Raw genomic sequence first — 72,089 nt, 5'->3', positions numbered from 1 at the left:
CATTAAATTTCAAATACAAAATTATAAATTAATAAATAACAAAATCAAATTATAATATTTAATTTTAATTATTTTTTATCTAACTTATACAAAAAAATTATTAAAAATTTTCATCTAAAATCGATATATATATATAATTTCAAAAATTACAAATTTTTAAACTTATGTTTTAATAAAATTAATTATAAAATTAAATAAATAAAAACCCACCCACCCCACCCACGCATCCCCCTCAACCCCTCAACCCCTATCCCCAAAATTGCCCCAAAACTTTGATATCCAAAAAGGCAAGGCAAAAACCCACGTCTAACCCACGTCCAAAATTTCCCCCAACTCTTTCTTTAAAAATCGACAAACATATCCCATTCTTCATTTATCTTCTAACCTCTTCCTAGTTCCATCAATGCTATCTTTGTCTTCTTCTTCAACCCAGGCCACTGGCAACACTATTATTGAACCCAAGCCTCTCATCTTCCCATCTTGACAGTTAAAAAATGTTTTGCTTCTTCTCAACTCTCAAGGTCTGAGATAGTTATCGATTGACTTCAACAACATGTTCTTTGAGCTTGATTGAGGTTTGTATTTGTTGATTGAGTGGTAAATTTAAAGGTTTTTCTTGTTTAGAATGTGATTTTTTATATGAAATGCTTTAACTACCGAACAAGAATAGATTTTCGAATTACATTTTGAACTGAAAATGATGATTGCAGCTATAGCATCCCGCTATAGCCGCTATTGTCTGCTACACTGTTATTTTATGGCCGCAAGCAGTAGTTGTGATTATGAATTCCGTTCAGAACCCAATTTCGGGTATGTAGTGGTGGCAGAGGCTACCAAAACTGCAAAATAGCGACCGCAATGCTGCTACACATTCGCTATTTGAAACCCTGGGCGAACCAAAGGAAAAAATGGATCTCTGCCCATAGTGTATGTCCTAGATGTGGCAATGAGGAAGAAACCATGCTTTCTGTAGTGAGGAGTTGTAGTTGGGCGAACAAAGTGTGGGAAACCTTAAACTTTTGATGGGACGAGGCAATTAACCAGCAAACTGAAATTCTGGATTGGATGGCAAAGATGATGACAAAGTTGAAAGGAGATCAACTTCTTCTATTTATGATAGGAACGTGAACAATATGGAACGATAGAAACTGTGAAATACATGGTGAATAACAAAGGTGGTGTCTGCGGCATTTGCAAAGGATATATGGCAGAGCTTACAAAAGCCCAACAACAGAACTCACGTCAGCAAGTACAACAACAGCTCACCTAGAAACCCCTAGAAAATGGATGCTATAAAGTTAACTTCGATGATGCAGTTGATAAGGCGAGGAAATAGGGCGAAGTAGGGATGCTTGTCATAGACTGGGAGCGAGGGCAACGTTATAGGTGCATGCCATAACTGTCTACTAGGGTGACATTCCTTTTCTCTATTAAAGCCCATGTAACGGTATATGCATTGGATTTTGCTGAGGACCCAGGACTACATGCAATAACAGTAGAGGGGGACTCATTAACAGTGATAGACTGGTTGCAGAAAAGGCATAAAAATTTATCTCCAATTGGAAACTTGATAGCAGGAGCCAGAGCAAAAATGGAGAGGTTTGAGGAATGCAGGGTGACACATGTTACAAGATCTGGGAATATGGGTGCTCACTGTTTCGCAAAGCAGAGTCTATTAATAGATGATGGGCGATACTGGGTAGAGGAATGTGCTATCTTCCAGAAATACATCGTAGACAATGACATGTTTTCTGAGTCTGTTAGTAGTGAATGAAATTTCTACTTTATTTAAAAAAAAAAAAATTCTTTGAAAATTCTTGAGGTAAGATATAATTTCTCTTAAACTCCATAAAAAATATTGGAAAACTTATGAAAATCTTTCTAGTGTAGGCACACACTCTAGTTTATATGAATGAAAAAAGTGGTCTTCGCAAGAGAATAATGTGGGTTCAAAATAGTAATTAAGCTTTATATATAGTAATTTGAAAGCAATCAACTACTTTTATGTTATTACAAAAAAAAAAAAAGCCACTTTAGTTTGAACGTCCTCTTTCCTTTTGTTAAAAATATGTTGATTCCTATAGGATTCAGTGGCATGATTATATAAATACACCGATACCAATGAAGAGAGAAAAAAATGAAGAAGGCATGTATCACTTGGTTTTCTTATATATAAATTAATACATAAATTAAAGAAATAAAAAGTGCTATGGGCAAGTCCACTTATGGCCTCATATATATCACTACCACTGCTTGTCCTTTCCTTTCTTTTATTTCTTCAAGGTACAGACATGAATATGTGTGTGTGTTCCTCACAGAAGTTGCTTCTATGTAAAGTTGGGGCTAATGTTGGTACATATACTAGATTATTAACGGTTGACGAAAGGTTTGATGAAAATAATGATAATAGTGAGATTACCAATATGTAAAACGATGATATTAAAATTAGCAATTTTATGTTTATTGAGTAAAAATAATAGTTTAGTGAAATGAAAAGTGAAAATGATTATTGAATATTGGAATAAAATGAATTATTCGCAAATAATTTTTGTATAATATTTTATTCTTATTCATAATTTTCAAAATTTAAGGAGTGATGACCTTCTATAAAAATATAAATTTTAAATCTATCTTGTCATAAAGGTTTTGAAGACCATTAGATGAATTTGAAAATAAAAGATGAGTCGTCACAAATCTTTTTTGCTTAAATGTGATTGGTCACCTATTAAAACTTATATTCTTAATAAATTAATTAAAATTTATTAAAAAGATAATTTTTGAATCTCCAAAAATAGTTTGGGTTCAGAAGTTGATTACGCATAGCAAAAGATTAGCACTTCCACAGTACTCGTTTAAAATGATACCAATTAATTATGTGTTATATTTTAATATCGACTAAAATGATATTAATTTTGATATTTAAAGATTAATTTTCTTAATTTTCTTTAAAAAATATTTTTATTTTTTTAGTAAGCTTAAATAAATAAATAAATAAGAACCTTATATTGAAAATTTCCTAAAATTATTTCAATACTCTGACAATACTAAAAAGACCCATCTCATCTAAAGAATTTTTAAAAATCGTTACTCGAAATTCTCAAAATTCTTATCCTCAATAGATCATATTTGTTTTCAATATCTATAATTTTAAAACAAATAGTATATTCTAAAACTCATTTTTATGCCACTTATAAAACAAAAATGAAAAATCTATATAAAAAATTAATCTAAATGCTCCAATAAATTGGCTTAATTTTAGATTGATTTTCTTACCTAAAGGTTCCTAAAACATTACTACTTGGATTTCTTTAAAATCTTATCCTCGAACATTTTTCGTTTATTTTTTAAAAATTATTAAAGATCATGTAATAATATAATTATCCACAAATATATTTATTTTCTAAAGACACACTCTTATTTATTAAGAAAATGTTCAAATTATAATTATAAAATGAAATTTTCTCGTATTGAAAAGAACATTTAAATATTTCAAATCTTTGGTAATTTTTAGAAAACTTTTCACACCTAAAAAATTATTAGGAATCACTGTTCGAATTTCCCAAAATCTCATCATTAGAAATTTTTAATTTCATTATTAAAAAAATGCATGCTTTTATAAATATTTATATTTTTTTATCTTTTTATGAGAATTGTTCAAATTAATTAAAAAATTTGTATTGAAAAGAGTTTCTAAATATTCCAATACTTTGGTAAATTTAAGAAATCTTTTTTCACCTAGGAAATTCTCAGGAATCATTACTCGAATTTCTCGGAGTCCCATCATCGGATAACTTCTTTTTATTTTAATTTCTTTACACTTATGCAGTGAAATAAGTGTAATTATACTAGGTTAATTTAAAAAATATCACTAACAATTTAAAATAATTAAATATATATTAAAAAATAGATGCAAGAAATAGATAAATTTACTACAATTTAAGTCTCGACCCAACTCAAAGAAATAGCCTAAAGTAGTTGGGTTGAAGCTTGGACATTGTGTATGGCTTGGTTGAAAGATGAGTCCAACAAACATGGGCCTAGGTCACAATTTGAATATAGACAGAGTCAAATAATTAGGCTGGGCTTAATTGTTCCATTTTCTTTAAAAAAAAACTATAAAACTTTAATTTTTTTTTATATATTTCATTTTAACTTACTGTTTAAAAAAAAAGTCTTCACTCCTCATAAAAACAATAAGCCCCCTTGTACCTAGTTGTCGGCATTAGTGCACCATCATCGCTGCTGTTGCCCACCACTTTCGACACCTCTGATGCCACCTCATCTCCTTACTCTACCATGCCTTTGTCGCAATAGTGGCGCTACCAAAACCACCCGTCTCTCCCTGCACCACCACTACTTTCAGTAGCGTTGATGGCTTTTTTTTCTCTTTTTTTTTTTCTTCTCTTCTTTGACTAATCTCTTTTTTTTCTCTTTCTCTTTCTTTTTTTTGTAAAACAAGATTAATTTATTTTTTTTTTATTTTTGTAGAAAGGCTTAGCTATGGCATTGGGTTCTCCACTGAAGGACTGTGTTTTTCTTGTTTGGTTTTTTTTTGTTGTTGTTTTTTTTTTAGGCTTGGAAGCTGTGAATAGTGTGAGTAGGTTTTTGTTGAAGGGCTAATGCTTGGGTCTAAATAAGGAGTGGCTGTTTTAGGGACTGTGCAAAGAGGGTTGTCTGAGGCTGGTGATGTTCGGTGGGGTTGGTCAAGGAATGGACATTCTTGCTTGGGGTTTGGTGGAGACCAAGCCTGGTTCATAGGTGCAGGTGAAGTTGTTGATGGGATAGAGGGACTGTGTTCAAATGGCATTAGGTTCTAAATGAAATTAGTGGCTTGAGAAAAAAATGAAAACTAATGCTGCATGGGTTCAACTAGGTGGAATGGTTGGGGTGAGGGTTTCATTCAGTGTTTGAAAAAAGGTGATGAAAATTAGGAATAGGGTTTATAAGGCTAGTTTTGGTGTGGAAAAGAGGTTGAGATGTTCTTTAGATGTGCATAGAGTGTAGTCCGGGGTTCTGATGGTGTAAAGGGTTAAGAGATATGGGTATGAAGGGATCGTGTTGGGGGCTCTAGTTAAGGGTCATGATGAAAGGCTGTGGTCTCAATACCGAGATTGTGGGATGAGATCTAAAAGGTCTAGTTCCAACTAGGATGGAAAGATGATGAAGGTAGAATAAAGGGCCCAGGGAATTAGTATGAGGGTGGCTTGTTTTGAGGTAAGCTATTGAGGAGGGTGCTGGCTTCTTTGGTTTGAGATAGGTGCTGGTCTTGCATAGGTAAAGGTTTTGGGTATAGGGATTTTTTTTATGAAGGGTTCAGGTGTGGACTTGAGCTAGTGATGGTGCTAATGGTGCTTCCGAGGTTGGGTTGCAAGTTGGTGTCGTGTTAGTTGGTAGGCTGTGGTGATGGGTGTTAGGGTTAGGGCTATAGAATTTATTGTGCAAATCAAAAGGGTTTGGTGCCAGAGGTTCTAGAGTGGATAAGGTTCTTGTGTGATTGCTTTCTTCTCTGTTAGAAGGCTAAAGATGGTGGTTGAATAGGGGTCTGGCCTGGGTTAAGGGATGATAAAGGCACAAGTTATGAGTGCAGGTCTTTTTCGGGTGAGTGACTGAGAGATATGGGTATGGAGGGAACATGTTGGGGGCTTTAGTCAAAGGTCATGATGAAAGGCTTAGTGTAGGTGAAGGGCTTGTCAAAGGTGGAGGAAACTATAGGAAAAAATGGTTTGATTCCTTGAAGCATGGGTCCTAAAAGGAATTAGGTCTGGTTGCATGTAAATGGGGTCCTTGAACTTGAAAATTTTTCCTCCTCCTTCATGTTGGACTCCTTTGGTTTTTTTTTTTTTTATCTATAAGTGACTGTAAAATAGTCCAAAATTTTCAAAATCAAAGTAATGGAGCTAAAGCTGAGGGTTATGGAATGCAGTATGAAGTGGAACAGGGTTTGGGGCCGGGCATACAGAGTATGAAAATTGATAGTGGTTGTCAGCCACTCTTTCATGTATTTTTTTTGTTGTTTTTTTCCCTTTGTTTGCTTAATTGTAATAATAAGAATAATAATATAATTATGTATTTATTTAATTGCATATATATTTGTAATTTTTCAATTAATTTAATTAATTCTAAAATATCAATAAAATTAAAAATTATTAATTCAGAACAAGTTCAAACAAACCCAATTTGATTTAATGTTTAAATTAGCTTAAATAAAAATATGTAAATTGAAATTAAAAAATTGAACAAATTTGAATTAACCTGGATAAAATTGAGGGTCTACAATTATCTTTTTTTACATATTTCTGAGAATCAGAAATAATGCAAAGACATAAATAGCAATTTTGTCCAGATGATGCTTTTAAGAGAATTTCTTCTTTTTTTTTTTTGAACTTGTTTGAAAATTACTTCCCCAAATCAGAGGTTTTGAAACTTTGAAAATGACCCCCCCTAAACAGAGGCTTTAAAACCCTTAAATAGAGGCTTTGAAACCACTAAATAGAGGCTTTGAAACTTAAAAAAAAAATGGCACTCCCTAAACAAAGGCTTTGAAACTTTGAAAATGGCTCTCCTTAAACATAGGCTTTGAAACTTTAAAAATTAAAAATGTTTTGCTTGAAGGTCTTGGAGATTATGCTTGAAGGTCTTACAAATCTCAAAATCTTTGAATGTTCCTTCAATCAAAGGCATTGAAACTTTAAAAATTTAAAATGGTTTACTCGAAGGTCTTAAAAATATATCTAGGTGCCAGCTTAATTGGATTTAAGTCTTATCTTGTATCATATTTTTTCAACAATCCCTTTACTATTTACATATCATTTTTGTTTCAATTTTTCAAACATTTTTTATATTTGATCTCCGATCAAACTATTTTCTTCTTTTTCTCATATGTTCATGATAAACCTCTTTTTTCTCTCTTTTTTTTTTTTTTAATATTTACAAAGCTGATAAATGCAATCATGATACAAATGTCTAATCTCATCAATGATTCTAATGGAATGTCAATGTCAATACAAGAATGCGAATGCTTGATGCAAATACATTTGACTTATTCATAATGCAAATGACAATGCTCCTTTCATGTAAATGCCCTTACAAATACCTTTTCTTATGATGGAAATGCCATGATGCAAATGTAAAATTTTTCTTATGGTGCAAATGCATATGTCATATACAAGTGCAAATGCAAGTGATGCAAATACGAATATCACTCTTATGATATAGATGCAAGTGATGTAGATGCAAATGTCTTTTTTATACTGTAGATGTGAATGCAAATATCTTTATAATGATGCAAATGCAAGAGATACAAATGCAAATGTCTTTTTGTTGATGGAGATATGAATGCCAATGTCTTTCTCATGATGCACATGCAACTAATACAAATGCGAATGCCTTTTTTTTTTACAGTATACATTTCAAATAACCTTTTCATGATACAAATTTGAATGCAAGTGTTGCAAATGCGAAGACTCTTTTTGTTTTTGCAACATGCAAATTAAATGTCTTTTGCAATTGATGCAAATTCAAAGACCCCTTTTTTTTTGTTTCAAAGTTCACTCTTCACCAAAAATGATCTCAATATCTTGTATAAAAATGCTCAACTAATCTCCAAAGTAATCACAAAATTATCCCACATAAAACATTTTCGTAATCAATGAGAAAAATTAAAAACACATAACTTTTGAATCTCAAGTAAAGTGATGCTTACTTTTGGAATGCTTATGGATGGCATGATCGACAATTCAATTCTTTCATTGGTGGTCATATTTCAAAGAAGGCTCGATGATTACTATCTAGAATATTTATGGATAGAGTGATTGATAATTCAAAATTTTCACTGATGGGCATATTTCGAGAAAGGCTCAACAGAAGTTGCAAGAATTTCTCTTGGGCTCACAAAAGAAATAATTTTTCTAAAACATTTTTCTTTTATTGAAAACATGATATTTCAATATGCATCAAAACTAATCAATATTTTTCAAGAAAGATTTGGGAAGAAAAAGAGGGCTGGTTTTTTATTTTCATGCCTTGGTAAAATGCAAAGTTTTTAATAGTTACTAATCCTTTAAAATTTTTGCATTATGACTTTTTTTTCTAGATAGAACTTTGGAACTCTAAAATTCTTTTGGGGTCGCAAGAGTGATTGTAGCTTTAAACTACTCTTTTTAAGTTTTTACCTTAGAGCTATATTTTTTTAACAATGAAGAACTTGATAAAGTCTTTAAAGACATAACTCTTCAATTCAAGTTCCATATTTGATCATAATAGACTTTTCAAGGTATGCAATGTAGGTCGAGGTTTAGGGTTTTAAAAAATGGATAAATAGGCTCCAAATATATTATTTGGGGTAATTAGGCTAAGGATTTCATGGAGCATTCTCTAGATAGAAAGCCATATGTCTGTCTTTCTTTTGTGGTCCTTCTTTCATTTTTTTTATTTTTATTTTTTGTGAAAACATTAGCTTCAATTTTAACAATCAACTTCTTAAATTCTATTTTCCTGAGGCTTCATTCACTTTTTGCCTCAAACTTTAATCTCTGAGATATATGCCTTTCTTTTTTTCTTTTTTTTGGGAAACATTAAACTTCAATTTTAGCACTCTACTTTCTTTAATTCTATTTTTCTAAAACTTCATTCACTTTTTGCCTTAGACTTTTCATCTCCAATGTGTATTTCTTTCTTTTTTCTTCGTTTTGAGCTCCCATCTTTGAGGTGTAATTTTTTTGTCTTTTCTTTTTTTTTGAACATTTGACTTCAACTTTAGCAATCAACTTCTTGAATTCTATTTTCTCTTAAAGCTTCATTCATTTTTTACCTCAAACTTTCATCTCCGATGTGCATTTCTTTCTTTCTTCGCTTTTTTTTTAAAAAACATTTGGCTTCATTTTTAGCAATCAACTTCTTTGAATTCTTAGGTTCCAACTAAAGCTACATTCACTTTTGCCTTGAACTTTGATCTCCGAGGTGCATGCTAGATGTTCTCAATATCAAACATTTTCTTCGAAGTTAAGCTTTTAAAGATATCCATATTTTGCCCCCAATATAAAAAATAATCTTTGGTTAGAGTTCATTTTAGGAACAATAAATTTAATAGGCTTAAAGGAATAGTAAATAGATAATTTTTTCTAAAAGTGAAAGATAGAAAAAGATGGCCGTTCATTATTTCAAACATGATCACTTGGTTAAAAGAGCAATGTATTTGAAGAAATAAATAAAAAGCTCCTTTTTGTTTTTGTTTTCATTTTCATTATCATTTTTTTTGTTTGTGTTTTTTTTTGTTTTTTTTGTTACAACCATCAATCATTTTTGTATGATTAATGCCACATCTTGTTTTCTTACTCAAGGTTCTTATGACAATGAAAATTAGGTCATATAGGATGTCCAAAATTTAATTGCAAAATTCATAAAAAGGCTCATTTTGGTTCCAAATTGTCTGGCATTTTGGTAAAATGAGAGAAAAATGTATTAAGGCATGAAACAAATTGTCTTAGGCGACAATGAATTTTGCTTCTTTTAGTCATTGTGCCTTAAGACATAAAATAACGATTACTTGAAAAAGAAAGTTTAGGCATTTTTTGTGTCTATGTCATCGAAAGAATTTGGATGGTTCAATCATATTAACAAGATTTGATACACATTGAATTACCAATTAAAAATTTGAAAGAGTATTTTACTTAGTTTTTGAAATTCAAAATAAATTTTCAAAAATGGTTTCTTTTGTTCATTGCCCAAAAAATGATCATGGTTTCAATATATCAAAGGATAGCATGGTTCACAAGTGAAAATTCATATCCTTTAAAGGATTATGATTGATGAGTAAAATTATTCAAAAGGATTGAAACATAAGAGTAGTCAAGGAAAAAGTGCAATGGTATTGGATGAGTTTTTTTTTTGTTTTATTAATCACCAATTACTTCGAGATTCTCATAAAAAAGTGTAAATTTCCTTTTGAAAAATCCTATATTTATTTTTTTATTTGATCTTGAAAATTGCTTATATGGGACTTTATTGTGAATCATTTTATCTTTTTTTTTTTAAATGCTTTTCATTTTATGATTTTGAAAATTAATTATGTGGGACTATTATTCAAACAAATGCATAGAGATAAATTTCATAGAAAAATCAAAAGCATTTATTTCTTCCAAAATAAAATTTAACAAGATTAATTTAAATAACACTTAAGGACACCATGCACATGTCATACACAAAAAGTTAAAGGTTCAAAAGAAAATCGTTCTATCTTGATCTTTCAGCACTTGAAACCCTTTTTCACATTTCAACTTTTCATAGTTTGCAACTGCACGAAATCGACTTCCATTATTCCATTAGTTCTGAAGCCAAAATACCACTCTTGATAAGTTTTCAACCCTTTCTTTTAGCTATTTGCATTTTTTAGTTGAATGGCCAATTACTCCCATATGATAATCACACTTGTCGTTCGGATCATAACTCATTGTCAATGGATTAGGTGTTATTTTCATAGGCACATGAGTGAGGTATTGGCCTTTTATTAGCAAAGACAAAAGGTAAGAAATAGGGATTAAAATTTTTTTTATTCACTTATTTTTCTTTTTGGATTTTTTGTTGCTCGGGTGGTAGGCTTAAATGTAGGGACAAGATTATGAATGGTCATTTGAGGAAGGGGATTTGCTAGAAAACTTAGATACTAGCTTGGTTAGCAAAGATATGGGCTTTGATAGATACTTCTTATAACCAAAAAATAGGGTTGATGAAAAAGATAAAAACTATATAAGATAAAGTTTTTGGGTAAATGCTTATCAGGTGTGCTTGTTTGCACCTCCCATCATTCTTTTTGTTGTATTTTCTTTTTCAACATAAGTTGCATAATTCAACTTAATCATACCATTCTTGATTGTATTTTTTATCATTTTCCTAATAATCACCATCTCAATGAAGTCTTTGGAGATATTCTTAATTATTCTTTCGTAATAAGGAGTATTCAAGGAATTAACAAATAGAATAGGGATTTTTTCTCTGACAAAGGTGGTGATACTTGGGTTACCATGTCTCTCTATTTATGTGCATATTTCTTGAAAGTTTTGATTACCCTTTTCTTCATATTCTGTAAGGACAACCTATCTAGTGTCATGTTTTTAACATGCTTGTATTGTGCTAAGAAGGCCTTAGCCAAATCATTTTAGAAGCAAATCTTACTTCTGTCTAGCTGGGCATACCACCTTATTGTAGACCTAATGAGACTATCTTGAAAGCAATGGATTAACAACTTATCATCATGAATATGACCTATCATGTTTCGTCAATACATGGTAATGTGTTTTAAAAGGCACTTTGGTCCATCATATTTCTCAAAATCTAAAACTTTAAACTTTGACAGAATGACAAGATCAAGCACTAGACTAAGCTCATTGGCATCAACACTCCCATCATGGCCTTCAATTACTTTTAATCTCTCTTTCAACAAATCATATTTTTCTTTCATCACCGCATCTCTTGATGGATTTGGCACCCTTTTTAGTTGCTCCTATTCTTTTGAATAATCCAAATTAGGCACATCAATGGGGTCTAAGAAGTAAGCTCAGGATTGACATTTATCTAAACTAAAGGTAACTTGGAAAAAGTATCAATATGAGGCTAATAGTTATTGAAGATGCTTGTGACATATGAGGGTCTTGAACATATGTATGTGTGAACCCAAATGGACATAATGGTGCTTCAACTGTTGTTTCTTCCCTTACCCTGTTTGTTTCAATGATTCTTTTTTCGTTTGCCTAACCAGTTATCATCTGTTTTAATTCTTCAAACTATCTATCATATTCTGTTGCATTCTTATAATTATTTTCTTGATCTTTCCTTAGGCCTTTTTCATTCTGTCAATCTAACTTGCATTTTTATTTTTCATGATTTTGGTAAAGCTCGAGTGTTGTAAGTGCGTAAATTTAATCGATCTTGTTTCCTATAATGCACTATCCTTAAACATTTTATTAATTACCAAAATTTAGAAATGCATGATATGAATTCTATTATATTAAAATTTTCAAAAATATCTTTTTGCTTTGAAGGTTTAACAAAAATATATACACAATCACTATTCTTTATCCTTAGCTGGCATGAAAAATAATGAATTCAAAAAAATGATGCATGATATGCAAGTCAATTTTTATTATTATTAAATGAGCTCAAATTCTCTCATATTCAAGTCGAGTTATTTAAAGGCATTTCTTCTGTCTCACAAGTTTGGTGAAAATGTATTTGTAATCATCATTCTTTCTCATAAACTCTTTTAGGCACACCATTATTAAAAATGAAACGTAAATAGAGACGTCTATTCATAGAAAATTCAAAAGTTTTCCTTCATTTCTAAAAGTATCAAGTTTATACATTAAGAATAATCCTAAGACAAGGGCTAAAAAGTGTTAGACTAACTCTTACTCCCCATTGCCTTACCTAAGAAATCTAAAAGTAATTGACCATAATTATTAGGGATGATAACCTTTTGCTTTAAAACTTCTACTTTTTATTCATGATCTTAGCCAATTTGACTATTGCCTACAGTACTGCTTGTTATTTCAACATAGATCAATGAAGGATTCCTATAAATAACTAGCTTCATTTTGGCGTCAAAATTCAAATATCCAGCTTTCATCAATCCTTATATCCTATACTTCAAAGACGTGCAGTTTTTCAAAGAATGATCATAATGCCAAGATGGTATTCACATCAGGCATTGAGGTCATACCATTTGGGATAAGATGGTTTGAGGGGTTTAATAGTGACAGGGGCAATAAGGTAGTTTTACCAGTGCAATGGGTATAAATCAATGTAAAACATGGGTATTGGGTCAATAGAAATTTTTTCTTTGGTGTTGTAAGAGTTTTTCTATTCTAGGGTTAGTCTATTTTACTGAAAAAATGGTGGTTTAGTTGGTCTTAGAGTGAACTGGGAAACTCTGGGTCTGAAATTGGGTTGAGAAAGTGATGATGGGATAGCATGCTGAACAAGTGATTGTGAAATGTGAAGTGGAAACATGAATTCAAGTGTGAAATTCTTGAAGGTTGCATGAAGTTTGGCGAACGAACCCTAGGTGCTTGGAAAAGGGGTTGAAAGTAGTCATGAGAAGGACTTAAGTGGTGGTTTAGACTTAAGATAGTTAGTGATTGTTGTTTAAAGTCAGGTAACTACAACTTGGAAATCAGACTTTTAAGCTCAATCATTTGTATAGCCAGTTCACCTATTCCTCTCTTAAGCTCGCCCAATCTTTAGTCATTACTCGAATCATCCAATGCCTTAGTATGCTTAAGAAAAGTGCTAGAACTAATAGGAGCTAGTGACAACGATGCTTGAGAAGCAACAAACTCAATCCCATGACTATGTTTAACCATTTGCATCAATTGAGCCATCTATTGTTTCATCTATTGAAGCTCGAGCTAAAATTTCTTTTGATTCAACTCCAATGTATTAATCCTTATTTCCAATTGATCTCTCATTTGTGCCATTTTTATCCTCACTAAAACAGTTATTTTATTTCGAGACTTAGACCAAAAATTTTATATTATTACCTTTATTGAATGAATGCTACAGAAATAATTTTTAACTTATGTGACACATAAATCATATTTAAAAAATGTCATGAAATGCAAATATGCCTAGGACAGTGGATGTTTATATAAATAGGCCCTAAATGGTAAAAGTTTCCTCGTCCATGAATGTGTATGCAAGGAATATAATGTTATATTATAGTGATGATGGTATATAAAATGCAATGTGTGTTCTATAAAACTCTACCATTCATGGATCCATATGCATAAAATGCTATAGCATGTTATATGAGTCATGAGATATATACTTATAATTAATGCAACATACTTATATGGAATGTATGAACCTATCAAGTGCACAAGATATGTCCATAAGGAATGCTCAGGTTATGTTAACCTAGTGAAACTGACACTTCCTTAAAATATGTAATGAAATGGAGTGTGTACACTATCTATTAAGATACGCATAGGAGGCATGTCTCATTTATCACCATGTGCATAATGGCATGTATGTATTATCCATTGATGTCGATGGGATGCAATGCATAAATTATCTTTTTATGATGTGATCAGATGGGATGCATATACTATCTATTAAGATGTATATACTATCTATTAGTATGCTTGGGATGGGGTGTATATACTATCCGATTATTCTTTTTTTTTTTTAACATGATGAAAAATGTATGTAAAACATTAAATGAAAATATGAAAGACAAAACAACATTCAAATTTAAAATTCTTTCTCTTTTTTTTTGGGAAAAAGAAAAAAATTTAAGAACACACATTTTTTATCACATAGAATAACTTGATTTGAAGATTTGTAATTTTTATTTGGCCAATAAACAAAAAAAAAATTAAAAGAAACCTTTACTTTTTGAAAATTTTTGTTTGTTTGTTTTTGTTTTTGTTTTTTAGTTGGATAATGCTTAAAAACTTCTTCATTTTATTTAAAACATTTTTGAAAATGCAAATTTTGGATAACCACAAAATGAATGAAATTTATATGAAAAGAAAATTTTCTTATTTCTTTCAAAAAAAAATTTTTTATTTATCCTCTTTCAAAATTTTAATTTTACCCGTGCCATTATTGTTCTACACTACTTTATTTTATTTTCATCATTCATACACTTAAATACAAATTGGAATATTTCCTTATACCCTAATTCGGGTAATTTTCTACAAAAAGGATTGGCATGGCTCTACCTAAGTTCACGATATGTTGAGTGAGGATTTATACATCTAAAAGGTTCTCAAATTGTTCCTTACTAACATCTATATAGGACTAGTAAGGTATCCTAATCCTCACCCATTATAAGCTATAAACGGAAATGATTCAATCTAAGTGGGAGTATTTCGCTTATCATTATGAAAGTTATCACCTCACAAAAGCATAGGTACTTTACTTCCTCTTAATAAGATTAGAGCCCAGGTATAAAGCTCATACATGATATGAAATGTGTCATCGTGTGTGAGAGAGAAAACAACATCATAATCCCTATCTTACATGCCCCACAATTTATTGAGAATAACATATACATAAAATAAATAATGAAAAAATGATATAATTAAAATGATATGAATGTAAATTTTTATTATTATTGTTATTTAAAAACAAAATCAAAATTAAGAAGATTAATGTTAAATACCAATTAAGACCATTAAAGAAAAATTAAAGATAATATATTATTAACTTTTGGCCTGACTTTCTAAAAAAATGACATCCCTAATAGAGTCGTCAAGCTACCATAACAGTTTTTAAGACAGCTAAATGAATTTGAAAAGAAAAAATGGAGTCACCACCAATCTTTTTTGGCTATGTGTGATTAGCCACCTATTAAAACTTATATTCTCAATAAAATTAAAATTTATTAAAAAGATAATTTTTAGGTCTATGAAAAAAATTTGGGTTCAAAAGTTAGTTATGCATGCAGAAAGATTAGCACCCCCATAATGCCCATTTAAAACGGTATCAATTAATTATGTATTATCTTTTAATATTGACTAAAATGGTTTTAATTTTGGTATTTAAAGATTAATTTTCTTAACTTTCTTTAAAAAACATATCTTTATTTTTTTTAGTAAGCTTAAAATAAATAAATAAATAAATAAGAACCTTACATTGAAAATTTCTTAAAAATATTTCAATACTCTAACAATAATAAAATGAATCATCTCATTTAAGGAATTTTTAAGAATCGTTATTCAGAATTCTCAAAACTTCTATCCTCAGTAGTTCATATTTATTTTCAATATCTATAGTTTTAAAAAAAAAAATAATATGTTCTAAAACTCATTTTTATGCTATTTATAAAACAAAAATGAAAAATCTATATCGAAAATTAATCTAAATGCTCTAATACATTGATATCATTTTAGATGAATTTTTTTACCTAAAAGTTCCTAAAGAATCACTACTCGAATTTCTTTAAGATCTCATCCTCAAAAATTTTTTGTTTCTTATTTTTTAAAAATTATTTAAAGTCATATAATAATATAATTATCTATAAATATATTTATTTGTTAAAAAACACACTCTTGTTTATTAAGAAAATTGTTCAAATTATAATTATAAAATGAAAAATTTTCGTATTGAAAAAAGCTTCTAAATATTCTAATTTTTTGGCAATTTTTAAAGACTTTTCTCACCTATAAAATTCTTGAAAATCACTACTCGGATTTTCGAAATCCCATCATCGAAAATTCTTAATTTCATTATTAAAAAAATGCATGCTTTTATAAATATTTATATATTTTTTTATTTTTTATGAGAATTTTTCAAATTAATAAAAAAAATTTGTATTGAAAAAAGTTTTTAAATATTCAAATACTTTGGTAATTTTTAAAAAAAAATTTTTACTTAGAGAATTCTCAAGAATCACTACTCAGATTTCTTGAAATCCCATTATCGGATAACTTCATTTGATTTTAATTTTATTACACTTATCTAGTGAAATAAATGTAATTATATTAGGTTAATTTTAAAAATATCACCAATAATTTAAAATAATTAAATATATATTAAAAAATACATGCAAGAAAAATAATAATAATTAATAAGTAAATAAACAAGTAACTACATAAATTTACCATAATTTGGGTCCCGACCCAACTCAATGAAAGAGCTTAAAGCAATTAGGTTAAGGTTTGTGCATTGTGTATGGCCTGGTTGAAAGGTGAGTCCAACAAATGTGGGCCTAGGTCATAATTTGGATCTGGACCGAATCGAATAACTAGGTTGGGCTTGACTACCCCATTTTTTTTAAATTATAAAACTTTAAGTTTCTTTTTGTATGTCATTTCAGCTTCCTGTTTTAAAAAAAAAAATCTTCATTCCTCCTAAAAAATAACAGGCCCTCATTGTACCTAGTTTCTGGCATTGGTGCACTATTATCGATACTGTTGCCCGCCACCTTTCATGCCTCTATTGCCACCAAAGCTCTTTTCTCTACCACGCTTTTGTCACGGACAATGGAACTATCAAAATTTTCTTCATTTCCCTACATAACCACTACTTTCAGTGGCATTAATGGCTTTTTCTTTTCTTTTTTTTTTTCACCTAATCTCTTCTTCATCTAATCTCTTTTTTTTTCCTCTCTCTCTTTTCTCTTTTTTTTAAGCTGAGACTAATTTATATTTTTTTATTTTTGTAGGAAAGCTTGGCTATGGCACTGGGTTCCCCACTAAGGGACTATGGTTTTCTTGTTTGGTTTTTTTTTATGGCTTGCAAGCTATAAAGGGTGTGTGTAAGGGTTTTTTTTTAAAGGCCGACGCTTAGGTTTGACTGAGGGGTGGCTATTTCAGAGACTATGCAAAGGGTATTGTCCGAGGTTGGTGTTGGTTGGTGGGGTTAGTCGAGGAATGAACATTGTTAGATGGGGTTTTGTGGAGATCAGGGCTGGTTATTGGGTACAAGTAAAGTTGTTGATATGATAGAAAAACTGTGTTGGAATGGAGTTAGGTTTGAATGGTACTGGTGGCTTGAGAAAAAATGAAAATTGGTGCTACATGGGTTCGACTAGGTGGAAAGGTTAAGGCGAAGGTTTCATTCAGTGTTTGAGAAGGGCTGATGAAAACTGAAAATGAGGTTATTGGGCTAGTTCTGGTGTAGAGAAGAGGTTAGGATGTTTTTGGATGTATACGAGGTGTAATCCAGGGTTCTAATGGTGCACAGGGCTAAGAGATGTGGGTATAAAGGGACCATGTTGAGGGCTTTAGTCAAGGGTCATGATGAGAAGCTATAGTCTCAATGCCAAAGTTGTCGGATGAGATCGAGAAAGTCTAATTCCAGCTTGGATGAAATGATGATGAAGGTACGAGTGAAGGGCCTAGGGAATTAGTGTGAGGGTGGCTTGTTTTAAAGTGGATTGTTGAGGATGGTACTAGCTTCTTAGGTTTGAGATGGGTGTTGGCTCGCATAGGTAAAGGCTTTAGGTTTAGGGATTTTTTTAGAAAAGGTTTAGGTGTGGACTTGAACTGGTGATGGTGTTCATGGGGCTTTCACGGTTAGGTTGCAAGCTGGGGTCATGTCGGTTGGTAGGCTATAATGATAGATGTCAGGGTTGGGGCTATAAAATTGGTTGTGAAAATCAAAAGGGTCCAGTGCCAGGGGTTTTGGAGTGGATAAGGTGTATGGATGGGTGCTTCATTCTCTGTTGGAGGGTCGAAGGTATTGGTCGAATAAAGGTCTAGCTTGGGTTAAGGGACAATGAAGGCACAAGTTGCAGGTGCAAGGTTTTTCTCGGGTGAACGGCTGGGAGATGTAGGAATGGAGGGACCATGTTGGGAACTTTAGTCAAGGGTTGTGATGAGAGGCTTGGTGGGGTAAGGAGCTTGTCAAAGGTATAAGGAACTATGGGAGAAAATGGTTTGATTACTTAAAACAAGGGTTTTGAAAAGAATCGGGTCTGGTTGCATTTAAAGGGGGTCCTTGAACTTGAAAATTTTTCCTCTTCCCTCGTGTTGGACTTCGTTGTTTTTTTTTTTTTTTTATCTATGAATGCCTATAAAATAGTCCAAAATTTTTAGAATCAAAGTAGTAGAGCTAAAGCTGAGGGTTGTAGAGTACAGTATGAAATGGAGTAGGGTGTTGAGGCTGAGCGTGCAGAATCTGAAAATTGGTAGTGGCTGTAGGCCACTTCTTCCTATATTTTTTTGTTTTTTTCCCTTTTTTTGCTTAATTGTAATAATAATAATAATAATAATAATAATAATATATTTATTTATTTATTTGTATATATAAATATTGTAAATTTTTAATTAATTTAATTAATTCTAAAAAATCAATAAAATCAAAAATTATTAATTCAGAACAAGTTCAAATAAACTCGATTTGATTTAATGCCTAAACCGGCTCAAATAAAAATATGTAAATTGATATTAAAAAATGAAATAAATTCGAATTAACCTAGATAAAATTAAGTGCCTATAGATCTCTTTTATCAATTATTATTAAAAGTTTAACTAAATATATTATCTCTTAAGCACAAAAGTTTTAACTAAAAAATCAAAATTATCTACCTTTTCTGGCACGTTAAACATCCACGTAGATGTTTGAATGAGGTTGAGATGGTGGATTTCATCGTATTTTAATGGAAGTGTATGAAAAATGAATGAATATAAAATATTTTGAAAATATAGTGAATTCAAAATTTACAAAAATTACTATTAAAAAAACCCTAGAAGCTGGCTAAGAAAATTCACATTATAGGGGTTACCACTAATATATTTTCAAAACAAGCCATAAGAACAAAATTAAGGAGAAAAAAAGCTTCCCAAGTTATAAAATCCTTTCCTCTTAAAAACTACTCTTTTCATTTCAAAATTATTGTCTTTTATTGATTTTTTTTTTTATCAAATTAACTCAATTTGATCATTTTTTTAATAAAATTATAAAATTTTAAAAATTTCAAAATAAGATTTCAAAATTTTGATTTCTAAATATTTTAAAACATATTTTTTAAAATTTTAATTTAATATAATATTTTTAAAAATAAAAGTTAAAGTTGAATTATTTTGATAAAAAAATTAATAAGAGACAATTATTTTTAAACTAAAGAGTATTTATAAATAGTTTTATTAATGTCAAATATGAAAAGAAATCTGTTGGGCTGAGTAGATATAAAAAGTGCGAAAATTTAGGGTGTTGGTTATGGCTTCTGCACAAGCTATGATACTTCAATTATTCCTACGCAGGCCTTGCTGTGACTAATACTGAAAATATATTAATTCTTCAACATATTTGGTGTGGGTGTTTATATATATATATTAAATGTGTTATTAGTATTTTTAGATAAATTTATATTGACAGTATATCAAATATAAATATTTATATATATATATATTCATATATATATATATATATATATATATATGAGTAGGAATCACTTACATTAGTGTAATTCTTATAATTTTTTTATCATTGAATTAAAATTATTAAATTTAAAAATATTATTTTAATTCAAATGAATCATAAATTTAATTTGAATATAAAAGTCTAAAAAAATGTAAGAGTTATATTAATGTAAACGTATCCCTTTGGACGTATATAAATCGAAATATAAATATAGGACATGCATGAATTTTAAATATAGAAAATACAAAAAATTGGAAAGAAAATAGAATATATTATTAATTGGCGTGAAACTAAAAAAGAAAATAAATGAGAATAAAGTAGAGGTGAATGAAAACAAGAAATATCAATTACCAACAATCATAAATTATTAATAAAATACTGAACTCTTACTTTTGGTAACCTTCAAGTATTAGGAAAACAAGAGTTGACCATGCAGTGCTACACTTTCAGTGTGCGAGACAAAATATGAACAATGCCACTTTTAGTTTGCCCCACGAGAGCTGGTCAAAAATAAAGTTTGCCGACGAATTTTTAGTTTCTTGTCAACCACAACGTCCCACGTGCAGCTTAAGAAAATATTTTATATTCCTTTTTCTTGTTTTCTCTTTTTGCTTTTACAAAAAAGTTCAAAACCTAAGATAAAGGAATGCATTGAAGGTGCTAAAATTTAAAGATTGGATGCTATTTCTTAAAATGTTTATATAAAGCAATTAGATGAAGTGTCACTTTCTCATGTTTTTATTCCTTTTTCGCTCATCAATTTGATTGAATCATGCCAGCACGCCCTTCCAAATAGAGATTGATTAATGATATAATTGGCCAAAAATTTAGGGCCACCGATGTTCACATGGGCTGTGGGGAGAGCATTTGCCTCAAAACTTATTAACTCAATCACAAATGAGGCACGTTGATGCTTCCAAAGCATCTGATTATATTACCAAAGGCATAATCCTTCACTGGATGCAGACACAAGTATGAGACTGGTGTCACCGAAAAGGACACCCAATGGAAGAAAAAGAAGCAAAATCTGTTGATCAGGAGAGGGAACCAAAGAAAAGAGATGAAAAAGAGGAGGGGCTAAGCCAAGAAAGTCATGGACATCCACAAGAACAAAAAAAGAGAATTTAAGCCACCTATTAATATTCTTCCTCAAATTCTCAGTTTTTAGGGTCTTTACTTATGGTTCCACCTATGATTTGATGTTCCACTTTGTCTATAAATTAATTAAGTTGCACCGACATTATCTTCATCTCGTTCTTTTTTCTTTGCTATCCCTGCCAAACAAAGCATTCCTATGGCTCCCCATGCTATCATGGAAGTGCATCCAACCCTCATCGATCATTGGAAGACTTGTTGCAATTCCATCCATATCCAGAAAAGGAAACATAAGGGGATGACAAAAAAAGGTGCTTAATGCTTTGGCTTTCACACTCCATGCATGTTCACTGCTCAAAGATATGGGAAATTCCATTTCCATGGTCTAGTACTGATGCTTTTCCAAACAGTTTCCTTCATATCATGACAAGACCTTTAAATGAAACACCACCCCTAGTTAGCTGTCATTCTTAGAAATTAAAAAAAAAATGTCTATACCAATTTCACTCACCTCCCCCCCCCCCCCCCCCCCAAAAAAAAAAAAAGGTTTTCGTCACTTCGAAACCTACTAGGAAGTATTGCCGAAGCTTCAACAGAAACTAGTTGAGCTTCATAATTTGATTTAGTTTTGATGGGGATGCACTTCGAATTTTTTTTAAAAAAAAGGACCTTTAAACCCAAGTTGAATATTTTAAGTTGTCCATTTTCAGAGATTCCCTGCATCAATTACTTAATATTTTATGTTAGTTAGTTAAAATTAAGTAGTATGCTCATGGTACAACAGTCAATCACACATGAATCAATGCGTGGAACCAACTTAATTTAGCAGTAATTATTGATGTTAATTACTTATTATCAGCCAAAGCAAACCAGGCTGCTTAAAAGGCTAGGAGATATATAATCTGCAATCAATGCATTGGAGAGTTCAGTTTTCATTTCATTTTTCAGCAGATAGATCAGTGCATGAATTAATTTGTCCATAAAATCTGACAACATAGTGTTTACTAATGAATCATTGAACTCTTCAATAGATTGGAGAAATGAATCAAACCCCAAGTTTTAGTTCCAATCAAATTAATGCTAAACTTTGCAAAGAATAGTGCATGCCAGTAATTTACATGTCTGTGTCTTTTTTCTCAAGCAGACATCAAAGTGAGAAGCTAACTATAGTTGTCCACTTCATTTTATAATTGAGATCAAGGCATTGGTGTGGTAAAGACAAGGAATTCATTATTCATGTCTCATATTAAAAGCTTGCAAGACTTCTTCAATGCCCCACCCTCCACTACTTCTATAGCTATGCCTTCTTCTTTTCCCATCTCATTGTTTCAACCACTAACTTAGTTCTTTCTCTCTCTTATCTCTTGGGATTCTCTAAGTCAACTCTTTGTTTGTACTATAAATACCAGACATTACTTTCATCAGTAACATCCAAAACTTAGAGACAAAGAAGTGCAGAAACTTGAGTCTTTTCTTCTCTTGTCTTAATACTACATTTGCTTTTCTCAGTTTGTTTTTAATATAAGTCATAAATGGAGAATGAGGATGTTCCGTCAGCTCCTTCAACTCCTGCAACACCAGGGACTCCTGGTGCTCCACTTTTCGAGGGGTTCAGGGGAGATCAAAGAGGTGGGATCAGTAGAAAATCCCTTCTCAAGAGCTGCAATTGCTTCAGTGTGGAAGAATGGTCCATGGAAGAAGGGAGATTACCTCCTATCTCTTGCTCATTACCACCTCCTCCAGTCTCACTCACAAGAAAGGTATTAAAAAGACAGCAGCAATAACAAGATATCTTTTAATTTAAAATTTGTTGTATATATGAAAATTCTCAATGACTTGATGTTTTAAGTTGTTGTGCTGTTCTTTATGGCTTAGTCCAACATATAAGTTGAAAATTCAGCTAAGGGATTTTCAAAGCTGTCCCAATTTCCCTTTTTTTTTGCAAAATCAGGTGGGAGCTGAGTTCATAGGCACTCTCATACTAATCTTTGCTGGTGCGGCCACAGCCACTGTGAACCAAAAGACACAAGGTTCTGAAACTCTGATTGGCCTGGCTGCCTCCACTGGCCTTGCTGTCATGATTGTTATACTCTCCACTGGTCACATCTCAGGGGCACATCTCAATCCAGCAGTCACCATTGCCTTTGCTGCACTCAAACACTTTCCCTGGAAACATGTAAAACTAAACTCCCAGCTTTTCCTTTTTCCTTTTTTTTTTTTTTCCTAAAGTTCTTATAGAAACTTTTATTATTTCTTTTAAATGACATTTTCACGTTCTAATTTTGGGCAGGTCCCAGTATACATTGGAGCACAAGTAATAGCATCATTATGTGCTGCATTTGCACTAAAAGGAGTATTTCATCCAATGATAGGAGGAGGAGTAACAGTTCCTTCAGAGGGAATTGGTCAAGCTTTTGCTTTAGAGTTTATTATTAGCTTCAATCTCATGTTTGTGGTTACTGCTGTTGCCACCGACACCAGAGCTGTAAGTGCCCTTTTTCATCTATTTTTTTTCAACTGTGAAATCAGCAAATCAAAGAGAATAGAGAAAAACTATAAACAATTGAGAACGCTTTTAATGCACGAACAGCTTCTACATGCAACTCCACACCAGAGCCATACTGGAAAAGACATCTCAATCAATAATTTTCATTTAAAAACTGTATGATTTAATCTTTTGTTCATCTATTGATACATCTAACTTTTACAATGCATAAAATAAGGCTATATCATAATTTGAATCTAGATCATTGGAAGTTTTGCATTTTAACCAACAGACCATGCTGCTATTGGAATTTTTTATTTTCAAACTTTAAGAGACAAGAGTCAATAAATATGGTTGGCAACCTAAAAAGCTCAATCTCCAATGTATAAAAATAAAACTAGAAGATAAAAACAAATATAAAGTTGTTCATATCCCCGGAATTATAGGTCAAGGGGGAGAAATACTAAGATATTGCACCGATCTTCACTTTCATTTTTCACATTATTCAATTTTATATCATTTCAAAGGTGGTTACAAGGAATTGATTCTTACCTTCTCTTGACTCACTAAACTTCCCTTCATGAGACAAAATTATAGTGTAGGCAGGCATCAATATTCTGTAAATATGATATCAGAAATCATTGCTCTATGAAAATTTGAGTAGAGAAAACTGTAAACTGATGTTTAGGAAGATGCATATGGAATCTTGTAATGTGAGGGATGGCAATGTGCAGGTGGGAGAGTTGGCAGGAATCGCGGTTGGAGCTACTGTCATGCTCAATGTACTGATAGCAGGGTATGTTGCTGAAATTTTCAATATTATTGTTATTGTTATTATTAATCAAGAAGATTTGTTAACAAAGAGAAAAGCAAATAATAAAGAGATAACTTGTGAAACAAGCAAAGTCATTAATGTTTCGGTACAATTTTGATTAACCTATATTTGTAAGGTTTTCATATTATGTCAAACAGAAAAAATTATTGTGTTCAATTTGTTTGTATACCCCAAACACAAAACATTTTTTTTTTGTTTTTATCAAATTTATATATAATTTTTATTAAAATTTTAAATTATATTGTTTGCATGTTTTCTTTCGTATCGTTTTTTAGTTATATTATTGTATCAAGTTTTGTGGTAAGTATTGGAAGCTCTGTTTGCAAAAAGGAGATTAGATTCAGAAACATATCTTGTTTTAAGGGGCTTTTTCTTCTTGGCAAATACAGAAGTTGATTTATTAGTTGGGATTTAGCCATCCCAAGTAGGATAATGTTTATCCATAACTTGAGGAAGAAGTTGTCAGTAAGTAGACAATTAGCACATGTTTAGTGATTCAAGACCCCGTGCTTCACTGATCAAGAGATTAAAATATATTGCAGACAACTAGATGTTAAGACCTATTGGACGCATTTTTTAATCATATGCTTCAAAACATCTCAGCGAAGCATTTGTTGGCACGATTTTTCGTTCCAAGTATGAGAATGAATAGCTGTTCCTAGACATTAAAGGGCCACTGTTGACTCTTGTTTATTTTGACATGATCTTCCACCTTCCAGCAATTAGATAACATACAGCTTTGATTTTAGATTGTCATCATAAATTATGACTTTGGACCTGCACAATAATCCCGATTTGTTAGCACTTAGCAGAGCGCATTCAATTTCAATTTCAATCACAAATATGATGAGGGATAGCTGTTAGAAATATATTAAAGATGTAAGTCAAACCAATTCTGATGCCAAAGACAACTCAGTGCTACCAATTATGAAACACACATCCAACTATCTAAGTTCCAAGTCCAACCCCCTTTCTTCATTTTCTTCTATCTTTACAAAAAAATTCAGAGATTAACTTGATTGATTCATATTTATTTGATAGGTGTGAGTTTGAATCTCAGTATCTGTAAAACTTTTATCTATTTTCAACTATAGTCTCCTTTGTAAAAAATACAAATAAAAATCTATTAAGTGCAACATTTGGAAACAACACAAAATGAAAAAGGGAATATGGGAGGATCATAATTGGAGCTTTAAAATTTTCTAGAATAACTTCATCTGTTAAAGAGCTTTAAAATAAACCCTTCCTCTTCTCTTTACCAAGCCTTACCACATTGAGAATGTCATGCTCCCAATGCTAAGCACCTGATGAGTTGCATGATGATAATCCTTAAAATTCCCTTTTTTTGTGCCGTGGAACAGACCATTTACAGGTGCTTCAATGAATCCAGTAAGAACATTGGGACCAGCCATAGCTGCAAATAACTACAAAGCTATATGGGTCTACTTCACTGCCCCCATCCTTGGGGCACTATGTGGTGCAGGAACCTATACTGCTGTCAAGCTGCCTGTTGAAGATGGTGAAAAGCCATCAACCGTAAGGAGCTTCAGAAGGTAATTAGCATCCATCAACAGCCTGCATATCAGAACTTCATGAGGAGACCTTGCAGAGACGACCAGGGGGACAATTTCATAATTCTGAAACATTAGCATTTGAATATAAATAAGCGAACTACGTTTATCAATCACATATATATGTGTAACAGCATAGTCAAGCATAGCTGTTCCTGCAAAAAAGGGGAAAAAAAAAAGGCAGGAGAAATTATGAGTTGACTTTCATTTGCGAGTGTATATTGGAGTTTGGCTGGGTTAAAAAAGCTTCCAAACACTGATCTCCTGGGCAAATGACCTGAAAAAATAAAAAAAGGTTATTGTGTAGGTTTATTTCTGCTTGTCTTTTATTGTTTTCCCTTCTTTTCTTCCCCCTTTAAAGGCCATTTAAAAACCAGAGGATTGTGAAAGCGAGATTGCATCTCTCACAGTGTATTTTCTTCCAACTGCTCAAGATTCTTTAGCTCCTTTAAGATGAAATTTTATTATTATCAAACAAATAAAAAAATTTTTCAATTAACATAATTTAATTTTATATTGGTGTATAATCTGCATAAAAAATGTATCAATTTGATTAAAAAAAATATGAGGGGCTATAAAACTAATTTAATTAAATATTAATGTAACTTAATCTCTTTTCTATTTGAATATTTATAGTATTATTTATTTCTCTATTTAGAACAAATTAAAATGGACCCTTAGTATCACAATTCACAAACTTTTCTTTAATGGCATCCCATAAAACAAATAAAAAGATTAGCGTACAAATAATTGGTTTTTGATGTTATCAACCATATGATCTTTTAATAAAGTGTTAAATTTTTAATTATAATAATTATATTATTTTTTTTAAAAAAGTATGTAGTAAATATCTTTTTATTAAAAAGGAGAAAATTGAAAAAATTTTAATAATTGTTTATGTTTAATTAAATAATTTTTAATATTTATTTTTAAGACTCTTAACCTTTTAATTTTTTTAATAAAAAAAACTTAGATGAAGAAAGGCTTTTTCATTTTAAGATATGGTAAACTATAGGGGTTTCAAATATTACTATTATTGAATTACAAAGTTCTGCCATGAAAAATAGTTGATAACAAAACTAAAAACTACCTTCCAAATAAAATATTTAAACCCTAAACTCCATTGGTTTTGCGAAAAATAATTTTTATATTTTTAAGTGTTTATTTGACAAAAAATTAATTAATTAATAAAAAATAATTTTTTAATTAATGAAAAATAAGATCATTTTTTTTAAAATTGTCTTATGAATTTGAAAAAAAAAAGACATTTTTTAAAAAAATTGTTTATAAGTAGAACTATTTCTCAATATTTTTTAGTATAATTTTATTTATAAATAATATATTAATAAATAATATTATACATACAAAAAATATACTATTAATATAATATATTAATATATACTATTATATTAATAAATCATATATTAATAAATAATATTATAATATATTAATAAATAATATTATATTAATAAATAACAATATTATATGAAAAAATAATATTGATTTAATTAATAAATATTATAATAACAATTAATAAATAATATACTATTAATATAATATAGGAATAAATATTATTAATAAATAATATATTAATATATTAATAAATAATATAAATAATAATAAATAGTTTTATTTTAAGTTTTTTTATATTAACATAATATTTTAATATTAAATATATTATTAAAATATAATCATTTTTTAATATTAATAATTTTAATAATAAATAATTTTAATATATTTTAATAATAAATAAATTTTAATAATTATATTAATATTATTTTAAAAAATTAAAAGAAATCAAATAATGAAAAATATTTTGCATTATCTCATTCAAATAAAAAAACACTTTTAATTCAAAAAATATAAATATATTTTAAAAATTATTTTTCAAAAATTATTTTGTACGAAACATATTGGAGGCTTAATAACACAGTTAATCTCACACTTGACCCTTCTCGACCTTGGCCCTTTTAATTTACTAATAAACGAAGTGGCAATGATGATTGAGGATTTATCAATTTTTTTATACCACGATTCCGCGTTGCTTCTCTTTCTTTCTCTTTATTGTAGAATTTTCAGCAAAGTCCAATTGCACCTCACCACACGGAATCCAATACATTGCAAAAGCAAGATAAAGTTTTAGGAGTGTTCATCGACTTTTTATTAACTTTTTTTTTTTCACAGAGTTTACCTTCTTGTTCTCTGTTATGGCTTCCTCTTCCTCCTCTGCCTCTGCTTCCTTCCGCCAACCAAAGCATGAAGTTTTTCTGAGTTTTAGAGGTGAAGACACACGCAATAACTTCCTCTATCACCTATATGAAGCTTTGCGAAGAAAAGGGATTGGAGCTTATGCTGATTTCAAAGAACTTCCAAGGGGAGATGAAATTTCTCTCGCACTGTTGAAAGCGATCGAAGAATCAATGATTTCAGCAATCGTTTTTTCTCAAAACTATGCTAATTCATCATGGTGCTTGGAAGAACTGTCCAAGATAATGGAATGCAGGCATTCCCGGGGACAGCTTGTGGTACCCATTTTCTACCATGTTAACCCATCCGATATACGGAAACAAACTGGGAGTTTTGGAAAAGCTTTTGTTGAACATGAAAAAAACAGGATACACAAGGTTCAGGGGTGGATACATGCTTTGACTGAAGCTGCCAACTTAAGTGGTTGGTCTTTGGCAGGAGATAAGTAAGTAGTTGTTTTTCTTACTCTAAGCTTCTTCCATTATTGGTTAGTTTTATTCTTAGTATTTCTTTAGCTCTTTTTGGTGCCACTGTTTTTTTTTTTTTTCCTCTCTCTATTTAATTTTCAACATGTATGTTGTTCAATTCGATAGGCCTGAGCTCATAGTCATCGAGGATATTGTTCAAGATATTGTAAACAAGTTGAATCGGTTGTCTAAAAGTGATCACAAAGGCCTCATTGGAATAGGCCCTCATATGGAGCAAATTAAATCGATATTGTGCATTGGTGGGGAAGATGTTCGCATTATTGGAATATGGGGAATGGCTGGTATAGGCAAAACAACTCTCGCTCAAGCTGTATATGATGATGTCTCTGGTCAATTTGAAAGTTGTTACTTCTTGGCAAATGTTAGAGAGGAGTCAGACAAACATGGTGCAATCACTTTACGTGATAAACTTCTTTCCAAATTATTAAACGAGGAAAACCTCCATATCGGTACTCCTAGAATAGGATCCGCATTCATTAAGGATAGACTCTACCGTAAGAGAGTTCTTATTGTTCTTGATGATGTCAATGATTTGGACCAATTAGAAATATTGGAGATTAGCCATGACCACTTTGGTTTTGGTAGTAGAATCATTGTAACATCCAGAGACAAACAAGTCCTTACAAATGGGTCAGTTGATGGAATATATGAGGTTAAGGAATTAAGTTACAATGACTCTCTTCAGCTTTTTTCTCTGTTTGCCTTCAAGCAAAACCACCTTGTTGATGATTTTAAGGATCTATCAAATAATGTTTTGGAATATGCTAAAGGCGTTCCAATAGCTCTTAAAGTCTTGGGTTCTACACTTTATCAGAAGAGCATAGCAGATTGGGAAAGTGCATTGAATAGACTAAAGCAATATCCCAATCCAAAAATTCAAAACATGCTGAAGATTAGCTTTGATGGGCTGGATGAAGTCGAGAAGAATATATTTCTTGATATTGCATGCTTCTTTAAATGGTATGATAAAGATAACATAACAAAAATACTGGACGGTTGTTATGGTTGCACTGCTCATTGTGGAATTACCAACCTTATTGATAAATGCCTCCTAAATGTTACAAAAGAGAACAAGCTTGGCATGCATGATTTGCTACAAGAAATGGGTAAGAATGTTGTCCGTTTAGAATCCCAAAGGCCTGAAGAACGTAGTAGACTATGGACTCCAAGTGACGTTTGTCGAGTGTTAAAGCATGGCACAGTAAGAGCTAACTGCACTAACTTTTTTTTTCCTTTTCTTCATTACTTGCTAAATATTTGATGCATTCCAGTAAATTATTGTTTATTGTTGATTTTAGGGGACTAAATCAACCGAGGGAATATTGCTAGACCTGTCTCAATTTGATGAAATACAGTTACATCCATGTGCTTTTGCAAAGATGCATAATCTTAGAGTTGTCAAATTCTATGATCCTACATTTTCTGGGAAGGGAGGTAAATTGGTTCCTTTGCATCAAGGCCTAAAATCTTTTCCTAATGAGTTAAGGTATTTTCATTGGGAGTATTGCATGTTGAAATCTTTACCCTCAAATTTTAGTCCAGGGAATCTTGTTGAATTAACATTATCCAACAGCAATGTTGAACAACTTTGGAATGGAGACCAGGTATTCTTTATTTTCATAAAAAAATTAATATTTATTCATGTTTTTTATTTTTTTAATAGCCTATAAGTTTAGAGGCTTTAAATTAATCTGCTTTTTTTTTGCACTTTCATTGCACAGAATCTTGTGAATTTAAGGGTGCTTGATCTTTGCTATTGCGAGAATTTAACCAGGATTCCAAATTTGTCAGCAGCCATAAATATTGAAATACTGTTAATTGATGGATGCAAAAGCTTGGTTGAACTACCGTCCATGATTCATTTGAAATCTCTTTACCATGAGCAATATGTTAAAAGTTGTAAAAATTTGAAGAAGTTTCCTGAGCTTCCACAGCATATAGATTGGTTGACTTTACAAGACAGTGCAATAGAAGAGATTCCTGAGTCAATCGGGTATCTGGACCAGCTTACGCTATTAACTTTGAGTAACTCAAGGGTTAAAACTGTTTCAAAGAATATTTGTAAGTTGGAATCTCTTGAAAGTTTCTATCTTGTAAATTGCCCGATGGTCCTATTCCCAGAAGTTCCCAGGAACTTAAAAAGATTATACTTGCATGGGAATCAAATAGAAGAAGTACCTTCATCTATTGGATGTCTCAATCAACTTGTTCATTTGGATATGAGAAGCAGCCAGATTCATAATCTTCCAAGCACTATTATTCAGCTGGATGCCCTTAAAGAAATTTTCCTCTCCGATTGCCCAAACATCACAACTTTTCCAAATGTTCCGGAGAACGTCAAACTCTTATTTTTGGATAACACTCCAATAGAAGAAGTGCCTTCATCAATCTCAAGGCTTAAAAGCCTTTCCTGTTTGAGTGTGGCAGGCTGCACAAGGCTTAAGAGCCTTCCGACCAGCATTTGTAAGTTAAAATCTCTTGAAAGACTTTATCTCAATGGGTGTTCAAACTTAGAGTGTTTCCCTGAAATCTTAGAGACTATGGAATGTTTAATTCATCTTGATTTGAGTGAAACAGCCACAAAAGTGTTACTTTCCTCAAATATATTTGGGTTGGGCGGTAGTAGAAACCTAAGCGTCCCTAGCAGCTTTTGCAATTTGGTCTTTTTGAAAGAATTGCATCTATGTGGAACAGATATAGTGGAAATTCCTAAGAGTATCAAACAACTTTCTAATTTAATTTTTCTATACTTAATATCATGCAAGAGCCTTAAATCTTTGCCAGAACTTCCACCATGTTTACGATTTGTAGATGCAGAAGACTGCACATCTTTAGAGAGAGTTTCAAACTCAGAACAATTTCAATATATGAAAGCTCAGAGATGTTTGTTAGAGTATGATTATCCTCTAGTTTGCAATTGCTATGTGTTCAATAATTGCTTTAACCTGGATCGGGATGCAATCAACAACATTATGGCAAATGCTCAGCTCAGAATTCAATGCATGGCAGAGGAATTTGCAATGGAATCTTACCAAGGTGCTGATCATGTTTATGATAAAAGTGTCCTTTCTTGTTTACCTGGAAGTGAAATTTCAGAGACATTCAAGAATCGGAGTACAAATTCTTCAATATCTGTCGAGTTGAGTCAAGCTTGTTCTAATAAAAGATTCTTGGGCTTTGTTCTATGCATTGTGGTTGATTTTGAGCACCATCATGAATGCAGAACTTTCACAGTCGAATGCAAATACCGATTAAAAACCAAGTGCGGTGATCATCACAATTTTGCATATAGCTGGAATTGGCCAAGCCATTTGGTTCAACACATATGATTTGAGTCCAAGCATGTGATCCTTTTGTTTGATGGTTTTGAAAGTAGAATCATTGAAACAGCTAGAAACAAGCATTTTGATGAGGCCTCATTTGAATTCCATGTTGAAGCTACTGACTTTGAATGGAACAAGGAGCATATCAAAGTGCAAAAATGCGGTGTCAATGTATTCTATGTGGATGCTGTGAGATCTAACGACAAAGGGGTTGAATCCCGCAGAAATTATAGGTCTGATGGTGAAGAGGCAGTGGACCCAACCATTGAGACATTGGAATCAAGCTGCCATGTTAATTTGTCATTCGCCCAAGATGAAGAGAACAGATGTGATGCTTCCATGATGGAATCGACCTCTACAATTGGTCCAAATCGGCTCTCCTTAAAACGCGATGTAAACAATAGAGCTTTTGAAAGATCAATGGTGGAAGAAGATGCTAGTGATGAGGAAGGCCATGATGATCCTACGTCTACAATGAGACCTAGGAACAAAAGAAGTTTTAGCTCTAATGAGGATGAAGAACCAAAGCCTGAAAGACTGAAATACTTTCATTTCTTTTGAGGAGGTGCAAGTTCTCAAACATATCTTGCTTTCTGATCTTATTTAAAGTCCAGGCAATTTAGTTCCAAAGTATTGGTTAGACACCCTTAAATTCACTTTGTCATCACTTATAAATGTTGGCAATTTGTCAACGAGATACAAATGTGTAATTATTCCCTGTTTCTCATCGGTCAGTGGTCACATATCTCTGATCTACTAAGTATATCTGAAGCTCAAATGCCATAAATTTTCTTTTCAAATTCACACTTCCACTGAATTTTGATGGAAAAATTACTACTAACTAGGATGAGATCTTAGTTTCTTCGCAATTGCTTACCATATAGGAGTTGGCATGCCAATTGTTTGATAAAACGAAACATTCTAGTTCTTTGTTTATGTAAGTGGTAAAAGTGGAGGGATTTATTCATACCAAAAGTAAGAAAGGAATATCTTTCAAGAACTTATGATTGGTGATAGTTTCTTAAGGCTTTCCTTCTCCCCTTCCCTCATGTTTTGTTTGTTTTGTTTCAAAGATAAAATTTTGGCAAAAGAAAATTCTCGCTATTTATTAATTTAGGGCAAAAGCAAATGAGATTTTGATGGCATTAGCAATGAAAGTTTGCTTGAGGTTCATAAAAATCCATAAAAGAACTTGGATACCGAAATTTTTTAATTTGTTATATTTTAGTCTCTTCTCTTGGGAAACAAAAAAAAAATCGAAAAAACAAAAGAACAAGAAATGCTTTCAGCTTAGAATCTTACGCATTCCTTTATCCTTCTGTTTCACATTTTGTTTCTGCTTACTCTTTCCTCATTTTGTTTTCTCCTTTCTCTTTCTTGACTCAATGTTGTATTTTCTCCTCTGATGGAGAGATAACTTTGTTTTTCTTTTTTGAAATTTGCCTACACTTTTCAACTTTTTTTTAATCATTTTGGCTTTTAAAGTTAAGGTAAATAGTATGAAAATTTTGTGGTTTTTTAAGTAAGTGTTTTGTTTTATTATTAAATAGTTTTCTTTTTAATGGCAGTTGATTTATAATATGCATGCTCCTTTCCAAAATATTTATTTGAACCACTTGTGTGTGAAATTGCTTTTGCTTATAACCTTTGCATTTTCTTGATCTAGGCTTCATTTGTTGCTTTCCTTGAGATCCCTAAGGCCAGTTGGAATGCGAAAGAAGGTCCCTTCTGCCATAAAAGAGGTAATCTATTTTTTGCCTACGTTGATTATGCATTTTAGAATTATGACAGTATTTTGCACATTTTTTGGAACTTTAATGAAAATTCAGCCTTAACCTGATCTGACACTGTCGAACCTGCAGATTATGGGAGTTTCGATTATCCTCTTTGTCACCAATATAAAAGGTATCCAAAGAAATATTGAGTTTTCAAGTCCAGGTTGTGACAAATGAAATTGTTTTCCCTCAAATTAATTATGTTCTACCTTTTCATGATAAATTACTGAGTTTGATTTCAATATGATGTTATCAAGCTAGAGACTTACATCCCTTTGTGACAGCATGCTATTGCTGCTGACTCTGCACTTCCAGATCTTCAAGGTAAATTAGCTTCTATAACTAGGCGAAAGTGGAAGTTTTCCTTTTTCTTTTTTCTGAACAATTATATGACGAAAAACATCAATTCTTAAACTATCATGTGGTCTTGAATCTTAATCAATTTCAATGCTTTCTTAAAGCTGCATCAATGATGTATGCAGCAAGTTTATATCATCTGATTGTCAGGACTCAATTGTTATCATCTCCTGGTAAAAAAAATAGTATACCTGCACCAACATCGAGAATAAGGTGAAAATAAAAACAAAAAGAAGGAAAAAAAGGAAGGAAACTATTTAAGAATGTTTAGCAATGAGGAGAGTCGCTACATTATCTTCTTTTTTGTCTATAACGTTTCTCCACAGTCAGGGAAATTATAGAGTTAAGTATATGGAAATTATCAAATATACTAACAGTGGGGTTTTTAGACTTCACAAGCAGGGTTCGTAGGGTGACACATACTTTTTAGGGTATATTAAAAAATAAAAAATTAATTAAAAAAAGAAATGGGATATAAGTTAATTTCTTAACCTTGCTTGTGGAGTTAAGAAACTACACTAACTATGTATCAAATAATTTTTCTTATCATATATATATATATATATATATATATATATATATATATATAAAAGAAAAGTAGAAAAAATAAAATGTATTATGTAAGTCAAGGATCAATTGTGAACATATCAATTACTGATAGATAAATTCCTTGGTTAAGCTTTTTGTAGCTGAAAACCTGTGCATGCCCTCAATTCGATTGAGGATTGCCACTTGTTGCTTAGAGAAATTATTTATAATCTTTAACGGGGAATGATTCTGGTCTCTAAAGGTTTAGTGCTTGTAAAGTTATGAATAATTTTGACAAAACGGTCACTACTCTGAGATTAGCCTTGACTTCCTAAATTTGCTTCTATTAAGTGAATGAAGATGCAAATGATTGATCTAAGCAAAAGATGACAAAACACAGTTCTAAAGCAAAGGATAAAACAGAGTACTAAGGCAATGCCAAAACTCTAAATGAAGACAATTTAAGGTACTAGCCAAATGGAAAAACTTTTACTTATTACCATTTACACTAAAATACTATTGTTCCTTTTATATATATATATATATATATATATATATTAAGTTTCTAAATAATGGTTCCATGATGAAATTGAATGGAAGCACTTTAGTTTCCTTGCTATCTTTGAATATGAATGATATACAGAAAGCCAAAGAGATGTCCCATGTGCTTTTCAGTTGTTATATGGAAGATTTTGGGTAACCTGTTAGATAAACTCAATGAATTTGTAATTTAAATAATCTGGAATTAATCTTCTCAGTTTCCTTTCAATATTTGTTTGATTTGCAATGACATACTTTTCTAAAAGTTATCAAATAAAGTTTGTTTGCATACTCAACAGGCATACTGACTCAACAGGCAATGTCAAAAATTCAAATGAACCTAAAATGATGTGTTTGGCCATATTAGCATTTGAGATAGAATTCAACTCTATTTTTTACTTCTTATATCACATCTTTGGCTAAAATTTCTCTACTTCTTTGACCAAACATTATTCTTCATTTTTGTTGGGTATTTGTATTTAATAGGAAAGTCAATCACTTTCTATTCTGGTATCATTGCAGGAGGAGATTACATCTTGGTTGCTTTTGAGATATGGTTAGAGATTACATCTTTAGGAGGGAAGGAGGTTTTTATTAAACCAGTCCTGCAGTCAAGGTCATCCTTTGCCATGTCCTGTTTTATGTTCCCAAAAGGGGCTATGCCCATCAACATGATCATCAGTAAATTCTGGTGGAGGAAATCAATGGAGAAAGGCGGTATACAATGGGGATCATGGCACCAGATGTGCATGACAAATAAGACAATTGTAGACACCCATCTATGTTCAGGATAAATCGGAGTCAATTTTCTTATTACTATAGTATAGTATGGTATTATTATTAGAACTATTTAGTATGTGATATCGTGTGTATATATATATATATATATATATCAGTATTATTATTATTATTGTATTGTTACTCTTATTGTATTATTATTACTATTATTATATATACTACTATTATATTATTATTACTATTATTATTATTATTACATTATTATTATTATTATTATTATTATTATTATTATTATTATTTTCTTCTTTCCTTTCGCTCCAATCCACATGTGAACAAGGAAATCTGAAAGGGGATTAGGATCAGAATCCCATCAATGTGGTCAAGGTTTTAATGCAAAATCAAATCAGTATGATTGTTGAAATTGTGGACCTAAAATCACATTGGATAGAACTCAATATCAGGATTCAAGCTTGTGATTGATTTTGTCTGTTTGCTAAAATTGGTTATTAAGCTGCTTATAAATTGAACTAAGGATCAGAGGTGCAACATACGGAGAAAACCTTAGCCAGACTACCTTTCGATAAGTCCTTCAACTAAAGCAACCATATGGTGGTCTGAACATTCAATGGGATTAGACGAGAGGTTTTGGGAGATATTGAACTGCCTATACAAATTGGGTCATGTGTTTTTAACGTAAAGTTTTAAGTCATAGATATCTTTCTGTCGTATAGTTGCTTATTGAAAAAATCGTGGATCCATAAGGTAGGCACTGTTCTTTCCTCGTTGCATCAAAATATCAAATTCAATGTGAAAGGACAATTAGTGATTATGGCCCGGGAAGAAGACCTATTGGTAACCCAACCTATAAACACCCCATATGTAGAAGCTACAAAAGAATCATTGGAATGCTCTTATTGATCTTTTGAAACTATCAACATAATAGGTGAAAAGCTCAAATTCAGCAGAATTATGATCAATTAGATGATCAATAAGGGTTAGAGTATCGGGTCTGGTTTGGGTAAGAGTCTACAAGGGATAAGAGGGCCATAAAAATTTGAAGACAATAGTGGTAGAGTAGGATTGGATTATGAGATGAAGAAATCCAAAGCAACAGCAAAAGGACAAAGAGTGGGATGATAGTTGTTCCTTACATAAATGAAACTTTCATTCTTGGAGAATACATGTACTTGAGAATTGAAAAAGATACAAAAAAAAAAAAAAAACCAAGATGGGAGAAAACTTTTGCCAAGTTATCCATTCATGTGATGGATAATGAAAGTCAAAATGAGAAAGCTTTAGTTTACCCATGCCCACATGGCTATGAACTAAAAATTAGAGGGTCATCCAAATGCCTGTTTGTTTCTAATATTTTTTCAATGTAATCTCATCTCCTAACTATTTATGCCTAAAAGCGTTAGGATAAACTTTTATGTTTAGGCCTTTTAATTTTGAAAATTCAATTAATACTGATGAACTTAATATTGAAGAAGACTTTGAAGAATACACTTTATCTCCAAATTTAATGAGATTAATCAAACAAAAAGATAAATCCATCAAGCCTCATCAAGAAGCTGTTGAAATGATCAATTTGGGTGATGCCAAAAATAAAAAAGAAGTCAAAATTGGCACTTCGTTTTCAACGGTTGATCAACCATGATTGAGGATTTGCTTCAAGAATTTGTAGATGTATTTACTTGATTTTACCAAGATATGCCTAGGCTTGACACTGAAATAGTAGAGCATAAGCTACCCTTAAAGTCAGAATGCAGATCAATGCAGCAAAAGTTGAAAAGAATGAAGCCAGAGATGTTATTGAGAATAAAAAAAAAGTAAAAAAACAATTTAATGTAGGCTTTCTGCAAGTAGCTAAATATCTTAAATGGGTAGCTAATATAGTACCTGTCTCAAAAAAGATGAAAAAATACGAATATGTGTAGACTATTGAGATCTTACAGAGCCAGCCTGAAAGATAACTTTTCCTTACCTCACATAGATACTTTCGTGGAAAACACAACTTGACACTCGATAATTTTTTTCATGGATGGATTCTCTAGATATAATAAGATAAAAATGGCTCTGAATGACATGAAAAAGACCACATTTATAACTATGTGAGGAACCATTTGTTACAAAGTTACACTTTTTTGACTGAAAAACGTGGAGGTAACCTATCAGAAGGCCATGGTAACATTTTTCATAATATGATGCATAACGAGATTAAGGTATATATGGATGACATAATTGTAAAATCTTGTAAAGGGGAAGATCATGTAGCTAATCTCAAAAAATTGTTTGAAAGTTTAAGAAAGTTTCGGCTCAAGCTAAATTCGACCAAATGTACATTCGGAGTTAGGTCAGGAAAACTGTTGAGATTTATAGTCAACGAAAAAGGGATAAAAGTTGATTCGGACAAAATTTGGGCCATCCAAAATTTATTTTTGCCAAGCACGCAAAAAGATGTTCAAGGTTTTCTTAGACAGATTGAACTATATCTCTCGATTCATTTCTCAAACTCACTTTTAAATGTGATCTCAATTTCAAACTCCTTCAAAAAAATAATCTCGACGAATGAAATGATGAATGTTAAGAAGCTTTTAATAAGGTTAAATAATAGCTATCAAATCTTCAAATATTGGCACCACTTGTTTCGAAAAAACTACTAATTCTGTACATAGTGATATATGAGAAGTTAATGAGATGTGTGCTGAGGTAGCAAGATGAATCCGATAAGAGGAAGAAGGCTATTTACTACTTAAGTAAGAAGTTTACAAAATATGAGTCCAAGTACTCATCGCTTGAAAAGATGTGTTGTGTTTTGGCTTGGAGAGCTAAAAGACTCAAGCAATACATGCTTTACCATACAACTTGGCTGAAAGCTAAGTTGGATCCCATTAAATATATCTTTAAGAAGCCATCACTATCAGAAAAAATCACAAGATGGCAAGTGATGCTCTCAGAATATGACATAGTGTATGTGAGCCAAAAAGCAATCAAAGGAAATGTCATCACTGAATTTTTTGCGGATAGGGCCACTAGTGATTATAAACCTATGAAACTTGACTTTCCAGATGAAGAATTGACGGCCATCTCAGAAGTAGAAGAAGATGAAGGTGAAATATGGAAAATGTATTTCAATGGGGCTACCAATGCCAAATGGGATTGAAGCAGTATTAATATCTCTAACAGAATATTACAACCTTGTACCAGCAAGATTAAATTTTAATTGCACCAATAATATAACTGAATATAAAGGTTGTGTTATAGGATCACATGCTGTTTTGGATAAAAAAGGTCGAGGTGTTAAAGGTATTCAAAGATTTAGTCTTAGTTATCTACAAATTAAAAGGTGAATGGGACAAAACTCATCATTTACCACAAATACATTTTAAAGTTGTGTAAGCAATTTGAAAGTATTTAGTTTAAGCAATTGCTTCATAAAAAAAATCAGATTATAGATGTTTTGGCCATTTTGGCTATAATGGTATAGATCGATAATACTACTGAAATTCAACCTATCAAATTAGATATAAAAAACATGCCAGTGCATTGTACCAACTTGGAAGATGAAGAAGGTGGCAATCTTTGGTATCATGACATTATGTGATATCTGAATAAGTAGCAGTATCCAGATTAAGCAATAGAAAATGTAAAAGGGTCCTAAGAAGGTTGGCTATGGATTTTTTTTTTAAATAGGGAAATTTTGTATAAAAAAAGGCAAAGATCAAGTATTATTACGCTATGTATATGCCTTTGAGGCCAAAAAGATCATTTATGAAGTCCATGATGACGTATGCAGTACACATATAAATGGACATATAATGGCTAGATAGATCATGTGGGTTAGATATTATTGGCTATCAATAAAAAAAAATTGTATTGATTATGCTTGAAAATATCACAAATATCAATTTTATGCTGACAAAATTCATACCCCACCTATCGTTCTACATGTTATGGCACCATCTTGGCCATTTTCTATGTGAAGAATGGATGTCATTGGTCCTATTATCCCAAAGGCCTCAAATGAGAATATATTCATTTTTGTGATGATTGATTACTTCACTAAATAGGTCGAAGCTGCTTCTTTCACAACTATAACTAGATCAGTGATTTGTAAGTTCATTAAAAAAGAGATAATCTTAGATATGGGCTTTCAAATAGAATCATCTCAGATAATGCAAAGAACTTGAATAATAAACTGATGCAAGAAGTATGTGCTTAGTTTAAGATCAAGCATCACAATTCAGCTCCATATCATCCAAAAATGAATGGGGCAGTGAAGATTGCAAATAAAAATATCAAAAGAATCTTAGAAAAGATTACTGAAATATATAAGGAATGGCACGAAAAATTGCCTTTTGCTTTGCATGCTTACCAAACATCCTTACGTACTTTTACTAGAGCAACTTCATTTTCCCTAATTTACGGAATGGAAGCCGTATTGCTAGTAGAAGTAAAAATCTCTTTTTTGAAAGTCTTAAGGGAAATAAGATTAAAAGAGGCTGAGTGGGTCTAAAAAAGCTATAAGCAAATGAACTTTATTAAGAAAAAGATACAGACGACACTTTACCATAACCAGCTATACCAAAAGAGAATGATGAGAACTTAAGACAAAAAGGTCCGGCCTCATCAGTTTCAAGAAAAAGAGTTGGTATTAAAAAGAATTCTCCCAAGCCAACATGATGATAGAGGGAAATGGATTCTAAATTAAGAAGGATCATATGTTGTAAAAAGGGCTTTTAAGGAGGAGCTTTAATCTTGTTAGAAATGGATGGTGATGAACTTTCTAACCTTATTAATTCTAACGTCGTGAAAAAGTACTTTGCTTAAAAAAAAGTTTAAGTTGAAAACATGAAAGGATGGCTTGAACCAAAAAGAAAAAGAAGAGAAAAAAATTCAAGTTGAAAACCTGAAAGGGTAACTTGAACCAAAAAAAAAGAGAAAAAAAATCAAGTTGAAAACTTGGAAGGGCAGCTTGAACAAAAAAAAAAAGGGAAATTCGAGTTGAAAGCTCAAAAGGGTGGCTTGAATTGAATGAAAGTGATTTGGAGGAATAGAATACGACATCACTTGAAAGGCATACCGAAATCAATGAATTTCGAAGAACTCTGAAGTGTGGGGGCATAATGTTTTGGTGGAGTTTTTGAATAAACTCAAGATTTGTTGTCATGATTATCTAATCGTTTGTCTTGGGGGTATTACTATCCCAAATAGCTGTTTCTATACACTTTCATTTCGTTTCTATGCCATCACATGTAATTTATTGTTTATTCAAATAAATGATATCCATCCATTTTCAAGTACCCTTTTTCCTTGCCAATATATATTTGCCCTTTCTTTTTATACCTTGCTATAAATAGAAGAAGTGCATAACTTGTATCTTATACTTTGAAATTGAGATAATGATTAGTAATTAAACAAAGTCATAAGAAATTATGTGATATTGTAAAAAATTGAAAAAGACAAGGACCAAGGATAAATTTCTCCAAAAAGTAATGACTTTCAAAGCTTTTCTTGGGATGGAGATAAGTACTTATTTAGGGTATTGAAAGATAGTTTCTTCACCAAAGATGTACAAAAATGATAATGCAAAAGCCTTAGTACCACGATTAATGTTTCATTTGCATCCTAGATAGGGCATGCACTTGCATTACTTTATTATCATTCATTCGATTTTAGCTCAGTCTAGATCATTCCTTATGACTTATGGTTTCATTCTGGTCATTTATTTTTTACCTCGACTCGATCTTGGTCACTTCATTTTTTTGACTCGTGGTTTCGTCTCGATCACCCGATTTTGACTCAGTCCAGATCATTCCTTATGACTCATGATTTCATCTCGGTCATTTATTTTCGACTTCGATTCGATCATGGTCACTTCATTTTTTGACTCGTGGTTTCATCCCAGTCATTTATTTTCGATCTCGACTCGATCTTGGTTACTTCATTTTGTTTGACTCGTGGTTTCATCTTGGTCACCTGATCTTGGCTCAATCTAGATCATTTTTTATGACTCGTGATTTTGTCTCAATCATTTATTGTTAATCTCAACTTGATCCGAGTCTTTTATTTTTTGACTCATGATTTCATCTAGATCATCCAATCTTGGCTCCATCCAGATCATTTTTTATGATTCGTAGTTTTGTCTCGATCATCCGATATTGGCTTGATCTAGATCATCTTCCAAACTCGCGGATCATTTTCGGTCACTTTCGCACGTTGATTTAACTCAAATAAAATAGGTGTTTAGATATTTGCATCATCCCTATCTAACAGAGATATACAAAGAGGGACAATTATAGACACCCATCTATGTCTGAAACAAATCGAAGTCGATTTTTTTATTACTATAGTATAGTATGCTACTATTATTAGAATTATTTAGTATGTGATATTGTGTATATATTTATCAGTATTATTATTATTATTATTACTTTTATTATTATTAAATTGATACACTTATTGTATTATTATTACTATTATTGTACTACTATTATATTATTATTATTATTTTCTTTCTTTTTGCTCTAATTTGTTTGTGAACAAGGAAATCTGAAGGGGGATTAGGATCAGAATCCCACCAATGTAGTCAAGATTTTAATGCAAAATCGAATCAGTATGATTGCTAAAATTTTGTGACCTAAAATCACGTTAGACAGAACTTAATCGCCTGATTCAAGCTTGGGATTGATTCTGTCCGCTTCTTAAAATTGGTTCTTAAGTTGTTTATAAATTGAACTAAGGATTAGAGGTGCAACATACGAAGAAAAAAAGGAAGAAAATTGTTGGTGATAATAGTTTTAAGAAATTTTTGGCAGTAGGGTTTGATTTTGATTTTAAAAGGTTTTGGAAATTTGGGTTAGCATTTAGATTTCTAGAGTTATGAGAGGTTCTGGTGAATTTTTGAAGCTTTCTAGGAAAATTTAGGATTTTTTAGGGATTTCTAAGAAAATTTGGATTTTTTGAAGAACACAAGAATTTTTTGATGAGTTTTTTGATGATCGGTTGAATTTTTTAGTCAGATTTCGATCAATTTTCTAGAAATCGACGAAAAACCTAGTTTTTGGTTGAACTGTTGGGTTTATTTTAGAGAGAAGTCAGAGCTTTTAAAAGTTAGAAAGAGATAGAATTCGGAGATTCTGAGGAAAAAGGCTAATGATTGCCTTTTATTTCGTTTCAAAACGATAGCGTTTTGGAAGCTCTCAACCTGCGTGTTTACCTGACGACCTGTGTGTCGACTCGTGCACTAACCCGACCCAGATCGTAAGGTTTTCTTTTTTCATTTTATTTTTAATTTTTGATTTGATTTTATTTTATTTTTAGCTCATTTTATTTTTAGTTTTTGTTATTTTTATGGTTTTATTTTTGAAAAATTTTATTATTTTGTAAAAATTGTTTCTGTTTAAAAAAAAAGAAAAAATCTTTTCAAATAAATTTTCAAAATAGAAAAAGATCTTTTTAAGTTTTCAAAAAATATATTTATAAAAACAAAAAAAATACTTTCATTAAAAAAATAATCTTTTTCAAGTAAAAAATCCCTATAAAATAAATTCATGGAATTCTACCAAATTATTGAGGAATTTTTATCGATTTAATTTTTAAAATGGAATCCACCAAATTATTGAAAAATTTCATGAATCAGTTTTTAAAATAAAATAAAGATAAAAAATAATTTTTATATTCTAAACTATTGGAGGATTGTTTCAAAGTAAGTTCTACCAAATTATTTGGAGAATTTACTAATTTTTTTTAAATAAAAATACGTGAATAAATCCGATGACGAAACCTCTTTAGAGTGAAACACTAGTCTTCATAAATACTCTTAAAGTAAGAGAATTATCTTAAATTACTACCAAACTATTGGGACAATTTTAAGATATATTTTCAATATTAAATTATCTGATAAATTATAAATATGATTAAGGCTTGGATAATCTGAAATCTAACTAGTATCATCTTTTGGATTGACGCTATGGGGGTGCTATAACCTTTCCCACGTGTAATCGTACTCTCGAATCTAAACTCTGATTTTGTAAATCAGAATCTATTATTTAAAGATATCTAAGTCAATCTTGAGATTTTTCTTTAGATATGACAGATTTAATCAGGTAGCCAATCACACATAAATAAAAAAGATTTGTGACGATTCTTTTAATTCATATCTAGTGATAGATTCACGGATCTATACGAGATGACAACAAGCAAATTGGAATTTAGAGACATGGAGACCTTTAACGAGGCCTTACTAGCAAAACAAGGCCGGAGATTGTTACAGAACCAATCCTCTCTCATGTACAAAGTGTTCAAGGCCAAATATTTTCCATCAAAGTCTTTCCTTGAGTCTGATTTAGGGAATGCATCTTCTTATATATAGAGAAGTATTTGAGCGGGAAGGGAAGTTCTACATGTTGGTACTAGGTGGCGAGTAGGAAATGGATCACTGATCAAGGTATGGGCTGAAAACTGGATTCCATGTGCAAACAACTTGAAACCTGAGGCCAGGAAGGGTTATAGCCAAGGGATGGAGAAGGTGACTGAACTAATAAAAAGACCACAAAACAGGTGGGATGAAGATAAGCTAATCGAACGGTTCTCGGCACAGATTGTTAAGAACATCATGACAATTCCTATTGGCCACAGTGACTTACCAGATGTCCAGGTATGGCGTTTTACATCAAATGGGCAGTATAGTGTACGTAGTGGATATCGCTTAATGATTTCCACGAGAGGTACGGGCGGTGGCTCGTCAGGTAATAGCACTAAGCGTAACTGGAAGAACTTGTGGCAGTATCAACACCTAGGAAAATCAGAATATTTCCTTGGAGAATGGGCCATGAAGCATTGCCCACTTACGAAAGGCTGAAGCACAGAAAGATAATAGAGTTTGCGACATGCCCACGGTGTCACGAGGAAGAGGAATCTGTAATACATGCAGTAAAAGACTGGCACACAGTAAAGGAGGTATGGGAGTTGGCTGGCTATGGAATAGAGAAACAGGAGACCCAAGAACAAAGCATCCACGAATGGTTTGCATCCTTGTTAAACAACATAGAAGCGGACAAACTATGTCATATTAGAGTGATGTGCTGGGCAATATGGTTCAACAGGAATGAAAGCATCAAATGTGGGAAGCACAGGGATAGTCAGAGACTAGTCGAATTTGTTGAGAGGTATCTCCATGAAATTGCAAGCGTCCATGCAGACCACCCTCTTATATCAACTAGAACCGAAGGAAAATGGAAAGCACCAGGGGATCATGAGGTTAAAATAAACTTTGATGGAGCTCTCAATACAGGGTTGAAGGTAAAAGGTGTTGGGGAGATAGCCAGGGACCACCAGCGGAGAGTGTTGGGAGCAGTATCTATGTTAATACCGGGAATTGCAGAGGCTGAAATAATAGAGGGGATCGCAGCCTTAAAAGCAGTCTACTTAGGCCAGGGGATGAAATGTCAGAATATTATATTAGAGGGAGATGCTAAAGGTATCATCAATCAGATCACAGGCTCACTTGGTCCTAACCTATCTGTGATGGGAAACCAGATTATGGAAGCTCAAGGTAAATTATCCGGTTCCGTGCAACGGAAGGCCAACTATGTTCGACATGAGGCGAATGAGGCAGCACATAGATTAGCTAGAATGACAGCTGAGAAAATGGAAACCAAGGATTGGTATGATGTATACCAGATTGAACTGGAACATATTGTACTCAGAGATTCTATTCAGTAAATTAATGGAAATGCTGTTACTTAAAAAAAAAAAAGTCTATTATTTAAATTAGATTAATAATATGTCTACATAATTTTGGTATTTTAAAATTTTTTCAAAAGTTTTAAGATTAAATCATTATATCAAGTAAGTAATTAATATCAATAATACTTTTTTTTATATTGTTGTACTCTTTAGTAATGATTTTGATGATAAGTTTTCTTAAAATTATTTAATTAATTACTTATTTTCAATTTATTATTTATGAGAAATGTGGGTAAATATAAATATGAGTTATTAATATTAAATTAATCATTCATGCATGAAATATTAAAAATAAATACTAAACATAAGTAAATAAAAAATTATTAATAATTTTTATCACAAACAAAGTTAAATTTATAATTAACCTAATATAATTTCATATTATTAGCAATTATTTTAATCATAATTATATTTATTTAATTTTAAAAGTTAGCAAATTATGAATACCTAAAGTATTAAACTTCAATAGCTCAAAAGTCAAATCCAAAAATTTAAAATAAAAATTCCAAAATTAATTTAATCCAAATTGATTCAATTCAAATTGTTTTAAATTTAAAATAATCTGATTTTCATTTATACAAACTTGATTTAATCCAAATTGAAAATGATATTAATTCAAAATAATCAAATCATTCGTTAACCTAAAATAATTCAAATCCAAAATAAACCAACCCAAAATAGATTCGTTGCACCCAATTGATACCTCTATTGCTATTTTTTGTAGCAATAAAATTTGAAAACAAAATATTAAAGGGTGTATAAAACGAATACCATAAAAAGGAGGGTGTGTAACCTAAAATCCAAGTTGTGGTGTTTGTTAAATTATCCACTCATTTGTTCGCTCTCACTCTAGCTTTCATTCCTGGCAATGGAGAATCTATATAGCTGAAAAACAAAGCCATTTTCAAGAGTACGTCTTTCTTCAAATCGGTTGCGGCAAACTCCTCTGTGTTCACTCCCAAGGAAGCCGCAATGGCCATGATGCAATCTTCTCCTTGTAGAGTAAGTCAAGTCTCTCCTTTAATTATTCTGCGTGGCACACAAGGTGTTTGATATAATGCAATGGAGATCGCAAATGTCTCTTTTTGGTCATTGGGTCTTTGTTTTTTATGTACAGTTGTGTTACAAATGCAGCAGCACTCTTCTGTTTACCATAATGTTGCTTCATGAGCAAAATTCTTGATCTTTGATACCCAGAATTCTTGTCATTATCGTAAAAACCAAAGCTTATTGGCTCTTTTAAGCTCAAGTTACCGATCAGTTTACTTGTTTTTGCAGTAGTCAATTACCCATCGATGGGGTTTTTTTATTTTTTTATTTTTTTTATTTTTTTTTTATGGTTCAACTTTGCGTTATATGCTATTAAGTTTCTGAAGTTGGTTTTCCTTGTTATCATTCCTCAAACAACTATTTTTGGGTTATGAAACTTAATACAAGAAAATAGAAGAAACCATTAAAATTGTATTTATAACATAAATTATGTTGGGTATTGTTTAGATTACATGCTTTCCAACGAATTATATATCTTTTTTTATTTGCTTGCAGCTTCCTATCAAATATTTTCGACACCAAACTCATATTGAGCATTAATTACCTTTTCAGAACATAATAAGCTCTATAGTTACAACTTCTTGGCTATAACATGACCTGTTCTTGTTTATTAATTTAACTTCCTGTTGGCTGTTGCTACCTTATGCCAATCATTCTATTTGATTGCAAAGTGATCAAAGAAGAGAATGTGCAATCTGATGTGACTCACGTTTTCCCCTTAGTTTTTTTTTTTTTTTTTTTTTTTTTTTAAAGAGAAGTTGCATATTAAGCCTTTGCCACTAACACTTATAAGATGCTTGGCATTTTTGTCATTTTCTTTTTTTTTTTCTTCTGAAAATTTTGAAATGAAATAAACTGCAAGGTGTTGCACTTGTTGTTGGTTGTCTCTGGTTTTCATTCTTCAGAAAAATGCTAATAGGTGCAAAATTTGTACTAATACATACAGGTATTGTCGCAAAGAGCTGGTTCATCTCTTAGGAAAACCACTTCTGTTGACTTAATTTATTTCAGAGAAAGCTCTTCAGTTAAGGTTTTCTCTTTCTTAAATATTGCACGCTATTCATCTTATTCTGGAGAAGAGTTTGTTGGTTCTTCAAAGAGAAGATCTCGAGGACCTGTCATGGCTGCAAAGAAAGCATCTCAAGGTCAGGTTCATCACACTATTCTTTTACTGGGAGATGTTAGTGAGTTTAATCAGACTCTGGCTTTTAATTAATCTATTGTTCACAGGCCTTTTTCCTTTTCTCTCTCCCAAGATACTGGCACGAACACAAATGTGCTTGTGCATCACTTATTTTTCACACTTTTTAGATTTTTAATTATTTAGCTTGCTTGCTGTCATCCAGGTCAAAATGAAGAAGAAGGAAGGTACAAGCACACTGTTGATTTGCCAAAGACAACATTTGGCATGAGAGCTAATGCTTTGGTGAGGGAACCTGAAATTCAAAAACTGTGGGATGACCATCAAGTGTTCAAGAGAGTTGTTGACAAAAATGATGGGGTGGGTTTACTATATACTTGTTCCCTTGTTTTATCTTTGCGGACTTGTTAGCTTACTTTTGGTTATTTGTTCAGGGAAATTTTGTGCTTCATGATGGGCCTCCATATGCCAATGGTGATCTACACATGGGTCATGCATTAAATAAGATATTGAAGGATATAATTAATCGTTACAAGGTAGGTATTCTGGCTTCTTTACCTTGGAAATCTAATTTGTTTCCCATGAATTTAGATTTGTATTTGGTTTCGTGCAAGTTGTAACTTTTATAATTATAGGAAATCTTATTTTAAGAATGAGAATGTTGAACATATGTTGGTCTTTATGCGCGGCACTCGCTGCATGCTGATGTAGGATGGCAAGGGGCTAGGGTTTATAGTTGTTTTTATTATCTGATATTCTTGAAGAAAGGAAAAATTGAATAAAGAGAATAGAAGATAAGAAAGATCCTCAAGCTTATACCTAGGGTTCCTTGATTGCATCAGACAATCAAGAACAAAGAAAACTTCAGCTACGCCGAGGGGTTCCTCAGGAGCCACACCTAAGGCTAATTGTATCAGACAATCACAATAGCAATAAAGCTGAAAAGCTTCCCATAACATTCTCTATCACAATTGAAGGAGTAAATTGACTTAATAAAATATTTAAGACTTCAAGTAGAAAAATAACAAACCTTAACTTAAAGCAAAATCTAATAGGATAAAGAAAACCCAAAATGCATCCTAAACCCTACTATAAATGTAAAATACCAATTACAACCCTAATGCTAATTAATGTGAAATAGTCTAAATAATATAAAAAACTTAAATCAATTATACAATTAAGCCCATAAAATGCGACAAAAAATTTAATAAAATTTTAAGTAGTTTAATCCTTCAATTAGCTTCTTTCCATTTTGCATCTCATGCTCCATGCACATTTATCAAAGCAAAAAGAAAAATTAAGGCTCTGTTTAGTTTTGTAAATCATTTTTCACTTGCATTTTAATTTTTTTATTTCCATTTTCTAATGTTTTCTTGAATTTTCTATAGAAATTATGTTTAGTTGTGCAAACTAAACTAAGTTCAATTTTATGGAAATAAAAAATAGTACTTCATGTTCATCAGAGGTTTTTTTTTTGGGGGGGGGGGGGGGGGGCTTCATTATCTTCTTTTCTTAGAGAAGATGGGAAAATCATGTTTTCTTAATTTGGAAAGTCTGTTCTATAATATTGTGGAAATGTAAAAAAAAAAAAGAGTTTTTTCAATTTTTTAGAATGAAAATTTTTGATTTCTAGAAAAATAGAAATATAAAATTTCCTCTCAAAGCATGTGTGCTTATTGTTTTCTTTTCTAGAAAATTTTCTAGAAAGCGCCTAAAATTTTTTAGGCTGAACAGGCCTTACATTCCCTAAAATTTTCTGCAATTGCTTTTAATTGCAATACAATGCAAAACTGAGCCTTAGTCAATTTGTTAATCATAAATTTTCCAATAGCTCAATCTTCATTAAATTTAAATCTGCAAGTCTGTAAATACAAAAATATAAATAGGCAAATACTACTTATCCTAATTTGACTAGGATTACACACATTGTTAAATTTAGGAACAAAACATTTGAATGAACTAAAAGGCATATAATCACATTGGTAGGTTAACTGGAACCAAGAAAACACCCAATGATAAGTAATCTCATTCCAGCGAAAATAATGGAAAAAAGAAAGAATTGTAAACTCAAAAACTCAATTCAAACTGATAAGTTGCTATTGTATTATGAAGGAAACTTTTCCTTTGATTGTGGAAATTGCTTTATTGTTAAAGAACACTCTTACTCAAATCTTTGCCTGATCTACATTTTTTCGCTTCTGTTTAAATTGTCTATAATCTAGATCTAGTGATTTAAACATGGTTTTTTTTTTTGGAGCATCATACTATAACTTTGATTCAAATTCTGTTAATAAACTCTTTAAGTTTCTATGTCTGTAATATCTGCCAAACCAACTTAGTTTTGTTTTCATTTTGATTAGTATTGGCCCAAACTGTTGGCTATTGGATAATAAACAGTTTATGCAGTAGTGATGGCATCATTTGATAAATATTTGCTATAATTTGTTTTGATCTTATCCTATTCTATTTTCTTTTCTGGTATCTTCTTGTTTGTTCTTTTTATAAATTCAAGTCAAATGCTCTTCATTCATTTCTACGTTGTTATTTTATTTGGACAGCTTCTTCAAAACTATAAAGTTCATTTTGTGCCTGGTTGGGATTGTCACGGCCTGCCAATTGAGTTGAAAGGCAAGTATGACTAAGATTACTGGTTCTGTTCATTAAGATGTCAATTGACATTAAGTGATCCTTATTTGGATCTATTGCAAAAGGTGCACCTGAAATTTGTGAGTTTGAGAAAGTAGTTGCATAAAATTTGGATTTTTTATTGATGATGAATCTATAGTTCTAGAGGTGGCAATTGGCCAAGTTGGACCGGGTTTGGGTTAGGTCATTTCAAGTCATAGGAAATTCAGGTTCAAGTCATTTTAGGTTTTAGCCATTTTGGATTCAACAGTTGGACTATTCAGGTTCAACTTTTAAAATAAAATCAAATTAGATTTGGACAAATCATTCAAATGAGTCTAAATTTGTCAACTTTTAAAATAAAATCAAATTAGATTTGGAAAAATCATTCAAACGAGTCTAAATTTGTCAATCGTAGTTAAGTTATTTAATATTAAATTTTATGAAATTGTGGCACGTGGACATACCACATACCTCCAATTTTTATTTTCAATATCATAACAATACATATTTTTTCTAAAATATTGAAGTCATTGGATTATATAAAAATGGAAAGGATAATAACAAGTGAAGTAAAAGTCAATTGGTAATATGGAATTATGTTATATTATATAAAAAATTAACAATTTACTCTTGATAAAACTTTATTAATGATTTCTGATTGATTGATATTTAATTTTTATTTCTAAATTTTCATAGATTGATTATCATTAGCTATTCATTATGATTTTTATTAGGACTTATGAGTTACGACTTACACGATCAAACATAACTCAAAAAGTTAGAAATTGTGTTAATTTTTAGTTATTTAATATTAGAATTTTATTAAGAAGTAAAAAAAAAAAGCTACCTAAAAGTTTGAAAATAAATATAAACATTGTTTGCTTTAAAATAAAGTTAAAAATTTACTTTTTGTAAATGACAAAATATGCGATTTTACTTTTTTATTGAACTGTAATTTTTATGGATTAAATTTATTTTCAAAGATAATTATTTATTTTATTATTTTGTTAGAGTTAAAAAAGAAAATACAATTTTTTAATGTTGCATAAACATATAAATTGAATTCAATTATAATGATAGAAATAAATTTTTCTAATTTTCAATTGTTATGAAAAATAATAATCAAAGTTATTTAATTTTTTAAAGGTTATTAATTTTAATTAACTAATATTTATTTTATATTTATTATTTTTAATTACTTAAAATTTTTAAAAGTAAAATAATACTTAATTTAATTTGGACCTTAGGTTAGGTGGGTTTTGGTTGTTGATTTTTTTTAGATCGAATCGGGTTGGACTAGGTTCGGGTTGGGCAAGTAATTCTAGTTGGTTCAACTTTGCCCGTTCTATATACATCAGCTGATGTTGAATTTTATTTTTCAATAATAGATTTGTTGACCTTAATGGCCTTTTGCCCCCATCATTTTACTCTCCGGTCCAATGAGAAAATATTTTGTCATTCATGGCACCTTGATAGCAGGGTCATTCATAGTGGACTTATGAGGAAAGTCAGAAAATCTTCCCAGTTGAATTTCTAAGTTGACTATCATTTTTATTGTAACAGTTCTTCAATCGTTGGATCAAGATGCTAGAAAGGATCTGACGCCACTGAAGTTAAGAGCAAAGGCTGCCAAATTTGCCAAAGCAACTGTCAAAACTCAGATGTCATCGTTTCAGGTGTTAACCAGTTTAGCTGGTATTAGTTGATTAATGTTACCATATCATCACTGAATTTTTCATGAAATATAACATTTATAAGCTTTCCATAGCTAATATTGACATTGATGATAAATTTATTTGTTTTTCTTTTTATCAGTTTTGGTAATAGATGACCTAAACTTGCAATTGAGTAGTTTGAGTTTCAAAATTTTTGCAGCGCTATGGAGTATGGGCAGACTGGAATAATCCTTATCTAACACTAGATCCAAAATATGAAGCTGCTCAGGTATCTGGTACAGTCTCTCTTTGTTTTATTTTACTGAGTGCTCAGGTCAGAGTATAAATCATAAATATGCATATTATCCATTCTGTATAGCAACGGTGTGAACGATACTTGTAGGCAAGCTATGCTACCTTAAAATTTACAAATTTAGTCAAAACTTTGGAACAGGATGGAAAATTTCCTTTTTTTATGTGTTTTGCTAAGAGGCGGGGGGAGAAAGAAAAGTGGGTGAAGGGGATGAAGGAGATGTTGTGAATCATAAATGAAATCAATAATTCTAAAATCTTGCCTTCGTATGATTTCTTTCCAACATTTGAGTTAACTGCCTTTTCTCTTCATCTTCTTCAACACCTTTACATTTCGTGCAACTAAGAAAACTGATACATTCAAGTCTTGGTTCTAGCACATGCCATGAGATGATGTCTTTTGGTACCCTTGTCTAATAGAATCTCTGATGAAAATGGTGCAATCTGCTAGATTGATGTGTTTGGCGAGATGGCACTTAAAGGACATATATATAGAGGGAGGAAACCAGTCCACTGGAGTCCATCGTCACGTACAGCACTTGCAGAGGCTGAATTGGACGTAAAAATCTATTTACCTTATGTTTCTTTGTTGTGGTAAACTTTAGCCTTCTACTTTTTGATAGTATAACTAACAGCAATGTGATTTCACATTTCCTGCTTTTGACAATGATGCGGCAGTTATAGAGTACAATGCATGCTTCTAGCTTTGATTATGCTTCCTAATTTTAAAGAGTTAATTACACATACATATGGTACCTGAACTATATCAAAATGTATGATATGATACTTGAACTAAAAAAAGTGCAATTGACCCCTTCAACTTTTACATATGTATCAAGTTAGTCCAATGTTAATACCATTAATCAAACCAGCTTATGTGACATCAAAATTGGTTTTTTAATCATAGCATATCCGGTTTCGAGGTAAAGGAAAGCTGTTGGAATATCAACATCTGTTTTGGTAAATGAATAATCGGATTTTCAAAGTCATTATTTACAAATACTGGATGAGTTTGAAAACTGATTATTGATTTACAGTCAAATTGTGTGAATGATACTTGTACTTAGATCAAAATGTGGATTTAGTCCCTCTAAAATGATTTCAATATTGACACTACTTTTTGGGATTTAAAATTTTGATACAATTGTTAGCAGAATTAAATTTCTTCTGTTAAATCTGCTGATGTGGATGTTGACCCAATGATGTGGTCTGGACTTTGCTAATGTGGCAAGCTTCATCATTTAATTGTTTAATTTTTGATGATGTGGATTTTTAATCCAAATTGGATGAAGGATTTTCTTATCTTCTTTCTTTTTTTTTAATTGTTTTGGTTGACTGAATTAAAAATTCCAATTAATAACTCCTCACTCCTCTCAGAGTTAGCTTCTTTCATTGTTTTTAATTGCTCACATAAGTGGATTTTTAATTGTTTTAGTTGACAGAATTATTCCTTTTTTTTTTTTTCTTCCTCATCCCTCTCTTTAAACTTCACACTCTCTCTCTCTTTACCATCTTAAACACTCAAGATTAACCACCCATCTTTGCCTAACTCCAGATTCTGGCATCAGTGTCGCTGTCTGCCATCGTCGGCACTGCCATCCGCTGCTGCCATTGGTGTTGAGAATAACCCAAAAGCTAGCCAAAAATTCCTCTTGGCCTCCCCTACTTTTTTACCAGTTTAGATTTGCCAAAAACAACTCCAGAAAGACTAGATCTAAAGCACAATGCTATGGCTCCTCCATCCAAAGACATACTTTTTGCTGCCTCAAATGGCAGAAATACTCCTTTTCTTCCAACCAAAAAAACAACCCCAGAAATACTCATCCCTTAGCCATTATCTTGCAACCTCAAAACCCATAAGAAACTCAACATGGAATCCTAAACATATTCCCTTTCTTTCCTTTAAATTTTTTTTTGTGCTTTTTTTTTTGTGTTGCTTTGATGATGCTGAATTTTTGGTTTTTCTCAAGTTTTTGGGTTTTGATTTTTAGGCAAGGGTTTTTCAATTGTTGGAGAGGAGAATGAAAGCCTTTTTCCTTTTCCAAACACCAATTTTTTTTTTCTCTTTTCACAAAATCATCCAAACATTAGAAATATTTTATTTTTAGAGAAAACCTTTTCCAAAGAATCTCTAGGATGTCATTTTCATGGTATTGAAAAGAGCCTTAAATTTTTATGGTTTTCTTTAAGCATTTACTAGTTCATATTGAATTTTATTTACATAATATTATATATTACCACATGCATATCTATAATCTATAGTTCTATAATATATAAAAGTATGGATGTAGACAATCTTTTGAACTGACAAAATAGACATCTATGATCATTGCATTTCTAAATTGTCATTTTAAAAATTTTTATTATAAATATTAATAAGATTTATCCAATTTAAAAATAAGAATTATGACTTTTGTTAAATAAATTTATTTGATAAACAAAAGTGAGCTAAAGTTTTCATTAATTTTTTTTAAAGTTATAATTTTACATTAATGTTAAAAAATAATAAACTTTATGTTAATATCATATATTATGTACATGGAACGAACTTTACCTGTTGAGATATGGGTACAATTTCCAAAAACAAGAGAGGAAAGAAAGAAAGGAAAAGAGAACAAAGAAAGAAAAGAAGATTTTGAGAGATGAAAAAAAAATAATTTTCAGCATTGATTGTTTCTGTTGACAATTATGTGGTTGCCAGCCAAGCATAAGCAATAAGGGTTAGTGCTGCTTATCCAGAAAAAAAAAAAAAAGAGTTAAATAATTGCATTGGAAAAGAAATATAATATATGCATAGTTGGATAGAATAAAAGTTGGAGGGTTGAATAGCTCATTTGTGTAAAATTTGAGGGCTACTTCATATATTGTTGTTTGTGTTTTTTACTTATTATTATTGTTATTATTTTTAAAATTATTGTTGTAATAACATATGATCTTTCTTTCAGTGCTGACCTTTATTTTTTGTTCTCTTACATTTCTTCTAGGATTGCTATACTAATAGTTTCTCATTTTATTTCCTAATGTAGTATCCGGAAGGTCACATATCAAGAAGCATATATGCCCTCTTTAGAATAGTGAGTGCAGCTTCAAGTAAAGATGGCCTTTTGGAAGAATTCCTTCCAGATTTATGCCTAGCAATATGGACCACAACTCCGTGGACTATTCCAGCCAATGCTGGTTAGTCTTCTTCGCTTTTGCCCCTCATTTGTCTTAAACTTCCCATATTACTGTCATATTTATTTATACTTATATAAAGCCAGTGTCCATTTCATGCTGGTTAGACATGCATATTACTAAAGTGTTATGCCCTTTGTTTAAGTTGGAATAAAGGTCCAGATAACAATTATGGACTTTTTTGGCTCTTTTGTGTAACTCGATTAGGCATTTGATTTCTGGGCCATTTGGTGGGCTTGGGTTAGCATTTAAATGATTTCAAGAGAGATTTTGGTATCAAATACCCGATCAGGCAAATAAACATCTAGCCAATCTACCTTTGAATCATAACACCTTGTTTCAAATCATAAAATGGCCCACTAATTAACCTTAATTTTCTATCAAACTAACGTTGAGATTGGCTGTCACTCTTTATTTGTTCTTATCCCCTATAAAATTTTAGTTTGACATGGTAAGTAGCTGTGCAAAATAAATAATTATTATTCCTTTGATTTAACGGTGGTCAAAAGCAATATGTCAAGAACACAACCCAACTCATTGGTGCTTTAACTTCCTTTCTTTTTTAAGAGAGAGGGGAAGGCAAGGAACACAAAGGGAGAGGAAGCTAAAAAATCTGATTGAGTTTGGTTTAGAGCCACCAGTTTTTCTCTTCCTCCCAGCCTTTGATTCTGGTTTCTTCTTTATTGTAATTTTTTTTGGTTCCCCATTTTTTTCTGTTTGCTTCAAGAAAATCTGTTCCCCCTCCTGTTTATGAGACTTGAATGTGCTGTTAAGGTATGGTTAGGACTTATGTCACCATGTTTGTAGGCTTGGTATTACACTGTTGTTGGTCAGCCTTGCCATGACTTGATCTCTATCAACATCAAGTGGCACTACAAATTTTATTTATTTTTTTTAATCTTTTCTTACTTGAGTTTGTGTGTTTTGGTTATCCTTATTGAAAGACCAGATTTCTTTAAAAATAATTGGTACAAAAAGAAAATTGTATATATAGGCACATGAGAAAAATATGTTAATTGATGTTAACAAATTAAAAATTAAAATTTGACTGGCTGGATGCATTGCATGGTACTTTCGAGTATGGTTATTGAAGTTGTTACCCATTTAATTCTGGTGACTAGTGATTTTAGCCATAGTTTCTATTTAGGCACTTTCAATGTACACAATCCTTTTATGTTTATGTGCATTACAGATTATGAGTCATAGATATGAATAATGGTGTTAGATAGAGGCCATCATATTGAATGAGTATGTTTTTTTTTTTTTTTTTTTTTCAATTTTATGGTTAGAACCAAAGAATATCAATCTAATTTGAATTGGTTTCTCTTTCACTTGATTTACCTTGCATGCAACATACATGGTTATTGTTTTAAGTTTAGCTTGTGATAGGTCATTATGTGATAAATTGTGTTAAATTAACCTATTGTCAAATGATTTATGTTATTTGGTTTTCTTGAGTCAATGGTACTGTAGGAGAACTATCATTGACTTTGAAGATGCATAAGCAGCTAGTCTGTGGACCTTTTCTGCCTTGGTTGTTTGAAATGTTGAGGCTCTAAACTTGTCTGTTCAATTTATACCATCTAGGTTGATAACAAGTAGTTTGTATGTTAATCTGGAAAAAATTGACATCTCTCTCCTACTCTCTGTCAGCTGTTGCGGTGCATGCTAAGCTTCAGTATGCTGTTGTTGAAGCAAAATCATTCTTGGAAGATGTCCCCCTATCTGCTGGAAATAAAAGGAAAAGACTTGGAAATGTCCTGAAGGAACCAAAGAAGCCTTTCTTGATAGTAGCATATGATCTTGTGCCAACATTAGAAGCAAAATGGGGCATTAAGCTCATCATCAAGAAAACGCTATTGGGTTCAGATCTTGAAAATTGCAGGTTGGGTTAAAACAGAAACATGTATTTACTTTTCAATTAATAACAACTCAATGCATTATCTGATGATGCATGCTTGGGGAAGTAGCAAAATTGTCAATTTTCTGAAGCATAGATCTTACTTGTGGTTTCAGGTATGTTCATCCGATTAAAAACAGGGAATGCCCTGTTGTCATTGGAGGAGATTACATTACAACAGAATCGGGAACTGGATTGGTGCATACAGCACCTGGTCATGGTCAGGAGGATTACATGACCGGTCTCAAATATGGACTGCCTATATGTTCTCCTGTAGACGATGATGGAAAGTTCACTGAAGAAGCTGGGCAGTTTACCGGGCTTGATGTTCTTGGAGATGGTAATATTGCTGTTGTCAAATACTTGGATGAAAAAATGTCCATTATAATGGAAGAATCATATGGTAGGTTTTCAATTTGAAGCCAATCTTTCTACTGTTGTTCTTACTTTTCTTTGTGATAATTTTCTTAAGGTCTGTTATTGTTGCCTGCTATTCTCATGAAGATGTACTGTTAAAAGAAAATGGGTGGCCATGTCAATATATCACACTCCCTTTTCTTTTATGCAGAACACAAGTATCCATATGATTGGCGTACAAAGAAGCCTACAATATTTAGGGCAACTGAACAATGGTTTGCATCAGTGGAAGGCTTCCGTCAGGCTGCTATGGATGCAATTGGCCATGTAAAATGGATTCCAGCTCAGGTATTAGTTTTAATTGGCACTTGAAGTAAGCCCCGCGTTGCCCACATTCGTATGCTTTGATATTTTATGGATGGTTCTCTTAGTTTGCTAACAGTTTTTATTTTAATGAATCGGTGCAAATTTTTTCCTAACTTCACATGGCATGACTAACATTTCATTTTAGAACCTTAGCAGTTGGTTCAGATGTCAAATTTGAATTTTTTTCTTCTACATACTTATTGCTTTATGGCTATACCATTTTGCTTTGGTGGTCCTGTAGCCAGTGAAGTTTCCTTAATATTTGTTTTATCTACTATTTAGACCTATAAGGGAAAGGTACAATAAATTATTGAAGCCAACATTTACAATTAACATTGTGCCAACATTTTTTTTTTTTTGGGGGGGGGGGGGGGGAGGGGGTGGATTTGAACCTGACTTTTAGCCAGGATACATGAACCTACCATTGAGCCAAATTCGAACAATGATTGTGTAGAATGAATATAGGATTCTTTTTGGATTTTTTTTTTCTTTTGTTCTGCTACCTGCTTGTAACTTTTTCATTCTTAGGTGCCTATTCCTGGTTTGCCCTTCTGTGGAAAGTCATAACATATATTTAAGCTCATTGGTAATTTACCTTTCACATCATAAATTAAGCCATCATTAGAGTACTTTTATATTGGTTTAGAAGAAAATTATTGATGTATTACATGTGTAATAGGATTGACATTTACTTCATATTTCCCAGGAGCCTTGTGCATAATTGCTTTTGAGAGTTATGATACCAGGAAAGGTGGCAATAGTGCCATGTTGTGAGTGAGAGGTGTGTAATGAGAGAAAGATATATAGGAAAATTGTTAACACTAAAATCAGGTAGCCTTCTATATTTATATTAAAGAAATAGAGTATGTAAAGACTTTTGATAAACTATTGAGAATTAAAATTTTTAATAATTTAATGTTTTTAATGTGTTTGATAACTCATTTAGAAACCACTTCAATGGAAGAGTTTCAAAGAAAAAGAGTTGAAAATCTCAAGTAGTTAAAAGTACTTAAGTACCATTTGGTATCACTTTTAAGAGCATTATGTGATCTAATTACCATGGTGATAAGATCACCAAGGTGATTTGATCACTAGTGATCTTAGATTATCATGTTTGGTATAATATTACAAATAACTGAAACGTATATCACTGCATTTAGTATTTGCACAGATAGAAAGATTATCGAATATAAAGCACCCTAAATAACCTTGATATTAGTAATAAGATTATTTAAAAGAAAGTATCAATTTCAATTTTATTCAATGAATAATTTATAAAATAATATTTCATTATTCTATAAAAAAATTATAAGGTGTGAAATAGTTCTGATGAGTATAATTCAAAGTTATTGACATGTTCACATAAGTTGTCTAGTAGGTTGCAATATGAGGTCACTATTTCTCAAAACCAATCTGGATTTATGCCAAGATGCTCCACAACATAGACAATGCACCTATTAAGGCTTCTATTGGAAGGTTTTCAGACAAGAAAGAAAGATCTACATATGGTATTTATCGACTTGGAGAAAACATCTGATAGAGTTCCCCGAGAGGTGCTTTGGTGGGCTTTAATGAAGAAAGGAATTCCTTTAAAGTGTATTAACATAGTTAAAGATATGTATGAAGGAGTTGTAATGAATGTGAGGACATTTGAAGGCATGACTGATAGCTTTCCCATTATAGTGGGATTGCATCAAGGTTTAGCACTAAGTCCATTTCTTTTTGCATTAGTTATGGACAAGCTCACTAGATATATCCAATACAAGGTGCCATGGGGTTTGTTATTTGCTTATGAGAGTCCTAGTTGCTGAAACTAGTGATGATCTTAATGTGAAATTAGAATTATGGAGGCATACACTGGAGTTTAGAGGCTATAAATTCAGTAGATCTAAAATTGAATATATGGAATGTAAGTTTAGTAATCATAGGGAAACGAGTGCTAGTGTGATTAAGTTGGATGGTGAACTAGTACCAAAGAGTAATCATTTTCAATATTTGGGATCAATTATTCAGATCGATGCTAAGATAGAAAGGGATGTAAATCTTAGGATTTAAGTAGAATGGGTGAAGTGACGAAGTGTGTATGTTGTGTGATCCCAACATGCCTTTAAAGTTAAAGGTGAAGTTGTATAAAACAACTATAAGGCCTACATTATATGGAACTGAGTGTTGGGCCGTTAAGAAACAACGTGAGAAGAAAATGAGTGTGATTTAGATGAGGATGCTTGGATGTGTGGGAAGACTAGAAGACACAAAATTAGAAATGAAGAGATTCGAAAAAAATTAAAGATAGTTCGAATTGAGGAAAGGATGAGAGAGAGCCGTTTGAAATGGTTTGGACATGTAAAATATTAGCCTATTGGTGCATCAATTAGGAGAAATGAGCTTCTCGATTTAGGAGAGACCAAAACTTCTGGCAATAAACCGTGAAAGACGTTAATACAAGTAATAAGAAGTGATATAAGGGTTAAGGAAGTAGATGAAAAGGATGTTGTTGATAGAAATGAGTGGCACAAGAAGATTCAAAACTACAACCTAACATGATTTTTTTTTTTGCCTTTCATACAGCCGACCCCAGAGTTATGGGACATAAGGCTTAGTTTGTTGTTGTTGTATAAGTTGTCTTGTATAAGATGATTAAAAAGTGTAGATTTATTTATTAAAATAAAAAATTTGGGGAGAAACATATTTTGGTGGGTACCACATTGAAGGTAATTTGTCCTAAAATGATTTTGAAGATCATTTCACCTGATGATAAAACTTTCCAATCATTTTGGATGGGATTTAAATCACCTCATAAGGTAGTGATCTAATCACTTTCGATAATCTAAGATCATTGCTACATAGGATTCCCAAGTTACTACCAAATACAGGGATTTAATCACGGTGATTAGAGCACCCTTGATTTTAAAGACATCACCCCATCCCAAATACCACCTTAGTCTTATTTAAGGAAAAATTTCACACTTAATTATATTAATCTTAAAATTTTTTTAACTACTTATTTTTCATTTCTAACTACTTAGAAAAAAATCAATTAAAATCCATTTAGTATTTAACTTTCATACTGCCAAATGATTTTTATTGTAAAATTCAATACTTAAATTTTCAGAACTAAAAGTTCAGTACTTAATTTTTCAATTTTTAATTTTTTTTAGTTTATCAACAAACCTAGTTAATCTTCTCAACAGTAGAATTTGTTGCTATTTCAAGATTCTATGTGGGATGATATGGTTGGAGAACATAATTTTTCCTCTTTTGTTGGCTATTAAGAATATATTTTATTATATCTTTGAGTTTTTACTTTCTATTTGTTTAGAATTTAATTTACTTGAGCACTTAATTTTATCTTTTGACAAATGGTATCATTTTTGTTGGTGGCTATATGTTCTGTAATTGTGTTTGGTTAATGACTTTTTAGGCAGAAAATAGAATTTCTGCTATGACTTCCAGCCGATCTGATTGGTGCATATCAAGGCAAAGAACATGGGGCCTTCCCATACCTGTCTTTTATCATGTCACTTCAAAAGAACCTCTCATGAACAAAGAAACTATTGATCACATCAAATGTAAGATGTTCTCTAAACCTTGCCGCCTTCATTTATATTTTTTAAACTTGATATAATTTGAACTAACGAAAATTCTTTTCATTTTAAAATTTTCAAGAATTCATTAGTGATATTTTTGGATCCCTATTTCAGTTTGGGTTCTTTTCCACTTTTAAGAGGGTCCCTAATTTTTGCCCCTGTATGGTACTTTTAAACTTCTGTGGAGCTATTAAAATTTCATGCCATGATATTCTAATAATTCATTGTGGCAGCCATTATAGCCCAAAAAGGCAGTGATGCATGGTGGTACATGACAGTGGAAGACCTGCTACCTGACAAATATCGTGATAAAGCATCAGAGTATGAAAAAGGGACTGATACAATGGATGTCTGGTTTGACTCAGGTTTGTTTATTAGGGGTTGTGCTAAGAAATTCTCCAGCTACCTGTGCATCAAGCTGACTTACTTCTGAAACTAGAAGTTTTTTTAACTATTTTTATTTTCCTTTTATTGTTCTTTCGGGGTGTGCATTGGAAGGGGATTACGGTACCTCTGTACTTGTGGTCATATGAAATCCATTAGCATAGAGTTTTAGCAAAGCTATTCCTGGAGGTTGCCGACAAATGGGGAAGAAAGTTTTGTTTCTGCTGCATACTAGATTTATGATATGAAATAGATTGTATTGCTTTTAAAGCACTTTGTAGAACCTGTTCTGTAGTTAGACTATAGATAATACAGAGACATTATTACATGTTATGCAATTATTTTTCCTGCTTTTGAGTGCTGCTCTTAGCTTTGAATTCTGTTATTATGGTTGAGAAATGGTTAATGTTGTTAAATATTGCTTTATTAGTATTCTGATGTTTGTTAGTTGCACATATATGGCAGGCTCCTCTTGGGCTGCTGTCTTGGGAGAAAGAGACGGCCTTACTTTTCCAGCGGACTTATATCTTGAGGGTACAGATCAGCATCGTGGGTGGTTCCAAAGTTCCTTGTTGACAAGTATTGCTACAAAAGGTATCAACGTTGAAAAGAACGTTAACCCTATAAACAAAAGGTTTTTAAGATGCATAATTCTTTTGTCTTGCATGGTATAATTTTTGGCTTTCTTGGTGTGCGACTTTTTCTAGTTCAAAAAATTTGTCCAAAAGAATTATTCTTGGCCATGAAGTCAAAGTGAGAAGTGCTTCTGTATGTTAGACTTTTGCTAGGAAAGATGAAGAAACACAGATGGTTTATTTCCCCAAGACTATATTTAACTATATTAGCATTGGTGTCCTTGTGGTTTACCTGTGGCCTGATCTTTTTCCATTTTGAGAAGTCAATGTTGTTTCATTTTTCAGAATGGTTATCACCATTTTCTTGGATTTTTTTTTTCTTTCTTGACATTGTTGACCTTAGCATCAAATTACTACTATCAGGAAAATAAATTTGAATTGGTAAGCACAAATTCTATTTCTATCTCCTTATCATATTAAGTTTTCAAAAGAGTGATTACCATGGGCACAGTGCCTGATGCAGAACAGTGAGATACAGATTAGAGACAAAACAGAGGGGAAAGGGAAAGCAGAACAAAGAGGGAAAGATTCATTCCAATAACTTAAATATCAAAATCTCAATGATCCAAATGAACCAAATTTCAATTTATTTAGATAACAGAAAGTACTTGTAGGCTGTAGGCTACACTGAAACCAAAATATAAACTCAAAATACCAAATATAATTTTGATGACTTATTATCTGAAAATAAGCTACACACTAACATAAACTTACCTAAATAATCTATGCTATCCTAAACATATAAAAATTATGAGTAAGACCATATTATATATCAATGTAGTAAATAATACTTTAATTGCTCATGCAACATCTTCCTGTCCTGCATTAATGAATGCAGTTGCATTTGGTCTTAATAATTTTAATTATCCTTATGATTTATGTGCTGTGCTGGTGGTTGCAGCTCTGGATTTGGTATTAAACTAGTTTGTTCAAAAGAATATATTACTGCAGTCTAATAGTTTCCAGCATGTCTGTTGTTGCAATGTGATTCGTTTAGTTTCATTTTGGCTTCTAGCCTGCTAATGTAGCTAATTGCAAGTATGTTTATGTTCCTTCTATTGTATTATAATTTTATGTAGATGTTCTTTAGCAAGGTATGCCTGTATTAGGATCTGTAAAACCCTATATGGTCATTAGTTCTTCTTACCATGCAGGAAAGGCTCCATATTCCAGTGTTATGACACATGGATTTGTATTGGATGAGAAAGGTTTAAAGATGAGCAAATCTTTGGGGAATGTTGTGGATCCTCGTACCATAATTGAGGGAGGGAAGAACCAGAAGGTTAGTCATTGGCAGCTAGCGCACCCCATCTTGAATTCTTTCTTTTTTTTTTTTTCCCCTGTTCTTTTTGGTAGATATGGATTCTGATGATAATTATCTCATGGTGGTAGGAATCACCTGTCTATGGAGCTGATATTTTGAGACTCTGGGTTTCTAGTGTAGATTATACAGGTGATGTGATGATTGGTCCCCAGGTCCTCCGTCAAATGTCTGACATATACAGGAAACTGAGAGGAACATTAAGATATCTCTTGGGCAATCTGCACGACTGGAAAGTATGTTCTAGTTCTTTTTTAAAATCAGAGCTTCAAAGTATTCCTGACATCATTTATTATCTTGCTTTCCCTCCCTTACAATGTGCTTGGATGAGGAATTTCTAAATGAAGTCATTTTAAAATGCAATTTAATAAAACATTTGTAATTGCTTTGTTTGGACAAATATATTTTGAAAAAAATTTAAGTATTGGAATTTGATGAGATACAATATGATTATAATAGGAAAAAATGATATCAGAGATAAAAAAAAAAGACGTACCAAGAAAAATATGCAACATGAGTGTCATTAGATTTATAAAACAATATTACTAATTATATGAAAAAGAATAAAATATTTTAAAGTGGTTTTTTGTAGTTAAGAGTTAAAGAAAATAAAAGCTACATAGAAAAAAGAAACGTAATAAATGTTCACATCATAATAAAAGACCAAGGAATTCACAAACTCATCCTCAAAGAGGTGTGATGTGAAATGAAATTTTGAACCTTCCAAAATTCTTCATTCAAATTCTAAGAATTTTGACAATTCAAAATTTTATTTTGTCAAACAAGTTAATTTTTTGTAAAATTTTGAAATTCTCTCCACTAATAAAATCCCTAACCCAAACACACCCTTATATTTCCCAACTAGACGATTAAATTGCTCGCTATTTTTTTTAATCCTTCACTAACTAACCTCCATACGTACACAAATAATAATAATAATAATAATAATAATAAAACACACTTGGAAATGAAGAAATTGAGAAGTTTATATTGCATTCACAGTGTTGTTCTCTTGATTTGTGATTTACAGTTTGCCTACTTACATTGGCAGGTTGAAAATGCTGTCTCATACCATGAACTGCCCATGATTGATCGGCATGCACTATTTCAGCTTGAAAATGTTGTAAAGAATATAAGGGATGGTTATGAAAATTATCATTTTTTCAAAATATTCCAGGTATGTATATTTTTTAAAATTGTATATTGAATTCATGATGTCGTGTAACTTTAGCTTCAAGCTTACTGGCATTTTGGAATATGACTATTCCCTAAAATCTGCAAAAATCAGTGTGAAATTTTTGTGTACTTCAAATGCTTTCTTAGTTGCTTGATGGGGTCCAAGAAATTGAGAAGAGGCATAACTAATTAAAGAACCTCTATGTTCTTTTCTCTCTGCCCTCTTTATTTTTATTCTTAATAGTAATAGCATCTGGAAGAGATCCTACTAGTTGACCATGTACTAATACTCTGAGTAAAATGTCGAATTGACAATACAGTTCCAACCTTTAGCTTTTTGTTGCATAATAAAAGTTGTCTTGCTTGGGTATGGCAGCCCCCTAACAGTTGTCTCATTTGATATACTTTAAATCTTCTTACATGTATTTAGCTAAATGCACATCTTTTTAATTTGCTTTGTTTCTAATACTGTGCAAACTTTTTTCCCCTGCTCCAGATCATACAACGGTTTGTCATTGTTGACTTATCAAATTTCTACTTTGATGTTGCCAAAGATCGACTTTATGTTGGGTAATTCTTTCCCTGATTTCTTATATGCAGATATCAATTCTACTCCACTTTTCTTCATTATAGTGTTTAGATGTAGTCCTTTTTATCTAACTGGTGACTTTAGTGTTGAGTCTTTGTCTTAAAGATGTTCACTTCTTCAATCTGATGCACCTATTGTGATTCTTATGTCTAGATTGTCAAGCTTTTTCATGGTATAATACTGTTTTACTTTTATTTTGTATCTTTCCTCATGTAAGGAACAAGTTTTTGGAGTTTACTTTGATTTATAACAGGAAGATAACTTTTACTCCAAGTATATACAAATTCTGACAGATAGAGCTGGCTTTGTATATACAGAGACAAGTCACCTCAGTATGCAGTGTAATTTTGTTGATGCAGTAATTTACTGCTGGCAGTTATGTGGTTTAAACTAGAGCTTTCGAGAAATAAACTGTGTTTTGCTTGCCGAATCAAGGCTACATATAAGACTACTTCAAAATATCCAACTTCTAAAGAAAAGTTTTACTAGTGTGTTTTTCTTTATGAATCTAGGCCATTCAAGCATGATCATCCTGCTAGAGCAAGTTATAACTGAATAGCTTATGTCACTGTGTGCTTAATGCAAATACGTCAGTAGAAATGTTTTGAAATAGCAGGAAACTGTTCCTATGAGCTTGGAACATTCTTCATTTTGCGATTTTCAATCATTTATGTTCTGTTTCCCTTAATTGTAAAAGTGCTGAGCTTCTCAGATGCTGGTTTATTGTCTCTAATTTTTGGAGCAAATCAATCAGTAGATGGAGAATCTTCATGTGTCATCTGTGTTAAGGCATATTGAGATAACAACTAATTTCTTATTTATAAGCAGAAATCATCTGTACAGTCTTCGCCTAGGTGTTTCAACTGTAGCCAACCATTATGCTTAGGCTTTTGTTGCTTCTCTAGTTTCAAAGAAAGTCATTTTGGAGAAGCATCTCTCTTTTTTTCTTACTAACATGACAATTTGCAGGGGGATGACAAGTTTTACAAGGAGAAGTTGTCAAACTGTTCTTGCCGCACATCTCCTTTCCTTAGCCAGGGTAATTGCTCCTATTCTGCCACATTTGGCAGAGGATGTGTGGCAGAATCTTCCCTTTCAGTACGCCGTCAATGATGGTTCCATTGCTGATTTTGTTTTTGAGTCAAAATGGCCAGCCTTGAATGAGGAATGGCTTGCATTTCCGGTTGAAGAAATTGATTTCTGGGGAAAGGTCCTTGAGGTAATCATTCTTTCTTCCTTATAATAGAGTGAGGTGAGGTTTTGTTCGAAACAAGGTCTGAAGTGTCTTCAACTTTTCTTAAAGTTTGTCGTGTACCCTGATCTGCACTTGTATTTCGTGTTTGTTTTGACCACATCCTTTTAGTGAAGGATTGTGTTAGCAAGAAATTTGGAGACGTACAGTTTTCATTACATTCTTGCCAATGATATGGTAAATAATATGAATTTTTATTTAGAAAGTTTTTTGCTTTGATTTTAATTAAACTGCAATAACTGAATAAAGAATTTATCTTCGTTAATAAAATTAATTCGAAAGAAAAGTGACAAGATGTTTAATTTTGGATTCATTTTGTGAGAAATTGCATACATTTTTATATTTTATAAGGGGATATCCAATTTATAAGATTTTATCTCACTTTTAATTTCTTAATACCATGTCGTGACAAATTGCCAATCTTTTTCTTTGGTTCTCTGGGTTTTTGCATTTTCTTTGCTGATTTGTTTTGTTTTTATTTTCCTTTTGTGCCAATGTCAGAAAATCAGCTTGTATTTATCATTGAAATGGATGGAGATTAATGTGATAGCTCCTTTCTTAAAAAAAAAAAAAAAAAAAAGAAAAGAAAATATAACTATTTTTTTAGATATACTAGTGGAAACTACTTTCAACAAAGATTGGCAAAGTGCTAATGTTTGTCTTGATGATACCAGCTGAGAAATGAGGTAAACAAGGTGTTGGAGGTTGCTCGTTCTGGGAAGTTGATTGGTTCTAGTCTAGAAGCAAAGGTTTATCTACATACATCTGATGCTCGTCTGGCATCTAGATTACTTGGAATGTGTTCAGCAAGAAATGATGCAGATGCCTTGCACCACATATTCTTAACATCTCAGGTATTTTAATTTCTTTTACATATTCTCTTGAAAATGACTGACCTACATTTAATATATATATATATATATATTTGCCTTGCCTATGTTCATAAGTAGGGAGTCACTTATTGGTTTTAGGCTTTAGTTAGTTCTTCATTTTCCCCTGGATTCAAAATCTTGTCAGGAGCATATATATTTTTTATGTGAATCTTTAGTATTGGGTTGTTACCTATAGTTGTTTTATGCTTACTGGACCTCTACAGCTTTACTTGCAAAAATTGCCCAATGACAAACGGATATAGTTGGGGCCAGTTTCCATTTGGGTCAAATTCTGCGTTTAGAGACTTTTGTATATTCTATGACAATGTTGGATTTGGTCCCTATTCTATTATTTAGACAAAATTGAGTCCCTATACCGTCAAATTTGTTAAATCAAGGGCAGCCAATAACACCGTTAGTCTTCACTTTTGTTGTGGCACATGACATGGATCTCTTTTTATATTTGTAACATGGATTTAAATGACTACATGGAACATGTAAAGCAGACAATCGGCAAAAATGCTGCCACATGGCTCCTTCTCTCTCTCTCTCTCTCCTTTCCAAAAAATCCATTATCTTCTTTAGTGTCTTCTTTCCTCTGATTTCTCCCTTTCAGAAGCTAATTTCAATGTCAAAATCATCTCCCTTTATCCCTAAACATCTCTTTATAGGTCCCAAATATGTTCTTACTAGTTCAACACCACTCCACCTTTTCTTTACCAGATTCATGCCTTCTTAGCCTTCTCATCTTGCTTATTCAACTCCATAGCTTGTAAGAACCAACACTGATGGATTGAGAATTTGTAATGTTCCTTATCCTTTCTCTTCATCTTCATGCCATCATCTTTTGTAATGTTATATTTGGCTATTAAGATTTTGCTTGAGCTAACATAGGCTTTTTTCCCCATTCTTTTTTTGTGTTTATCCCCTGTGGTTGACCTTCAATTGATGGATTGATGATTATTTTGAGCGTTTTTGCCTTTCATTTGTTTAAAACTAGGGCAGCGTGTAGATGCGTATAGAAGATGTTTGTCATAATGTTGTGAAGAAGCAATTAATTTGTTTCTAGGATTGTAGGTTGTCCTGCCAGTGATATGAAATTTAGATATATTTGTTTCAGGTTTTTTTTTTTTTTTTATAACTTTTCAATGTATGACTATTGTATGTGGGGTTTTAGTGAATGGTTATTTGAGGAAGAAATCAAGAAAATGGGTGAGGAAACATAAAACAAGAAAAACGAGTGAAATCGAAAATAGTATGTCATGACCAGCAAACAAAAAATGGTAGCTATTATCGAAACAGGAGAGATTGGCCAGGTTGGCTGGAAAAGAAAATAAATAAACTAAAAGTAACTAAAAAAATGTCCCTTTTTTTTCTTTTTCAGTTTAGTTTTTATTAATTAATTTTTTTGACACAAGGAGCCATGTGGCCAAAATTTTGAAATTTGTCCGCTTTCAGGTGGCCACTAAATCCATGATACATGCCACAGAATCAAATTTAAGGATAGAAGACTAAAGGAGTTATTAATTGTCCTTGATTTAACAAATTTTAAGACTAGAGGGACTTAATTTCTCCATATAATAGATAAGGATTAAATCCAACAATTTTTTCATATAGCATAGGGACTAAAATCAAAATTTAACCTTTGCAGTTGTGTATGCTAAAATTCTGGTATTCATTTATCTTTCAAACCTCGAGTCACTGGAAACTAATCCACCTCATTTTTAAAGGATTGTATTTCTTCATGCATGCTATGTAAAATGAATTGATTTCTTTTCTTAGACTTGTTAGCCCATTTACAATTCTTTTTATTTTTGTGTAATTTTTGAACAGCAGAAAACAAATACATTATTCACTTGTTCTTTAATTTCAATGGAAATTCACAGGTAGAGGTAGTTCTATCTTTGGGGAATGAACTTGTTCAAAATATTCCATATACCGGAGAGTATATGGTTCAGGAGGACAGGGTCTGGATTGGAGTGTCAAGGGCTGACGGTTCCAAATGCGAGAGATGTTGGAATTATTCGCCCAAAGTTGGTTTTTTTGTGGAGCACCCCACCCTTTGTGGCCGCTGTTTTGATGTCGTAGGTATTCAACCAGCTCCGGCAACGGCAGCCGTCAGCTGAGACCTAAAACCAAAATCCAGCTGAAAGAGAGTTAACCGGATTGGCCCATCTACCTTTTGAGCTCCTAGAGTCTAGGCTAGCCATTGTATGGCGGGCATCAATGATTAGGAATTTAGATAACGGTCCCAATCACTTATTTGGTCGTATCTTGTTTATCACATTTTTGGATGTAACGTAGATCATTGCGCTCATCGAGGTTGTCACGATCGTGAATTTTTTTTTTTAATTTTACATAATTTGTTATAAAATATAATAATTATAATCATAATCATAAAAATTTTTATTTAATGATTTTAAAAATAATTTATGATACTATATTTTTTATTTTTTAAAAAATATTATTCATAATTTTAATTAGATTATAATAAAATATTCATATTTTGTTTAACAATAAAATTTTTGCTTAAGTCAAGTTAATATTCAAATATTAATTTTAGACAAATCAAGATATTAACGAAATAGAATATGTTAAATACTAAGTATCTATATTTAATAAAATGACAAACTTAAAAATATAATAATTTTAAATTCTATCAATTACAATTATGGATATATATTTTAAATTTTATTACATGGTAAAATGATAAAGAGGATCAAATTTTTTATTTTCACTTTAAGAGTTAAGTTGACTCTATTCTCATCCTTGTAGTTTTTGTTTTTGATGTATTTGAAGTGGATGATATATTTGAAAATAATATATTTTGTTAAGGATATATTTGAGAATGATATATTTATGGTACGGGATATATTTGTGGTAAATGATACATTTGAGGTCAATGATACATTTATGGTGGGTAATAACCATATAAAAGTGGATAATTATGAGGAGTTTGAAAATTAGGTTGTTTCAATAGATAATAACTTATTTGAGTACTAGCAGATGATTTATTATATTTAAAGTTATTAGAATTTGGTCTCTTACCTTAAGATGAAGAACCTCTAGAAATATTATAGTGGTGTTTATTGGCTTTTCTTTTTGATCGAGTCATATGTGCACTTTGACCATTACTAGATTTGGGAAATGGATTTACTTTGTATTCTGTCATATTAATGAAAAGTCCACCAATAGCAGCAAGCTCAAGTTCTCCTCCAAGTGGGCTATAAGGTCATTTTGCATCTATATTACCATCAAATTTTGCATCATCACCATTACCATCACCATCATCTGAACTTAAACCCTCACCATCATCACTCTAACTCGGTGTTACACTTGAACTTGAATGAGATACATTTCTTTCTTGAGATTAGCATGATTGTTCGATATTTATTTAATTATCAGAATTATCTGCAGGCAACCAATTAGAGTTTGACCATCTAACATAAGGTTTTCTTTCTCTTGCGATTATTTTATTAGTGGGTCATCATCTTAAAAAATATGGTCAAGGCTGATAGGGTTAAAACTATTATTTATCTCATCAATGCTCATTCTTTGTTGATATCTCATCCTCAGGCTCATGTTGCAATAGGTATATACAAGTTTTTGAAGTTTTTCAAACTTCAATCTGTTTCTTGCTTTGGTGTGAACATAGCTAAATGTGCTCCAATTATGTTCATAAGTGCTATATATTATTCACCAGTCAGCTGTATAAAATTATTTAAATTAAATTTGAATGTGTTATTCAATTAAATAATATAAATAAATTATAATTATTTAATTTACTAATAATCTGGATTCATTTGCTTCTAAGCTTTTTATGCTTGTGGAGTACTAAATGTTTCATGCTTGTCTCGAAATAATAACAACTACATCGATTAAAAATACAATAATAAATGAATAAATAAAAATAATTCTATTTTAATACATAAAATAAATGTCCAAGTTATAAAATAGTATTAAATACTAACCTGATTAATTATTTTGATTTGAGTATCTATATAAGGTTCTAATATTTCAATAACTGCTCTTGTACTGTCTAATATTTTTTAAGTACATTTGTAGAATGCTCAACTTCAAATTAAAATTGTG

General features: G+C 31.6%; 3 protein-coding genes across 11 annotated transcripts; all 3 read left to right on the top strand.

Moving 5' to 3' along the window:
• Positions 1–22,410: 22,410 nt before the first annotated feature.
• On the top strand, positions 22,411–26,169 carry LOC111278661 (aquaporin NIP6-1-like). The gene is made up of 5 exons (XM_022865287.2): positions 22,411–22,721; positions 22,913–23,137; positions 23,252–23,446; positions 24,181–24,242; positions 25,643–26,169. Exons 1-5 carry the CDS (start codon positions 22,494–22,496, stop codon positions 25,836–25,838), a joined length of 906 nt encoding a protein of 301 aa, XP_022721022.1. The 5' UTR covers positions 22,411–22,493; the 3' UTR covers positions 25,839–26,169.
• A 1,649-nt stretch (positions 26,170–27,818) lies between these two features.
• LOC111278787 (disease resistance protein RPV1-like) lies at positions 27,819–36,089 on the top strand. 7 transcript variants are annotated; one of them, XM_089764624.1, is made up of 7 exons: positions 27,819–28,544; positions 28,693–29,788; positions 29,886–30,191; positions 33,577–33,652; positions 33,773–33,815; positions 33,943–34,009; positions 35,633–36,089. In XM_089764624.1, the coding sequence occupies exons 1-6, from the start codon at positions 28,060–28,062 to the stop codon at positions 33,944–33,946; spliced, it is 2,010 nt and encodes a 669-aa protein (XP_089620750.1). In that variant the 5' UTR covers positions 27,819–28,059; the 3' UTR covers positions 33,947–34,009; positions 35,633–36,089. The 7 variants fall into 7 exon arrangements, with proteins under 7 accessions (XP_089620750.1, XP_089620749.1, XP_089620746.1 ...); XM_089764623.1 differs by having other exon boundaries at positions 27,820–28,544; positions 33,915–34,009; XM_089764620.1 differs by lacking the exons at positions 33,943–34,009; positions 35,633–36,089 and adding exons at positions 30,309–31,623; positions 31,811–32,546 and having other exon boundaries at positions 27,820–28,544; positions 33,773–33,821.
• A 10,297-nt stretch (positions 36,090–46,386) lies between these two features.
• On the top strand, positions 46,387–70,411 carry OVA2 (tRNA synthetase class I (I, L, M and V) family protein). 3 transcript variants are annotated; one of them, XM_022865415.2, is made up of 22 exons: positions 46,387–46,600; positions 47,595–47,793; positions 47,995–48,149; positions 48,224–48,325; positions 50,348–50,417; positions 51,981–52,093; positions 52,293–52,361; positions 52,836–52,943; positions 55,411–55,561; positions 57,212–57,443; positions 57,575–57,861; positions 58,027–58,163; positions 61,603–61,750; positions 62,002–62,133; positions 62,618–62,746; positions 63,942–64,069; positions 64,180–64,344; positions 65,160–65,285; positions 65,781–65,854; positions 66,843–67,092; positions 67,800–67,979; positions 69,884–70,411. In XM_022865415.2, exons 1-22 carry the CDS (start codon positions 46,571–46,573, stop codon positions 70,121–70,123), a joined length of 3,225 nt encoding a protein of 1,074 aa, XP_022721150.1. In that variant the 5' UTR covers positions 46,387–46,570; the 3' UTR covers positions 70,124–70,411. The 3 variants fall into 3 exon arrangements, 2 of the variants coding, with proteins under 2 accessions (XP_022721150.1, XP_022721151.1); XR_016343995.1 differs by lacking the exon at positions 69,884–70,411 and adding an exon at positions 65,979–66,045 and having other exon boundaries at positions 46,406–46,600; positions 67,800–67,938; XM_022865416.2 differs by lacking the exon at positions 52,836–52,943 and having other exon boundaries at positions 46,406–46,600.
• Positions 70,412–72,089: the final 1,678 nt, after the last annotated feature.

This window comes from Durio zibethinus, chromosome 8, assembly GCF_047325235.1.
Source record: "Durio zibethinus cultivar Kanyao isolate XHJ-2024 chromosome 8, ASM4732523v1, whole genome shotgun sequence".
Taxonomy (NCBI): domain Eukaryota; kingdom Viridiplantae; phylum Streptophyta; class Magnoliopsida; order Malvales; family Malvaceae; genus Durio; species Durio zibethinus.
Note: the sequence above shows the minus strand (reverse complement) of the source record. Positions and strands in the feature narration are given on the sequence as shown.

Excerpts from the sequence above, each read along its gene's own strand:
- LOC111278661 (XM_022865287.2), top strand. The coding sequence starts at position 22,494 with ATGGAGAATGAGGATGTTCCGTCAGCTCCTTCAACTCCTGCAACACCA. Across the intron at positions 22,722-22,912 it reads CAGTCTCACTCACAAGAAAG|GTGGGAGCTGAGTTCATAGG; the intron begins GTATTAAAAAGA and ends TTGCAAAATCAG. Across the intron at positions 24,243-25,642 it reads CTCAATGTACTGATAGCAGG|ACCATTTACAGGTGCTTCAA; the intron begins GTATGTTGCTGA and ends GCCGTGGAACAG.
- LOC111278787 (XM_022865408.2), top strand. The coding sequence starts at position 28,060 with ATGGCTTCCTCTTCCTCCTCTGCCTCTGCTTCCTTCCGCCAACCAAAG. Across the intron at positions 28,545-28,692 it reads TGGTCTTTGGCAGGAGATAA|GCCTGAGCTCATAGTCATCG; the intron begins GTAAGTAGTTGT and ends TCAATTCGATAG. Across the intron at positions 29,789-29,885 it reads GAGTGTTAAAGCATGGCACA|GGGACTAAATCAACCGAGGG; the intron begins GTAAGAGCTAAC and ends TGTTGATTTTAG.
- OVA2 (XM_022865415.2), top strand. The coding sequence starts at position 46,571 with ATGGCCATGATGCAATCTTCTCCTTGTAGA. Across the intron at positions 52,944-55,410 it reads TTGCAGAGGCTGAATTGGAC|TATCCGGAAGGTCACATATC; the intron begins GTAAAAATCTAT and ends TTCCTAATGTAG. Across the intron at positions 67,093-67,799 it reads TCTGGGGAAAGGTCCTTGAG|CTGAGAAATGAGGTAAACAA; the intron begins GTAATCATTCTT and ends TGATGATACCAG.